Genomic DNA, 72,089 nt, shown 5'->3' with positions numbered 1-72,089 from the left:
AAACAGTCGTAGAGGTCCCGCCGCAGGAACCAGGATTCGTGCGGAATATAGCAGAAAATATAGACTTGACAGTGGCCGCTTCAAGTTCAACCCCTTCAAATACCTCCTCGGACACCGAATATATCATCCGGAGAATGGAGGAAATGGAGAAGATAATAACTCAAAAAGTAGATGCTATTAAAGAATCTATTGAAGGCAAAATTGATGCGCTGAGAGCGGACGCCGACGCACAGATTAAACGCACCGAGGCTCTGGAAACAGTTATGGAAGCCCACGAAAACAATTTCTCTCGCATCTACAAAGAAGTAGAGGTTAACAACGTTAACCTAACTGCTGAAATGAAGGGAAACTACAAAGAAATCAAGACGGAGCTCAGCGAAATAACGTTGGAGCTTAAGCGAATCAATGAAGAACAGAAAGCCAAAATATTCTAGATGGAATATCAAAAACGCAAGCTGAATATTCGTATAGTCGGGCTGGACGAGTCAGTGAGATGTGCAAATCCTGAAGAGTTTGCCACAGAATTACAGAAAATCTTGGGACCAGCGATCCTTCCTAAAGTACCCGAGGTGGATCAGTGCTTCAGATTGGGGACCCGCTCCATTGGCAATAACGCTAAGCCCAGAGTGATATTGGTTATACTGCGCCAAGTCAGAATAAAAGAAATTATTATTCGTGAAACTCGCAGGATGAAAGGCAATCTGAAATACATGGATGTACCAATACACTGCTTTGAAGATTATTGTCGTGACGTAGTGGAACTGCGTGCCAAGTTCAAGACGGTGATGTCTCAACTATACCTGGAGAAATACAGACCCCTACTAATATACCCTGCAATACTTTGCGTTGTCGATAAACAAGGAGCAAGGGTTTTACTCAACTCGCCTGAAGATGCAGCCAAATACTTGTCTGCACAACACGCAGAATAGTGTATAAATGGCCTTTTAATCTCTGTTATGCAAGGTCACCATATAGTACAATCTTTAATGAACCGAGGATTTGGGACAGTGAGACCTACGTGCTCAGAGTTTTTGAATCTGTCCCCGTCGGGTTTATATTATTGCTGACATATTGGATTCAAGATTGGAACACTCCAGAACATACTGGAACATTCAAACAATGTAAAAAAGACACATTGGAATAATCTAGAACATCTAAGCATTCTTTGATATATGTAACATTCTGGAATATCAGCAATACGTGATCAGTCACTCTACCAGAAGCCCCTCGGGGGAATAATCAACAGCTATCTAGATGCAGAACCACAGAACCATCAGAGCCGGCCGGCTGAAAGATCACTCTACACAACGATCATCGCCCTCCCCGGTCAGGGGAAATGCTGCATATACGTATTTAAAAACTGTTTTTTATTAATGGGAAATATTTCCACTACTTCTCCAATTTATACTTTAGATGTTTAAGCATAGCAATGCTCTTTTAAGATCTAAGTTAATGTTCTCTTCCTTTTACTTGTTTTTTTTTCATCCGCTCTCTCTGATTTATTGAGGCTCTCTCTTCAGTTCAATACCTTCATATCATTCATGGGTTACTATAAATTACACAAGTTCATATAAAATGTAAGTGATTAGGGCATGACAATTGAAGCTTATTTTTGGTCTTTATTTTTAGTTTTATCTCATTTAAATGTCTATTTTTATTTTTTTTATTTATTTATTTTACGGGAAAGTGGCCAAGCCACAGTCGACATTCTACTTATGGTAGAATTTAGAGTGTTAGATCCTATGGTATACATAGGAATGTTAAGGATAATTGGATCATTCTGGGATATCCGGTGGTGCAAGGGAGGGAGTCATACGCAAAGGTTGTGTTCATGGAACACAATCCTGTACGACTCTCGGTGGGAGGGAAGGGTAGGGGATTTTTATTTGTATATATGTATGTTTTTAAGCTCGGCTCTCAACGGGACCTCACTAGTGGGATGTATATCTATTATTGCCTCGCACTCTAGAAGCATTACCAAAAATTACAATGCAACATGTATAGACTATGGCTAGTTTGAATATAATGATATGGAACACCGGGGGAATAAATAACCAACTCAAACGCAAAAGCGTGCTCACACTGATGAAAAAAGAACATGTGGACATTGCTCTACTAAGCGAAACGCACATTCTAGGGAAAGACATAGATAAATTAGCGGACAACACATACCATAATATCAGTCACTCTTCTATTGGTACGAGAACTCGGGGTGTAGCCATAGTCGTTAAACGTAAGTTGAATATTGTACTAAAGGGAGTATGGTCTGATGTAGAAGGTCGGATAACTATAGCTAAGATTGAACATAAGAACAGGAAAATAGCGTTGATAGCGGTATACGCCCCAAATTTGTACGAAGAAGATTTCTTCACTACACTAACCAATGCAATGTTAGACATTCCCGATTACTCATTTATAATAAGAGCGGATTTTAATGCCATCTGGAACCCAAGGATGGACAAATCTTACCTCGCCTTTTCCAGCGAACAAAAGAATTCATCGAAGGCATTAAAGGATTGGTCGAAGATTACAGGTGTAAATGACTTATGGCGGTTAATTAATCCCACAACCCGAAAGTACTCTTGTCGATCTGCGAGACATAATACACTATCCAGAATAGATTATGTCTTTGCATCACGGAGACTATTTGATAATTATGAAGTGGAAATGATACCCAACGCACTATCAGATCACTGTTATTTACTCCTTAAAGGTACATTTGGTATACTATCCTCCCGAGCCCCAAGATGGCGATTTAACTCGTTGCTGCTTAATAACAAGGAATTCATTACACAACTCAAAGAAGCTCTTATAGTATTCCAACGGGAGAATGCAAACTCGGTGCAAGACCCCAGAATAATATGGATGTCGGTAAAGGGAATGATCAAAGATTTCACGGATAGCTTTTCCTCCAAAATGCGCAAGAATCAAGGCACAAAACTGGCTGAGCTGGAAACGCTTTACTCAACGTTATTTAATTCTCTAAAATACAACAACTCAACTCGACTAGAAAATCAAGTTAACGTACTAAAAATAGAGATCAATGCCATATACAGACAACAATCGGAAATACAAATACGCAGCACAAGACAACAGCAGTACTCCAATGGTTCCAAACCCAGCCACCTATTAGCCATGCTGTAACTGAGGGGTACAATTCCCTGACTGTATTGATAAGTATGGTATCATTAAACCACTACCGATTATGTACTTTAACTACTGGCCACACAGTACATGATATAGATATGATGAACACTTTCCCACCTGATGAAACGAAGTCCACACAAATGTATAAATCGAATATTTTATATAGCAAAGGGTATATACAACGTTCACTTAATGACATTTATGATTTGAATGCACTTGTAAGGCAAATGAGTATTCGTAGGCAAATCAACATTGAATGTCCAATCTCTGGTTACGCAGGGAGCAAGTATACAACCTGGTTCTTTAGGGAACTATAGCGATGGTACTTAAATGATTATAGCTGGATACACTAAAGGGGGGTCCCGCTGGTTGTAAGTCAGTAGGGGGGGGGTTAGGAGAGCCGCCGGCGATATCCCATCTGGCCAACGATTTCTTGGGAGAATTCAGAGTGCTGAACACGGTGCCCACAGAACCTCGGTCCACAGATGAATACAGCTGGGCCCTCTTGTAGACGGTAGCTGCCGGTCCACAACGAAGAGACGTGAGGCGACCTCACTCGGGGTAGAGCGCCGTCTCACCTGGACTCCTCTCGGGGGGTAGTTCCAACACTCAGCAGTGTTGGCCGTTATCCATGGCATAATCAAAGCACCCAAAGCAAGTAGATAATCCAAGCCGTGTAGGGCTCGCCGTCGTCCGGGTAAAGTAATCCAATGTACAGGTCCACTCGTCCTGGCCCAGAACTCCTCGGATGAAAGCACCACACGTGGTCTGCCCAGCCTGGTTAAGACTCTAGATAACGCCAGGAACGATGGGGGTACTGCTCACTTTATAACTCTAACCGAACGATGCACCATACATAATAGACTATTATTAACTTAATAGAAATACGTCCCACTCGACGGTATAGTGCCAAACTATGACAATTCAACTATTAATCCACACGATGTCTCAATGCCTATTCTGAGGCCAAGTAGGCCATACTGCACCACACGTGGGTCGTGGGTGAGGCTTCACGTCTGTTACTAGGTTGGAGGGTAAAGGACTAATGGACTAAAAGAAAGTTCTACTTTACTTGCGCCATATATATATGCGCTGTGAACAAATAGTACCATTCGTATTTCGCCAGACGTATTCCTACGCGGAACCGGGCTTGTAACGACATGTTCGTCGGCACGATTGAACTTGAACCAAGGGGCTTGGCTGCTGGCGCCAGGTTCTTGTCCAATGGTAGAATGAAACTATTATGGGCTGTTAGTAGACTAAAGGGATATTCAGTGTATATGTACAAGGAATATACAAGGGATATCAAACGATATACAAATACTATTAAATATATATCCATAAATAAATATATATATTCGGTTTAATCTGATCCTTCACAACACATGCGATTAAGAATTAATGCAACATTTGCAGATATAACTACCATTAGAGCACAACAAGTACTTGTAACAGATCCTGTAAAAATAAACGATACATTCAAAGTATTCTACTCCGACTTATATAAATCAGAAACGACCTTCGATCAAAACAAAATGGACACATTTCTTAATCAAATTATTCTCCCTAAACTTTCAGAGGATGACGCTAAACAGTTAGAAACACCGATCACACTAGAGGAACTCAAGAAGGCCATAACCGCAATGAAAAGTGGTAAGGCTCCTGGAAGAGACGGTTTCCCATCAGAAATGTACCTTTCTTGTTGGGACATAATTGGCCCCTTATTACTAAATATGATCTTATACTCAGTCAAGGAGGGGAACTTCCATAAGAATGACAATATTGCACTCATAACAGTCCTCCTTAAAAAAGACAAAGACCCCAACGAGTGCGGTAGTTATAGACCTTTAAGCCTCCTCGGAACAGATATCAAACTGTACTCTAAGGTATTAGCCATCAGATTACAAAAGCATATGACGTCTTTAGTTCACCCGGACCAAACTGGCTTCATAGGAGGCCGCCTGATCACTGAAAACATAAGACGAATACTGCACGTACTTGATGCCGACAAGGAGGACACCATACCTAAGGCGATGCTGTCCCTGGATGCTATGAAAGCCTTTGACAGGCTGGAATGGTCGTATCTATGGGCAGTGCTAGAAAGGATGGGGTTAGGAAAAGGATTCATCGATATGATTAAAGTATTATACAAAGACCCATCGGCCATGATTACAACAGGCACAATCATCTCCGAAATCTTTCCGTTATCACGCTCTGCCAGACAGGGTTGTCCTCTTAGTCCCGGACTGTTCAATCTATCATTAGAGCCTTTAGCACAATATATAAGACAATCCCAATCCATAGAACCAATCGTAATCAAGGGCACACAACAAAAAATTAGTTTATATGCGGACGATGTAATATTGTTCATGCAAAACCCCAACACCACATTGCCTCATCTACTCAAGTTGATTGAGGACTTTGGTGATTTATCGGGATTTAAGATAAATTGGCCGAAGTCGGCTTTCCTTCCACTTAACACCCCTGCAAAAAAAGATACAACCCTCCCAGGACAGATACCGATGGTAAAACATTTCAGATGCTTGGGAGTGGAAATATTCCCTACCATAAGACAAACGGTGAAACACAACTACACAAAAATCCAAAACAAAATCAAAGACGACCTTGATAGATGGGCAAAACTTAAAAACACAGTACAAGCACGGATATCAATAGTTAAGATGGATGTACTACCTAAAATCAACTTCTTCAGTTCAATGCTACCGTTACCCCCTCCAGAGGGTTACTGGAAAAGATTACACTCCTCCACATACAAATTTATTTGGAATAACAAACCACCACGTATAAAAAGATCCACCGCACAGAGAAATAAAGCAGATGGTGGCATGGCATTTCCAGATTTTTTCCTATATTTTAAGGCGTACACATTAAGTCCATTGACAACATGGTTTGACTCCCAAGCATTAGCATCCTGGAGAAAAATAGAAGAAAACATAGTAGCCCCACATAGACTGAAGGACATAGCATACACTAAACTACCAATCAAGCACTGTGAACGAAAATTTGGCCCCATAGTTACTCATGCGATCCGGATATGGCGTGAATCACAAAAAAAAAATCCTAACCCACAAAAATGGCACAATCATACTCCCTTAATTGGAAAACGACCTATAAGATTCCCTATATGGGAAGAGCAAGGCATACACTCATTAGGGGATGTTTTTAACAAACAGGGTTTTTGTAGTGATAAAGAAATACGAAAAAAATGTAATCTCACCAAGTCCACATGGCTTTTTCACAAACAGTTAGAGCTATGTTTGAAGTCTCACGGTGTTCCATTAGACAGACCAATTGAACACCACAGATACCACAAATTCTTCTACGCAAGAGAGACATCGAGAGGTTTTGTTTCAGAATTTTATCATCAATTACTAACGTCCTCGTATGAAACCCTCCAACTAGACTCTGTCTGGAGGAGGGATATACCAGACCTGGAAAATGACTTTGATTGGCAAGGAGCCTGGGCAAATGTCCGACTTACATCAAGGAACCCGGATCATCAACAAATCAACCTTAACTATATTCACAGGACATACTTAACTCCTATAAGACTGTGCTGAATGGGGCTTAAACAAGATTCCAAATGCACCCAATGTTCAAATGGGGACGACGGGACATTTATGCACATGTATTGGGACTGCTCACCAGTTAAGGCATTCTGGAAAGATGTGACCCAACAAATATCAAAACTCGTATCTTGGAATATACCTGTACACCCCTGGGTATTACTATTGAATGATGTTTTTGAGTTTGCAGTGAATCCACAGCTAAAGAGATTGGTTTTATCTGGTATCACGGTAGCCAAAAAGCTGATCGCATCACGCTGGTTTCAACCGGAAAAAATTTGCCGTAAAGTTTGGTTTCTTACATATCTCGATGTAATTTACCATGAAATATCTACAGCAAGAATTCTGGGTCTCAATGAATCCAAAATGTCAATGTGGTTAGAAGTGGTGGAGAGAATAAAAGCTAGCTTATAATGGTAGTGTCTGGTTAGGTGCGAGGGATAGTGGAGGTACTTCTCAAGGTGGGGTCCGGGAGGGGGGGGTTCGAGCTGGAGCATATGTGTGTAGGTTTTTTAGATAACAGGTATTAGGGGTATATCTTATATAAGACAACTAACTAAAATGTGATCTCATTGGATGTGCCCTGACAATTAATGCTTGTATATCTTATCGTGTGTTGTCATGTTTGTTTATATGTTTGTTTAAAAAATAATAAAAAAATAAAATACAAACAAAAAAAAAGAATAGGTCGAACTCGACGGTACAGCGTTAAACTCTGATACTTCAGTTATTAATTCGCACGCGGTCTCAATGCTCTATTTGGGGCCAAACAAGCCATACTTCACCGCACGTTGTATCGTGGGTGAGGCTTCAACTTATTGGGTAACTGTGTCTTCTGTATTCACCTGCGCCGTATTTATACGTTAGGTGAACAAACTAGTACCAGCTTTATTCCTGTCTCATATCCTTGCGCAGAGCCGTTCATGTCCAGGCAAGTCTTTGGCGGTGACTTTGAACCAGACCTTGGGGGTATGGCAATGGCGCCTAAGGGACCGCTGTCCAATAGGAGAACGAAATATTATGGTCTGTACTAGGTTAAAGGGATATTCCGTGTATATGTACAAGGAATACACAAGGGATATCAAACAATATACAAATATTATGCAATATATATCAATCAATAAATATATATATTCGGTTTAATCTGATCCTTCGTAACAGCCGCCTCCTAATTAGTCCCACCTAATTAGATAAGCAGAGACAGATTAACCGCACTGTCCACTACTCAATGTCTGTTGTGAGGGTAGGCAGTTCACAAAGTCAGGGGGTCATGGTCGTCATCAAGAGTGTCGGGGAGCCTTGGCAACTCTATTAGCCTCGCCACGGGCCGGGTGTATGTCCGCCCTTGGACGAGCACTTCTGCCGCTCTGACCTTTCCGTCGGCACCAGTGATCACTTTGCTTACGCGGCCGGCCGGCCACATAGCTCGGGGTAGTGACTGGTCGATAATCATGACGACTGTTCCTTCTGTCAAATTGTCTCTTTCTTTCACCCATTTCTGGCGGGTCTGTAGAGACGGTAGATAGTGGAGTAGGAAACTGTTCCAAAACTTGTCAGCCAATACTTGACTGTACCTCCACATTCTTCGGCCGTTCGCTTCTTCAGGCCTGTACACTGTCTGTGGTAGCGCGGGGTCCAGCCGCCCCATCAAGAGAGTGTTGGGGGTGACTGGGTCGACATCTGCTACATCACTTGAGACGTAACCGAGGGGCTTTGAGTTCAATACTCCCTCGATCTCCGTGAGGACTGTCGTTAGGACTTCTTCCGCCACGGTCTGGGCCCCAAGCACGGCGTACAGGGCTGTCTTTATTGAACGTACTTCTCGTTCCCAAGTTCCACCGAAGTGAGGTGCATTCGGGGGGTTAAACTGGAAATCAATCTGATATGGAGCGAGGTGGGTCTTAAGTTCTGGGCCCATAGCTTGGAAGCTCTCTCTCAGCTCTCTTTCTCCGCCTTTGAAGTTTGTCCCGTGATCAGACAATAATATAGACGGTTTCCCTTTCCGCGATGTGAATCTTCGGAAGGCCATAAGGAATGAGTCTGTGCTCATGGTTGGAAGGAGTTCTATGTGTATCGCTCGGGTGGTCATGCATTTGAATACAATACCCCACCGCTTCTCAGTCCCTCTTCCTTTCTTTACATACAGCGGGCCGAAACAGTCCATACCGGTGGAGTGAAAAGGCTTGTCGCCGAGTCGGAGGCGACAGGGGGGTAGGTCAGCCATCCGGGGTATACTGGGCTGTGCTCGCCATTTACGACAGTCTAGACAAGTCCGCTGGGAGCGTCGTACTGCTTCTCTCCCTTGCAGTATCCAATAACGACGTCTGATCTCCGCGAAGACTCTCTCTGCCCCGGCGTGATGCACGTCGTCGTCGTATTTCTTTATGATAAGCTCTGTGACCTTGTGTCGGCTGTTTAAGACTATCGGGTACTTGACGTCATCCGGTAAGTCTGGGGCTCTCCTCAGACGACCACCCACTCTGATGAGATTATGGGCGTCGCTCTCAGGGGCTAAGTGGAGCAATCTGCTGTCTGACGGGACTGGCTTTGATCCCTGTAGACAGTCTAGCTCGTCGGGGAACGAGTCTCTCTGGGCTCGCTGTAGCAGAAGAAGTTCTGCTTCTTCGTAGTTAGCTGCAGTAATGTCAGTAGTGGGCTGAACCTCTGGGTGGTGCCACAGGAATGTCTTTAGCTGCGCACTCTCAAGGGTGAGGCAGTCATCTATGTTGGGGTCTGTGGGGACGAGTGTGTGTGTCAACCCACAGAACATAGATTTCTTATTCTCTGCCTCCTCTTCACTCGCCTCCCGTGGGGTGGGTGTAGGCCACTCTTCTTCCGGGAGCTTGAGGAACTCGGGCCCGTCACTATATAGATTGTGACGGGTGAGGTCATCCAGGGACATTCCCCGGGTGATGACGTCGGCTGGGTTGTGTTTTGTGTCCACATACCTCCAGCTTGCTGCTTCTGTTAAATCTTGGATCTCTGTGATTCTGACTCCCACGAAGACCTTGTATCTACACGAATCAGACTGGATCCATGTGAGTACGGTCATGGAGTCTGACCACAGGATTGTTCTTTGCACCGGGATGGTGAGTTCACGTTGGATTAACGTGGCGAGTTGCGCTCCTGCTAGGGCTGCGCAGAGCTCTAGACGCGGGATAGATTGCTGCTTGCGGGGGGCTATTCTTGAGCGAGCCAGGATGAAGGCAGTATGTATTTCTCCTCCCTCCTCTCGGGCACGCAAGTAGGCCACCGAACCGTAGGCTACTTCGGAGGCGTCGCTGAAGACATGCAGGTCCATCTGGCACGTCTCCGGCCTCACTGTGGTTGGGAAGTAGCTGCGGCGTATGTTGACACCTGGGAGTGAGCTGAGTTCTGTCTCCCACTCTCTCCATGTGGAGGCAAGGTGTTCGGGTATGGGGTCGTCCCAGCCCTGGTCCTTGTCCCATAACGCTCTTACAATCATCTTTGCCCTGGTGGTGTAAGGTAGAATACATCCCAACGGGTCATATTGTCTGGCGAGTGTTCTGTATACACTCCGTCTTGTGGTCGGTAGTGCAGTCGACCTTCCCTGCTCCTTAGTCAGGGGTGTGTGTTTATAATGGAGCGAGTCTGTTTTGAAGCGCCAGACTAGTCCTAATGTCATTTCTTGGGCTTCTCCTGGGATGGTCGCCATCCAGGTCTCGCTGCTTGCTGCCTTGTCCTCTGGGGAGAGGCTGCGCAATACTTGAGGGTCGCTGCTGGCCCACTGCCGGAGATCAAAGCCGCCTTTCATCAGGGAGGCGCGGAGCTTGAGTAGGAGGGCCTCGGCTTCTTCTGGCGTCGAGACGCTTTGCAGACAGTTGTCCACGTAGAAACTATTTCCTACACTTTGTCGGACCTCTTCATCAGCTGCTGGGTCCTCTGCGACGTGTTTTTGCAGTGCAAACGTAGCACAGCATGGGCTGCATGTGGTTCCGAAAGGGAGGACTTCCCATTGATAGATGGCTGGTTGCTCATCCCCGATCCTCTCTCTCCATAGGAACCGCAGCAGGGGCTTGTCCTCCTCCACTAGTCGCACCTGCAGGAACATCCCTTTGATGTCGCCGCTGATGGCCACCTTGTCTTGGCGGAAACGTAGTAACACGCCTAGTAGAGAGGGGCCGAGTGTTGGGCCGGGCAAGAGCTCTTTATTCAGATTTTGTGATCCGATCTGGTAGCTGCAGTTGAACACAATACGATCCTTGCCGTTGTGGTGGACTTTGTGGTGCGGCACGTACCATGATTCGGTCGTCTGATCGGCCTCTTTAATGTCAATTTTCTTTATGTGTCCCGCTGTGATTAGCTTGTCAATCTCAGCGCGGTACACAGTAGCTTGAGCGGGGTCTCTGGCTAGGCGCCGCTCTGTGTTCGATAGATACCGCTCTGTCGCTTCTTTTGGGGCGTGGAAGGTAGGCATACCCTCTCGCCTCAGGAGTGGAGTTGCGTATCTCATCACTCCGTTGACTTTGACTCTCTTTGTCCCCCGCTCGAGGAGGGCTATAGCGTAAATGTCTTCCTTGGAACGAATGTCTTTCTTTTCGTTCTTAAAGGGCATTGTCTCTAGTGTCCATAGCCTCTCGACATGCTGTAGGAGGGTGGTGTCTTCTTCTGTCACTCTGGAGTGGAGGCAGCTAGTGGCTGCTGTTCGGTTAGGAGACCTAGAGAGGGGGCCTTGTAGTGTCCATCCTAGGCGGGTCTCGACTGCTGCAGGACAGCCTCTGGGCCCTGTGTGGACCCGGTCCATCGGGACGATGAGGTGTGCATGGTCGGAGCCTATCAGCAGGGTCGGGGTGGCACCGTCTATGAGCGGTATAGGTAGTTGACGCAGGTGCACATATTTATCCATCAGCTTGGCGATGGGGTAGGTGTACTGCGACAGGCCTATGTCTTGGCTGGTGAAAGCGTTAGTGATCCTATACCGTCTCTCTGGCTGCCCGCTTGCTGCGATAGTGAAGGAGACATTCTCGCCCTTTATCGTCTTTAGGTCTCTTCTTATTGTCCGAATCGTCATCGTTTCTTCGCTCCCCCGCAGCCCCAGCTGGGCCGCAGCAGATGCGAGGAGAAGGGTCTTCTCTGACCCGTCGTCAAGGACGGCGTAGGTGTCCATGACCTTGTCTTCGTAACTCAATGTTACGCGGACCACCTTCAAGAGCACCCGGGCGCCCCCGCTGCTGGCGGGGTCAATGTACATAACACTTGCTTTTGTGCTGCTTGAGGGTGCAGGCTTTCTTCTGTTACTGTCATGTAGGACGTCCAAGTGGGCTCCGTCACACCGACTACACCTCTTCTTTAAGCGGCAATCGGCTACCATGTGACTGCGCGCACATCGGTAACAGCGTCGGTTGGACTTTATCCATTGACTCACCTCGTCGGCGGTCATCTTCTTGAACGTGTCACAGTGTGACAGCCAGTGTTCCTTTTCGCAGTACGGGCACACCATCTTCCACTTCTCTTTCATCGAGGGGGTACTGTGGTTCTTGTTGCTCGGTACTGATTCTGCTTGGTGCATGACGGTCACCAGTCTGCGGCCATCGTTTGCTCATCTAGGTCCCTCTCTGGAGCTTGGTGTGCTCCGCACGAACGTATCCAACCTTAGGCTGTTGACTTCTCTCGACAGGAAGTCGGCTAGGTCTAGGAGGGATGGCTCGGGACCGTGAGGATCACGGTGGTCTCTTTGCCGCCTGAAGCGCTCTTGTCGGGCGGGCAGAAGCTTCTCTAAAATCCTCTCGACATTAGAGTTTGCGTACAGTTCGTGCATACCCTTTTCCTTTTGCGCCCCCAGCATCCCTACCAGGGATTGTACCTTGATAGACAGGTCATCTAGTGAGCGATTGTCTGTGGCTGGGGGTAGACGGTCAATATTCCTTATCTCTTGTATTACGTAGTCCCATATGCGTCCATATCTTTGGTCGAGTGCTGCTAGAGCCGCGGTGTAGGGGGTAGTAGAGGTGGAATATGCCAGCGCTATATTGTGCGCTCGGGGCACCTTGAGGTGCTTGAGTAGGATAGCATACTTGTACGGTTCATCAGTTACATCGGACATCATTGTCTCTAAGCACATTCGTAGCTCTGTGTACTGTGCTCTGTTCTCGTGTGTGAAGTCCGGGAACGTCGGTGTGCCAAGGTACGATGCCATGGATGGCTGGCACATCGGTGAGCGTTGTAGGAGAGGCCTCCTAGGCGAGTCTCCTCTTACGTGTCGTGGTGGGCTGGTACCTGCTGGGTACCAAGGCCCGCGTACCCAGGTGCTGTTCCTCGGGGCTGGTCGTGCGTCAAGCTCACCCGTGAATAGAGTCGGGGGTCTGTAGCGCAGAGCCGCGGGGGTAAAGTCTGGGCTGTACTGGACCTCCTGGTCCTGTGGAGTACTGTAATGCTGTTGGGCTTGACTCTCCTCCTCTCCCTCTTCTTCTTCCTCTGACAGGTCATCTAGATCCTGTAGTCGTCTATTTAGCCTCTCCGCTGTATAGGCCGGTCCTTCCCTGTTGCTGGGTCTCGCTTGGACCGGTCGGGGAAGGGGTTCAGAGAGGGGTATAGGCTCTCTCTGGTCGCCGGGCTCAGGGTCGCTTGATCGGGTAGGGGAGGGTGCCCTTGACCCTTGTCTTGACGAGGCCCTGGAGCCCCGTGCGGAGGGAGGGGGGGTTACCCTGGTAATCAGCTGCTCCATTATCTGCGCTTGTAATCGGTCGCGCTCGGCTTCGCGCTTGGTGAGAGCGAGGTCGCGCTCTGCTTCTCTTTGGGCACCGGCAGCGGCGCGCTGGGCTTCGGCGGCGGCGCGCTGGGCTTCGGCGCGGTCTCTTCCCATATTCTCTTCCGTCTGGAGGCGTCTAATCTCTAGGCGTATGCGGTCTTCGTCACTCCGTTGCTGCGCTTGAAGGCGTTCTCTTTCCATGGAAGAATGTTCGCGCTCGCTAAGCGTCTGTGCTTGGAGTCGATCGCGCTCGGTTGAGGCTGCCAGGCTGGCGATAAAGGCCTGCGCCAGCATCTTGTCCGCCTCGCTGGGGGAAGACGCTGGTTGAGGTGATCTGCTCCTGGTAGTACTCGTTGGAGATCCGTTCTCCTGTCGCGTATCGAGGAGATCCATCTCCGGGGTGCGCGTCCCTTCTTGTGGTGGGTCGGGTTCCATCCCTGGAGGGCTTTCTTTATCCTGGAGCTCTCCGGGGACTACTTCTTCGGTCTTGGCGGGGGGTAAAGTCATGTCAGGTCCCTCCTGGTCCCCACCGTGAGCTTGGTCAGTTACGTTAGAACCCACTAGGGTCTCTACTGGCGGGGTAGCCTGGTCGGTAGGGTTGGACATAATTTTACTATCTACTTTTTCCGCGTTTAACGTCTGTAGAAAGCTAGGTAGTATACTGGCAATGTAATCCTCTAAGTACTGAGGTGTCTGCCGTCTACGCTGCGGGCGATCTATTTTAGGAGAACCGTTTGTGGAGTGTTCATCATTGGCCATGTCAATATTAATACTACTATATTAATATTACGCTAGTTACCCTCCGGCTCGAAGGACCAATTGTAACTGAGGGGTACAATTCCCTGACTGTATTATATAAGTATGGTATCATTAAACCACTACTGTCTTATGTACATTACTACTGGCCATACAGTACACAGGTATCTTATGATGAACACTTCCCACAATGACTCGGTTCCACACAAAACTGGGTTTAAGTATTTATTAGCAGCAATGATAGTACATAATATACTTTACGTAAGGTGCGCTTATAAGGCAAAGGAATGTGCGTAAGCAAATCAATAACGTATGTCCATTCTCATATTACGCAGGAGATAATAATACAACCTGAATCTTAGGAATTATATCTATGGTACTCTAGTAAGGTAGCGGGAGATACTGGTAGGGTCCCTCCGGTTGTAAGCCAGCAAGGGGAGAGGATTTGTCGGTAGTAGAGTCTGGGTCAACGATGAATAGAGAGACTCCAAGTACAGGAGACGGTGCAATAATCTCTTGATCCGCAGACGAATACAGCTGTTCTCCGTGGCATGCAGCTCCGCATGGAAGAAAGCTAGCCGGCCTCAGGCTTCTGAGAGGCGGGCTCGACGTTGCTCCTCACAGGGTAAATCCCACACAATTGTGGGTGTAGGCAATTCTCCGCTCCATCAATTACAGGACCAAAGCAAAATATAATCCAGCCGAAAAGGGCTATGCAGTCGTCGGTAGGTTATCCAGTGTACATGATCCACACGGTCCTCGTCTAGGGCTCCTCGGGTGAAAGCGCCAGGGTAAGCAGCCCAGCCTGAATAAGCACACTAGCTGGTACGAGGAAACGTTGGTGATGCTGGTCACTGTAGAACGGTAGCCGCACGATACACTATACATAAATAGACTATTACTGACTTAATAGAATAGGTCGAACTCGACGGTACAGCGTTAAACTGATACTTCAGTTATTAATTTGCACGCGGTCTCAATGCTCTATTTGGGGCCAAACAGGCCATACTTCACCGCACGTTGTATCGTGGGTGAGGCTTCAACTTATTGGGTAACTGTGTCTTCTGTATTCACCTGCGCCGTATTTATACGTTAGGTGAACAAACTAGTACCAGCTTTATTCCTGTCTCATATCCTTGCGCAGAGCCGTTCATGTCCAGGCAAGTCTTTGGCGGTGACTTTGAACCAGACCTTGGGGGTATGGCAATGGCGCCTAAGGGACCGCTGTCCAATAGGAGAACGAAATATTATGGTCTGTACTAGGTTAAAGGGATATTCCGTGTATATGTACAAGGAATACACAAGGGATATCAAACGATATACAAATATTATGCAATATATATCAATCAATAAATATATATATTCGGTTTAATCTGATCCTTCGTAACAGGTAGGAATAGTGGAGGAGATACAGGATATGGAGAGGATAACACACATGCTGAGGTTACAGGAAGAGAAATTTGGAGAAAGATGGGGAAAGTGGGAGGATTACAAGGGGAACGAAAACGACATCACAGAGGAAGAACCAAATGCATCACAAGAGGGCGAAGGGTAAAGGAGGAAAGAGGTTCAAGGAGGGTCTCTGAACCCATGTCACACACTTTTGACTTAGTTAGCATTTTCTGATTTAATTTTTTATTTTTTTGGGTATTACAATTGTATTATATTTTTTGTACTTTATTATTTATGTCTGTTTAACAATGTTGTATTATGGGTTCCATTTTTGTGTAAGTGTTGTTTGTCTATAAATGTTAATACAAATTTAAGTTTAAAAAAAAATATATATATATATGTTACTGCTGGGACTTCCGGTTTGGCGAGGAGCAGGTAAGCAGCTGCAGAACAGAGCTCCCGGTCCAAAATTCAAGAAAGGTAATAAAAAGTTACAAAACACGATAAAAAGTAACAACTCGAAGATAAAATAACGATGACAAGACCCAGTGCACAAAACTCGAGGAGAAGTGAGAGAAGAATGACCCCCGACAAAGGAAATACAAAGAAGGGAAAGGTACAACACGAGGGGGTGACGCAGCAGGTAAAACAAGCTAACACACCATTAGACCACAGCGAGGCCTGGCTGGAGACGGAGCTACAAGCTAACATGGAAGCTAACACGATGAATATGCAAGCAAGACCTACTCCTATCCAAGCTCCCGGAGGGTCATCAAAGAGAAGCCGCCTATTCTCAGTCCTTGCCCCACAATGGTGGAATGAACTACCCATCCCAGTTAGGACGGCCGAATCCCATCCAATCTTTCGCCGTCGGCTAAAGACTCACTTCTTCAACCATTATCTGAAATGATTAAAAAAAAAATATATATATATATATGTAGCAGGGTGGATTATCCCTGCTTCGTGGGAACGGGTGGGCACAATCACTGGGTAGCGAGACACAGTAGAGCTCTGTCTGACTGCACCTCCGTCTTTGAGTCTGGAGCTTCAACTGGAGGCTGGCAGTGTGAGTGGATGGGGCCCGGGATTTACCAACCTGGTCTGGTACCCTGGTCTTCCTCCCCGGCAGCAGGGCGGTCAGCAGTACTCCCCAACACGCTCCCACTTCCCCCAATTACTCCTGTAACCCTCCCACACCTAGTGACTGAATTGTAAATAAATAACTTGGTTCCCCCCGCAAACAGTACCCTCCCTCAGTGACACTAGAAACCTTACAATAAAAAGGGAAAGGTGGAATAGGAAGGGGTTAATTGTATTAACGTTACCCACACCAAAAGAGTTGTTAAACGGCTCATGAATGGACACGCACACAGAACTCCCATCTAATTCTTTAATGCTAATTATACTGGTCAGTTACAATGATTTAATAAGAGTGGTCAAATGGACTGAAGTCCCACTATAGCTCCATTTGTAACTCAATACCTCCTAAACACGTATATTATACACCCACCTCTGGGTTAGTATCAGGGATAATATACTTCAATGTGTTTGACTCATCACCCACGTCTGGGTCAGCACCCTGTATAATACCTCTGACAGGCTTTAATTATACGGCAAGAATAATACCTCTCTAGGCTTTACTTATGATGCACCAGGTCTGTAACCTCCCCACAGGGAAAGGGTTAATTAGATGGGAAAATATTATTAAAGAACAAACACATTATCACACTTAAAGGAAACCAAAAATGTGGGCCCACTTTACCAAACAAAAGTCCTATGCTAATGCCGGCATGTAATGTTTGGGGTACCCCTTATGAACTGTAGTTAGCAACCATTAGCTTCGCCCGCAGGCTGCACCACACGGTGTACTGTGTAATAGATCCGGAGCATTGATGCTCGATTGTACTCAACCGAAATGGCGGCCGCGCCGCACCACCACCGTCCGGGTGGCAAGATGGCGTCGAACGCTCTCGTCGCGGGTGCTAGCAAGCGGGGCTGGAGCAGAGGGGCAGTAGTGAGCTGAGAGCGTGTGCTGGGTGTTGGTGACCTCTGCCGGTCGGGACGACCTCCCGTGTTGGCCTGAAGACAGCCGGTGCAGAACGGTTGTAGACAGCCAGTGCAGAGTCGACGCGCATCCATAAACTTGCCCTCACTCACACTGAAGCTACACTCTGGGTCCCAAACAGCCCACCTGCTACACGGTTATACTGTGGCGCAACGTGGTTGACTATACCCAGGGCCGCCTCAGGGGGTGTGCGAGCAGTGCAGTCGCACAGGGCCTCGCGGGAAGGGGGGCCTTGCACAAAAAGAAATAAAAAAAAGATTTTTTATTTTTTTTTTATAATCTTTTTTATAATTATTATTTTTTTTTAAAAAATTTTGCGAGGCCCCCCTTCCCGCGAGGCCCTTTTTCATCACAGACCTAACATCTAGTTTTGCTTATATATTTCACATTAGACACGTTTGTAGAATGTGTGTGACTTGTTCCTGGCTCTGCGGCTCTGCAGCAGACATACTCACTATTGGAGCTCTGGGGCTCTGCAGCAGACATACTATTGGTTTCAACGAAGGGAGGGGTTACATCATGTGTACGCCGGCGTGCGTCAGCTGCGTTTGACTATTTCGCGCGTGCAGCTTTGGAGGTTATGCTTAGTTATGCCAGCCAAGACGAAGAGGACGGTCATTCGGCAGATGGACTGAAGATGAAAGTTGTTGCATGTTAGACAGTTCAGTCAGGCTAGCCATGTCGGCTTAGCTAAAGGCAGGGACAGCTAGTCAGCTTTAGCTACGTTATAATATCGAGTGTTAACGTGTGGTTCAGTCGGGATAGCCATGATGATGTCGGCTAGTAGCTAGCTTAGCTAAAGGCTAACTAGCATTAGCTAACCTAGAGAGAGCGTGTGCAGCATTGTTATGCCAAGATGAAGAGGACGGTCATTCGGCAGATGAACTTCGTCAACTCCACGCGGTTGTCTCCATCCTCTTGGACGTTTGGTGAGTTTTTAATGCACTCTATTCTATTCCCGCCGTGGATATATCTCTCTCTCTCTCTCTCTCGGGAGCCAAAGGGCCGGCTAGCTGTTGTAGCTAATGTTATATTGAGCCAAAGCGGGCCGGCTAGCTAACGTAGCTAACGTTATATTGAGACAAACGGGCCGGCTAGCTGTTGTAGTAGCTAACGGTGTGTGGCCTGGTGTCAGTACCTGGCTACTCTATTTGCAGTTAGCCTATTTAGCTGATGTCGGCCATTGGCTCCTTGCTACTTTGTTTTCTCTGGTATAGACCCTCTTCTCTTTGGATTTAAGTGTTGATCTTTGTCCTTTTGGATCTATGTATATTCATGTTGCCTTTGTGAAGTTATCTTTTCCTTCTGTTTTGTTCTTCCATTAAAAGTTGAATATCCTTTAGGGGCTCATCTTTGCTTATCTCTCTCATACATGCTCTCTCTCTAACACACACACACAGACATGCTCTCTCTCTCTAACACACAAACACACATGCTCTCTCTCTCTCTCTCTCTCTCTCTCTCTCTTTCTAACACACACAGACATGCTCTATATCTCTCTCTAACACACAAAATGACATGCTCTCTCTCTCTATATTTCTCTCTCTTTCTAACACACATATACATGCTCTCTCTCTAACACACACACACAAACAGACATGCTCTCTCTCTATCTCTCTCTTTCTAACACACACAGACATGCTCTATCTATCTCTCTCTCTTCAATTCAAATGGGCTTTATTTCACATTCTTGTATTTCTCCCAGTAGGTATGGGAGTTTTGAGTTATTGTCGATGTTTTCAAAGTCTCTTTGGGTGTTTACAATTTGTGGGAAGTATGTCTTGGTATAGTGGGCAGGTTGTTAAGAAGTGGAGCTCGGTTTCCACCTCATCTTGTGTGCAGTGGGTCTGTCTTCGCTTGGGAGCCAGGTCTGCCTATGGCGGCCTTTCTCGATGGCTAGGCTGTGCTCGCTGAGTCTGTACCTAGTCAAGGATCTTCTTAGTATTGGGTCAGTCACAGTGCTCAGGTATTCTGCCACTGTGTACTCTCTGTTTAGGGCCAAATAGCATTTCAATTTGCTCTGGTTTTGGGTTGTTTCTTTCCAATGTGTCTCTCTCTCTCTCTCTGGCCTTGCTCTGGTGGAGGGTCAGGGGCATTGCCGGGTCTGTGCAGCGATAACACTGTATATTGACTGTAGAACGGGAGCTCTCTCTCGCTCTCTCTCTTGCTATATGTTGACTGTAGCATGCCCAGCCTCGGGCAGCGCTATTATTTAAGAATATGTTGATTGTAAAAAATAAAATAAAAAAATTATATATATATATATTTTTTTTTACCTTTTAGGGGGGGGGGGGGGGGGCCTCGCGTTTAAATCTCGCACAGCGCCTCGCATTTCTCCCAGGCGGCCCTGACTATACCACCGGTCTTCTTCAGCGCCTCACGCTCGGGGTGCACTGGAGTTGATATAGCCGTTAGCACTTAGCAGCATGCTAATTATACCGTCACGCTGCTACTATAACCCGATAACTATGGACGTCAGTCCTGGGGCTCAGTCTCTCTTACTCACGCACTATCACGGCTACTCCTATGATAACCCGTCGCTCGCTCCGGCGGGGCTCTCTGGTGGTTCTTTAACGGGGCTATTCCAAAGCACTTCCCGTTGTAGCTGCAACCGTTCACGGCTACATCCCAAGCTGAAGAGAGCTTCCGGTTCTTCCCTCCTCCAGGTGATTCCCTTTTCCTCGTTGCCTGCCTCTCTCCCGTACACTCTCTGCCTGCCACCGCCCCCTGCTGGTACCGCCTACTAGTCACACAGGGAAAAGGATGGTGGATATGATCCAGAGATACTGTGTATAATCCATATTCCAGCCGATAGAAGAAAGAGAAGCTTGCGTCATTGTTCGTGAGAATATCAATGGAAACTAGTCAACATGTCTTTGTGCACAAAGGGGAGATAAAAGGCAAGTCAGCACTTCTGAATAATAGCCATATTTTCAGGATGCTACATAGCGTCAGCTAAATGACTAAATGTAAATGTAATGTAGATCAGGCTAGAAGCAATGCAGAACGCTAATGATGCTAACATGCAAACCAACACGCAGACTGGACTCGATGCAATACAGAATATTCAGAGGAGCATGGAGGCGAATTCAAAGGAAATAAAAGCGTTAGACAACAGCGAGGCTGGAGACGAAGCTACAAGCTAACATGGAAGCTAACACGATGAATATACAGATAGCATTCGGATCAGGCTAGAAACAATACAGAAAGCTAACGATGCTAACATGCAAACCAACACGCAGACTGGACTCGATGCAATACAGAATATTCAGAGGAGCATGGAGGCTAATTCAAAAGAAATAAAACAAATGACCCCCAAAAGAGGGACAAAGAGACGCTGGATACAACCGGACCAACCAGGACTCGGGCACCGAGGCCAACCGGATCATCAGAGATGCAAGCAAGGAGATCGCCCAAGGCCGGCCAAGATGCGAGCATTGAGGCCACACACACCAACCGGGAGCCGAGCACCGACCAGCCAGGATTCAAATAACGAGATCTCACACACGAAACAGGACTCGAGCACTGAGGTCACACACACTGACCAAGATTCAATACCACATACATATTATTTGAGAGTGAATGGATGTTATGACTCGAGACACACTGCAGATAACACACAGACCAATGGGAATATAGACAAGGTAAACACATTAGTTGGGAAAATTGGGTCTTGATTCGGGACATATAATATAAATAACACGTACTAGACACCAACACACATGAAGCACAACCAAGGAGATGGGGAACATGGGGCAACACATTCGGAGACCTGACCGGGAGCTCTGGAACTGTACTATCATATGAAAGATAAAAATTCTAATAAAATGTTGGATAATAATAGGGGCATTGGAGAATTCCCACTGGGGTATCTCTGTCGTTATAGGAGGGGCCCTCTCCAGGAGAGCCTTACCCCTCCAGCCCGCCAACGGGGGTAAAAACCTGGGAAGTGCCAATTGTCTTTAATCCTTTTTTTTTTTTTTTTGTTATGTTAGAATAGCAGTTGCTCTAAATTTGCACATGGACAATTGTGAAGGACAAGAATTCAAAATGTTGGACATGAAGAGGGGCTTGGAGAATCTCCTTGGGGGGATATCTCCGTCTCTAGGGGGGGGGGGGGGGGCTTCTTCAACAGGAGAGCTGATTCCCCTCCAAACCGCCAACGGGGGAAAGAGTGCTAGTCATGGCTTATTTTATCTTCATTTCATTTTTCTTATTGTGTTGTCAGTGTTATTTTTTCATAAATGTATATAGTGGTATCAGTGACATGGGAGGTACAGAGGTGGGCGGGCTGAGTTCAGTGGGGAGGAATTAATGGGGGTCAGAGCGGCTGAGCTTTGCCCAATGGGGTCCTGTATGTTGCGGGGTCGGTGGGCGTGGGGTGGGGCTCTCTGTGACATGGGAGGTAGCGGGCTTGGCTCGGTGGGGGGGAGAATCGGTCCCTCTCCTCTACTGGGCCTGGCCCAGTTGATTCAAGGAACCCGTGTGGCTGGGGGCCCGGCTCCGCGCACATCGGCCTGGGATATGTGGGAGTTCTGCGGGCTTGGCTCAGGGGGGGGAATGTCGGGGGGGGGGGGGGGCCATCGTCTCTGCGGTTTGGCCCGGGAGAGTGGGGTCTCGTGGGTTGTGGGTGCGTGGTGCGTGGGGTGGGGTGCTTGGTGACATGGGAGGTAGCGGGCTTGGCTCGGTGGGGGGGGACTGGGGAGTACCTCCCCTCGCCCCTCTACTGGGCCTGGCCCAATCAAATTCAAAGGACCCATGTCGCTGAGTGCTCGGCCCGCGGGATGATTCTGACCGGCCCGCGAAAGATTTCTTTTTTTTATATATATATTTTTTTTTACTTTTTTATTTTCATGTCAACGTTCACACGCACAATATACGCTTACCTAGGATTTGACTTGATTCAACAACAAAGCAGTCGGGGCAAGCCGAACCGGTATCGATTCACAGATACCGGTACCGTATCGGTTCAAATGTGAACGGTACCCATCCCTACTGAACACACAACTGCAGGGCAAGGGCATTTTTGCTCATGAAATGCATAGCCATGTGAAAGCCTTCATGACAAAGTTGCAATTCATTTCAAGACAACTAGGTAGCAACAATCTCAAACACATGAAACCCCTGAAAGAAGTCAAACCATCAGCTGATCACCGGCACAGGTACTCATCCATGTTGGGAGCACTGCATGATGAATTTTCAAGGCGTTTTCAAGATTTCAAAAAGGTTGAGGATGAAATGCAGCTGGTTTCCTCTCCCTTTACCTGCAGTGTTGATAGTTGTTCAGCTTGAACTCATTGACCTGCAGTCTGATTCACTACTGAAAGAGCACTTTAAGTCAGCATCACTGCTAGAGTTCTACTCTGCTCTCAAGGAGGATAACTTTCCAAACATGAGGAGACATGCTCAGAAGATGTTGGTTCTCTTTGGATCCACCTACATATGTGAACAGACATTCTCAGTCATGACGTTTACCAAGTCCAGGTACAGATCCTCTGTCACTGATGAACATCTGGCAGCTGTGCTTCGCATCTCCACCTCAGACATGCAACCTGACTTTGATGAACTTGTTAAAGCTCAACAGAGACTGGATTTCTCACACTGAATGAAAAAAAAAAGAACTGAAGAACACTAAAATGTGGAAATATAACAAGTGAAATGGGACACTTGATCTTTTTTTCCAAAGTTCTGAAAACATTAAATGTTTAATATAGCATGTAAAGTAAAAAAGGCTACAAAACTGGGACACTTTTCTTTACACAGTTCAGTGACATGTCTTGTTTATTTTTGCTATAAGATGATGTGATGTCTTTAGAAAGCTAAGAAAATCCTTGTTTCAATAGTATATGAAACTCAAAATGCCCTTTGTTATTAATGTTTCACATTTTGTTTATCATTTTGGAAATAGATTCTATTTGAATAAATGATATTTTTGAAAGCTAACCTCACCTTTTAATTGCCAAATAATAACATACACTCTTACCAGGGCTCAAAACAATGCAATTTACTGCTTTTTATATAGAAATAAAATGTATATTATGCATAATTGAGTTTGGAATTTTGGCCCGGCCCTCCAACATATTTTCAGTTGCTCATTCGGCCCCCTGGGAAAAATAATTGCCCACCCCTGGTCTAAGTGTTGTATGTCTATAAATGTTAAATAAAAATGTAAGTTTAAAAAATATATATATAGGTGGTGCAGTGGGCAAGGCGCTCACCACCAATGCAGGAGACGCTGGGTTCGAGCCCAGCTCTCTGCATTGCATTCAGCTTTGCTGGTTGTTCATACTAATACATTTGGCAGTATATTAGGGGGTGGGAAGCTGATGGGTGGGGATTGGACGTTGTGGACAGCGACTCCTACAGGTCGGTTGGTGCGTCTGCGCAGTAGAATCAGGAAGCGACGGGGGCGGCGTCCCTCCAAAGCGCAGACCCCCGACGCTGAAAGATCGCGCTGTGCAGGTGAAAAGATGCGACGGCTGCTACCTCGAGTACCGGAGGGGACTCGTGCAATGTATGGCTTCGTCCACATTACAGCCGGCTTGTGGGAGGCATGGCCAAACAGCGTTCGAGACAGGGGAGGGTAGAATTGGACGATACGAAATTGGGATTGGAGAAAAATAGAAAATGGGAGAAAAAGTAGATCAAAAAAATATATATAAAATATATATATATGTTACTGCAAAAAAGGTAAAATGTATAGATATTGTTAAACACCCCAAAACAAAAAAGGACTGGCTGTAATGGGAGTTGAGGCATGGGGGGGGGGGGGGGGGGACGGACGGACGGGACTGGCTGGATGTGAATATCTTTTTTTTATATATTTTTTTGTATATGTTTTTGTAGACGATAGTGAAGACGATAGTGTTACTTGTACACATACATTTTATGTCTTCCACTGCTGTGTCTCTAAGATGTTTGTCAGTCACTATCGCTTTGATGCAGTTCCTGGCTTTCATTGAGATTGGTGCACCTTCACCATCGCTACTGCCAAAGCTTCTTTCTTTCACCATAAGATTGAGGCCTCGGCTAAGAACCTTCACAAACTGCACAGCCCCATGTCCTCCCTTCTCACTCCCCCTCCACAGCGTATCCACAGCTGTTTCTCCCAACCCCCGCCCATTCCTAATGCTGAATCGAGAACCTCATCCTTTACTCTGTCATCTTTCTCTCCCATTACAGACGCCAAAGCCCTGACACTTAACGTCGGGAAGCTGGACCCGATACCCTCCCCACTCCTCCAGACCATAGCCCCAGACATCCTCCCATTCCTTTGAGTTGAACATTTCAGTTTTATATATTATAAATTTTCCATCTTTTTTCTTTTTTTCCCTTCTTTCCCCTTTCCCCTCCATCATTCCCACCCCTTCCCACACATGGAGGTTGACAACAAACATATCTGCATTACATTTAAATAGATATATAGACAAATTATTTAGCATAGATGCGGCTGGAGAAGAGAAACAATAAAAGAAAAAAAATCATTTCACTTTTTATCCCTGCCCCTTCTTGTAGTATAATTCCTGTTAATTCTAATTCTTGAATAGTTCGATCTTCTGCAGTTATGTCCCCTGTTCCTCCCTCCCTCCCCCAATTACCCACCCACCCTCCCCGGGATCTCATTCGCACCCATACATACCAGGACAGGGAAGGGGGGGGGGGGACAGTAAACAATAGGAATAAAATTATAATAAAATATATGAAAATGTAGTTAGAGGTGTAAAGCTCTATTCTTTCTCAGTCTCTTCATTGATAGTCAGGGTATCGATGTGTTGCAGAAATGGTTGCCAGGTCGCATGGAATGTTTCAAGGGAGCCCTTTAGGGAGAATCTGATTCGTTCAAGCCTAATGCAATATAGTATCTCATGTATCCATCTGTTGTGAGTGGGTGGGGAAGGGTGTATCCATTTAAAGAGAATGAGTCTCCTAGCGAGGAGGGTAGTGAACGCCACAACTCGTTTTGCAGCCCTAGATGTGATTGTAGGGGTATTCGGAATTCCGAAAAGGGCAGTGAGTGGATCTGGGTCTAACGTCCCACCCAGGACCTTACTCAGTGTATCAAATATTGCAGTCCAAAACTCTGTGAGTTTAGGGCACGTCCAAAACATGTGCATATAATCGGCTGGAGATTGTTTACATTTATTGCATGCATCCGTTCTATCCGGGTATATCTTTGCTAACCTCGCATTGGTGTAATGAACCCTGTGCAGGATCCTACACTGCAGCAAGCTGTGTCTTGCACATATAGAGGAGGTGTGTACAAGGTCCAATATATGATCCCATTGTTCATCTGTGATGGTAATTCCCAGGTCTTCGTCCCATTTAGCTTTTAGGGAGTCTAAGCAAGTTGGGTCTATCCAAAATATTTTATCAAATATAATTGAGACGAGCCCTTTTGACCCAGTGCTGAGCGATAGGAGGGGGTCAATCCTCGAGTCTGGAGGACGGCCAGCGAATTGTGGGAATTGGTTCTGAACAAAATGCCTGATCTGAAAGAAGCGGAAAAGGTGAGAGTTTGGAAGACCAAATTTTTTTGATAATTCTGCAAATGAGGAGAACACACCTCCGGAGTAGAGGTCATTAATAGTTAGCAATCCTTTGTTTGCCCAGATTCTGAATACAGGATCGGAGCAGGATGGTAGGAATAGGTGATTACGAGAGATTGGAGCTAGCCCCGACGGAGTGTGTAGGCCAAATTGTTTCCTAAATTGATTCCAGATTTTCAAAGTATTAGTTACGATTTGGTTCAGAGCCACTTGTTTTTTTATTTATTTTTTATTATCTTTTTTCCCCCTCCTTTTTCCGATTTTTCTCCCATCCCACTGTTAGTCGTTATGCCAATTCCCAACCCCCTTCCTGGTTGTTGCGCACTCCCCCCTACTGTTGGTCCGGGAGGCCGGAGACTGTCACATGCTTTCCTCCGACGCATGTGCAGCCAGCCGGCAGCCAGCCTGGCAGCGCAGATTCTCACCGGGAGAGTGTAACGTGTGGAAGGTCACACTACCTCCCTCCAGATCCTACCCTCGCTGTGCAGGCGCCCTGACCGAACTGTAGGGGTCGCTGTCCACAACGCCCAGGACCCACCCATCAGCTTTCCCACCCCTAACACTGCCAATTGTGTTAGTATGAACGACCAGCCAAGCTGATAGCAACGCCGAGAGCTGGATTCGAACCCAGCGTCTCCAGCGTTGATGGTGAGCGCCTTGCCCACTACACCACCTAGCCGCCCCCAGAGCCACTTGTTTAATAGGGATTGAAATGGGCAGTTGGGATGTTGCCACAGACCAGAGTGAGTATTTTGAAGAGTATTTTGAAGAGCCCATTGGGGTCGTTCTTCTTCCTCCCTTTTGGTCCTCCAGTAAAGGAGTTTGTTTATATTACATGCCCAGTAGTAATAGCAAATATTAGGCAAAGCCAAACCCCCTTCTGATTTGGGAAGTTGCATGACTGTCCTCTTAATACGTGCTCTTTTGTTACCCCACAGGAATGAACTAATAAGTTGGTCAATCGAGGAGAAAAAATCTTTATTAATGAATATTGGTATATGCTGAAAAGCATATAAAAATCGGGGTAAGACCACCATTTTTATCAGGTTAACTCTTCCCAAAAGTGAGAGGGGGAGAGAGGACCACCTAGTCAGATCCAACTTAAAGCGATCCAGTAGAGGACGGACATTTTTTGCGAAGAGCTCCGTAGGTGATTTGGCTATGAAAATCCCTAGATATGTGAATCCTTCCATGGCCCTTTTAAAGGGGAAAAGCTATTGAGGAAGCCGTTCCGCAGATGCATTAACAGGTAAATATGAACTTTTCTGGAGATTAAGTTTGTACCCAGAGAGCTGCCTATGCTGTTCTAGAATGTTTAGGATAACAGGGATGGACGATGACGGATTGGAGACATAGAGTAGGAGATCATCGGCATATAATGAGTTTATGAACCAGACCAAACCTCTTGATCCCCTCAAATCTGTCCTCATTGCGAAGCCATATGGCTAACGGTTCTGCGGCGAGCGCGTAGAGTAAGGGAGAAAGCGGACATCCTTGACGGGTGCCACGATAAAGCGAGAACTGGCCCAACTTGATACCATTTACATTAACCGAGGCCACCGGGGACGAGTATAGAAGTTTTATCCATGAAATAAAACCCGGGCCCAGACCGAATTTCTCAAGTGTATGGAACAAGTATCTCCATTCCACTCTGTCAAACGCTTTCTCAGCATCTAGGGAGAGTACCATTTCTGGTGCGCCAATCGTGGTTATGAAAAGGATATTTAACAGCCTTCTGGTGTTAAAGAAGGACTGCCTGTCCATGATGAAACCTGTCTGATCCGGGTCTATCAGGAATGGAACCACCTTCTGGAGACGGCACGACAGGACCTTAGCCAATATTTTACAATCCACATTAAGGAGGGAGATTGGTCTGTAACTGCTACAGAGGAGAGGGTCTTTACCTTTTTTGAGCAACAGGGACAACAACGCTTCTGATAGCGTGGGTGGCATTTGGCCCTTTAGAAGGGAGTCGTTATATACTCTCAGTAGAAAAGGGGCAATCAACATGGAGTAAGTTTTATAAAATTCTGTAGTATAGCCATCTGGCCCGGGTGATTTACCACTTTGTAAAGATTTGATTGCCTCAGTCACTTCAGAGATGGTTATAAGCGTGCCCAACTCTTCGGCCTCCGTTTTATTTACTTGAGGGTAAGTAAGAGACTTGAGGGGGTTCGGGCGATCCCAGTCCTGCTGGGAAGACTCTGACGTGTAAAGTTTAGAATAATAGTCAGAGACAATTTCAGAAATTTCCGTAGGGTCTGTTGTAGTGACACCTAATTGGGATTTTATTCTGGGGATTAGTCTGGAGGCACTCGCCACTCGTTCTTGGTACGCAAGCAATTTTCCTGCCTTGTCCCCTTGCTCGAAAAAACGTTGTTTGGTGTGTAGGAGTAGTTTCTCGATCTCACTAGTTGAGAGCAGATTATATTGTGATTGAAGCTGGAGTAGTTTTTTATATAGTGCAGGGGTGGGTTCGGACGAGTACTGGATGTCTAACTGTTTGATCTCATCTGATATACCTGTTAAGTTGGATTGTTCCTGCTTCCTAAAATGAGAGGTAAAGGAGATAGCCTGTCCGTGGAGATATGCCTTAAAGGCCTCCCAGAGTATGTCGCTGTTAATTCCAGGCGCGTCGTTTATCTCAAAGATTTTAATTTGTGAATGAATGAAATCCTTAAATTCAGGTTCAGATAGTAAGTGGGAGTTGAATCTCCAAAATTTAGAGGGTGGTCTACCCTGGGGGAAGTTAATTTCAACGGATGTCGGGGCATGATCGGAAATGACTATACTATGGTACTTAATAGAGATTACATTATGTAGTAGTTTTTTATCCAGTAAAAATAAATCTATCCTCGAATATGTGTGGTGGACATGGGAGAAGAAGGAGAAAAGTTTATCGGTAGGAAATTTTGTTCTCCAAGGGTCTATAACAGGGCTATTCAACTAAATTGTTCAGGGGGCCACATTGTCAGAAACCCAAGGGGCCAGGGGCCGGACTGCCACGGCGCCTCCCCATGCTATGAATATATGTACACTTGACACAACACGCAACCACATTTTCACAACTTTTATTTAAAGGGGAACTATTTTACTATTCCTTTCACTATTTGGGCACTTTTACACAATTCCTGTGGGTTTATGGAACACCTCTGTAATATATATATTTTTTTAATTCATTGTTTTGTATTTCTAATCAAGTACTCAAAAACAGCATTTTTCTACCTCAAGATCTTAAGCCGTTTTGAGCCTGGGCTCCAACCACAGTGAGAACTGTGTGGAAACTCAGCTGATTATCATGCAGCGGTGTCTCTCTGACATCACAAATCAGCACATTTTCAGATGACTCAGTTCAGTGAGGGTGAATATTGTGAGAGGAGAATTGGAAGAATGCGCCAATATGAGAATTAGAGACATAGATCATATTAATATAAGTCCACATAGCTAGGAAACAATGCTAAACACTGAAAAAGGCCATTTATAAGATAGTTCCCCTTTAACTACATTGCAAAAGTAGTATACTTTTCAAAAAAAGTGCTTCATTTATGTGCCACATCTGCAACATCTCCTGCAAAAAGTGCTTCATTTATGACTGTGCAACAACTGCAACATCTCCTCTTCAACATTTCAATATAAAAATAAAATAAAAAACAAACAAGTGCATGATGTGCATCTGAACATTCTAACATCAACACTTGAACAAAAAAACACATTTATAGTGCAGCTGAGCTTATGAAAAAGTGCTTCATGTCTGTGCAACAACAGCAAATCACAGCATCTTATTAGCACTTATTGTCCACTCTTAACTCTCAAATATCAGGGGGGTGGGGGGCAGACAGGCCTAGCCTACATACACACATCTAATGAGAGCGATTGCACTTCTTTGACTGGGCAATGGCAGAGAAAGAGGGTTCATAGGAAGTGAGGGCTACCCGCAAACAGTGATGCAAATGCTCATTTGTCAAGGAGGCATGGTTGCTTGTTTTAATGGCATTCATGTGAGAGAAACTGGATTCACAGGTGTATGTTGAGCCAAACATTGTTAGCACAGATATTGCCAGCGTTTTTATTTTGGGGAATGTCTTGACATGAATACACTTTATCCAAAATGTTGTGGTGGATTCATTCTCAAGTGCCTGCTTCAGAGCAGATGATGCTTGCATGTCAATTATTTCAAGTTGCAGGAGACCTTCATCAATGTGAAGTGATGCAAGGAACTCTTGTCCTTTTGTGGAAATAGCAGCTACATTGGCAAATGGGTTGCTCACAAAATGCATCAATTCTCTGGACATGTCAAATTCATCAAATCGACTTGCAAAGTTTTCCCTCAATTTATCAATGAAATCTGTCATTAATTGAGTGACTTTTGGCTCAATTGTGCGTGTTAACGTTGACGTGAAAAGAAAAAAGTAAAAAAATAATATATATATATATATATTATTATTTTTTATTATCATGTAATCTTTGGCGGGCCGGTCAGAATCATCCCGCGGGCCGGATCTGGCCCGCGGGCCGCCAGTTGAATAGCCCTGGTCTATAAGGCCAAGCTGTTCCATGTGAAATTTTAAGATGTTAGCTGCTTTGGAGACGGTAGTACGTCTATCAGACGATCTGTCAAGTTCTATGTTCTGGACCTGGTTAAAGTCCCCTCCGATAATTATGTGGTGATCATTAAGGTTAGGTATCGAGGAAAATAAGTTGGATACAAATTGATCATTGTCCCAATTTGGTGCATATATTGAGGCCAGAACCACAGGAGTGTTCTGCAGTCTATCGTCCGTCAGGGTCAGTTAAAATGGTGGAAGGCTCGAAGGGTACATCCCTATGTATAATAATTGCAGCTCCCCTGGCTTTCGCAGAGAATTTAGAATGAAAAATGTGTCCCATCCATGCTTTCTTAATGCGGGGGATATCTGAGGTGCAGATGTGTGTCTCTTGTAAAAAACAAAGGTCACCCTTTAGATGTCGTAGGTGTTTAAGTACCTTGTTTGCTTTGATAGAGTTATTCATCCCTTTGACATTCCATGATACGAAGCGGATGCTTCTGCCAGTCACTGCCATGATCTGCTAAGTGTAAATATACCTGAGTTGAAAAGATGAAATAGTGGAAGAAGGGAGAAAGGTAGAGGGGGATAAAGAAAAAAGGGAGTAGGGGGGGGGGGGGGGGTTGACGCACGCACATGCACCCACACATCCATATCCATACACAAACATACTCACCCGGGGGTACAGCCCTTGGTCCCTAGGGGAACAGTAACAACCTTTGTATCTCTCTGGATACGCTCCTTCCGGTGGAGACTTCATCCTCACTCCTATTTTCCCTCTCTCCCGTTCATTTCAAACAGTCTCCAATATAGTTATGGATACATTTTAAACTGTGTTTAAAGAACATTCAAACAGCAAAAAAAAAGAAAAAAGAATGATCAAATTCAAAATAAAGATTAAATAAAAATTAAAGATATTAGCAACATGACTCGGGGCTCATCCACTAGAGCAGTGGTCACCAACCTTTTTAAGCCCAAGATCACTTTTTTTTGGTGAAGGCAAGAGCTACCTATTGAAGCGTTGAGAAAAAAAGACAGCCAAGATTGTACTTTAAACTAAATGACTTTTATTTGCCTGTATTCTAATTACATGCAATGCTTTGGTCCAACATTAAAACGTCAAAGTAGAACTGTAATATGTACTTTCTCAGTCAGTGCTAAGTGCAGTCATCTTATGCAGCATCACTTTTCACATCAAAACAAAAGTAGAACTGTAATGTGGACTCTCATATTATTAACATTGACAAACATATTTACAATTAGCATTTTATAAAGTAGAACTGTAATGTGTACTTTCTCAGTCAGTGCTAAGTGCAGTCAGTGCTAAGTGCAGCATCACTTTTCACATAAAAACAAAAGTAGAACTGTAATGTGGATTTTCTCATATTATTAACATTGACAAACATATTTACAATTAGCATTTTATAAAGTAGAACTGTAATTAATGTGTACTTTCTCAGTCAGTGCTAAGTGCAGTCAGTGCTAAGTGCAGTCAGTGCTAAGTGCAGCATCACTTTTCACATCAAAACAAAAGTAGAACTGTAATGTGGATTCTCAGGGAACGTTTTTTTTTTTTTTTTAGAGAAAGATCTACAGGGAAAGTCTCAAAGATCGACCAGTCGATCGCGATCGACGGGTTGGTGACCACTGCACTAGAGCATAGACATAAAAGTGCTTTCACTCAGGAGTGTGACCCATAAAAAGTTAAGAGTGCACGAGTATACTGAGGCGCTTCAGTGTGCCTAGGTTAACTTATGATTTAGTGGACATAAGCAAAGTTTGCTTCCAACCTATAACAGCTTGAAGAGAACGTCTTTAGCCCCTGCTATCATGCAGACTAGGGACATAACAATTGCGAAACCTTGATAAAGTTGAAAAAGAGGCGCCACTTTTTTTTTTATTAAAGAATAAAACAATAATAATCAAGAGGTCTATGCAGTTACAAGGGTTACACGAATCAGGGACATCAATGTGTACCTAAAATATGTATAGAAAAGTAATATGGTTAGCTAAATTTGGTAGTGTTGGAGACCTATATCTTCAGACAGTAAAAAGAAGCGTGTACAACTTGAGTCGGTTCAGTCAGTACCCTGAGTACCTACTGAAACATGCATACAAAACCCCCATTACCCAGTAAATACTGTCCGGCTTGTTTGTATTGAGACCTTCAAACAGTAAAAGGAGCGTGTGCAACTTGAATAGGTTCACCTTGCATAGAGAGTCACATGTATAAAAATACATAAAAAAGAAAGGGCAACTTAAATGAAAAAATAAAAGATTATAAAAAATTTAAAATTACTAAATGGGAAGCAAAAGAAAACGGCATGTTAATAGCCACAAGGTCATGGTTGGCAACCTGAGTGACATGAGATTTCCTTTAAAAGAATCAATCTAATTGACATTAATAAGATTACCCTTCTGAAGTATAGGTGGCCACTCTATTGCGACTAAGCAATGTAATCCAACCAAAGTCTATAAATTCAGCCGCACATTTAGTATGTCGTAATCATGTCTATTGCTATTGGTGCTGGTTTCACTTGGCCACGAGGTGTTTGTTAGACCTAATTAAATGGTCTAATAAATTTAAACCCAGTCTCTGTATGTATCAATCAGCGCGCTGAGTACTACTGAAACATGTACATAGAACCTTCATTATCTAGTCAATCTGGCCCAGTCTATTTATCTTACAGCCTTCAAACAAAGGGAACGTGTGCAATTTGAATGAGAGAGAGCCACATGTAAAAGAAGAGATAATAAAAAAAAAAAAAAATGTAAATAGAATCAGCGTCGGCTATTTTGGGAAGCATGAAATTCTGTTTCAAAAACCAGTCCAACTAGCGTTAATAGTATCTCCCCATGAAGTGTAACTTGTCAGGTCCAACCAATGTCTATAATTTCAGTCTCACATTTTACATTTCTTGTCCATTGCTGCCGGTGCCAGGCTAGCTTACCCCTAGGTGTTCGTTAGATAGCCGTCCATGCTAGGATAGCTTAGCCTTGAGGTACCTTTCAGCATCGCCAACAGTCATCAAGCGTAATCTGTCCCCGCTCTCCTCCGTAATCATCAGTTTGGCTGGGTATTGAAGGCTAGGCCTCAGCCCACGTTTGTAAAGTTGTGCCATTACCTTGCGGTACGGTGCTCGCTGTTCCAACACAGCCGGGGTATAATCCTCATAGAAAGCAATTTGTTGACCATTGTACAGCATCTCTGCCCTTCTCTTCTTGGCCTCCCGGATCACCCATTCTTTGGTTTGATAGTTGTGGAACCTGACGATAATGGGCCTAGGCCTTTCACCTCGCTTCGGCTTAGCTGCTAGCAACCTGTGTGCGCGGTCCAACTCCGGAGGGGTAGGGAGGGTTTCTGCTCCCAAAACCTGGGATAAAAGGGTAGCGACGAAGGATGTTGGTCTTCGGCCCTCAATTTCCTCTGGTAGTCCAATGATCCGGAGATTGTTCCGTCTAGGAATCTAGGTCCTCAGCTTTAGCTTTTAGCCTAGCATGGCTAGCGCTCAGTTCGGCGCATGTAGCTTCCAGCGACGCCATTCTCTCGCTTACAAGTTCCGCATTCTCCTCCAGTGACTTGACCCTCTGTCTGTTGTCGGCCACGTCCGACTGAATTTTGTCAAGTTTATTTTCCAGAGTGGTAATGGATTTTCTAAACTCGGAGGTGATAGCCACTTTGTGGTCTTCAAGCAGGGTAGCTAGCCAGGCCTTGCTAACAACGTTGGCCGCTTCCTCTTCTCTGTGAACATCGCCCCTTTTTGGCTTTGGAGTCTTGGATGTCATCTTTGTGAAGCCTTTTAGTTAGTTAGCTGTATCGCTACTGGTATATAAAAAGAACTGCAAAGGTTTAGAGTCTTAAAATACGGAAATAAAAAAAAACATGAGGGAGAGAGGGAAAGCACGTCTCACGCCATTCTCACCATACCGGAAGTCAGCACATCCTCCCATTCCTAACGGCAACAATCAACTCCTCTCTTAACTCAGGGGTGGTTCCCACCTCCCTAAAACAAGCCAGAGCCACACCCCTCATTAAAAAAACAACAACCATGAACCCCACTGTCATAGACAACTATCGTCCTGTCTCTCTTCTCTCCTTCCTCTCTAAATCACTCGAACGTGCTGTATCCAACCAACTTACTGAATATCTCTTACAGAATGACCTCCTAGACCCTAATCAGTCAGACTTCAGGACTGGTCACTCCACAGAGACGGCCCTCATAGCGGTCACAGAGGCTCTCCACTTAGCAAAAGCGAAGGGCCTCTCCTCTGTCCTGATTCTCCTGGACCTGTTGGCAGCCTTCGACATGGTCAACCATCAGATCCTCCTTGCATCCCTCGCAGGAATGGGAGTGGCTGGCTCTGTGCTGGCATGGCTGACATCCTACCTCGACGACCGCTCCTACCAGGTATCATGGAGAGGGACCCTGTCGGCCCCCTTCGGACGGTTGTCCCCCAGGGCTCGGTCCTTGGACCTTTTCTCTTCTCCCTCTACACCAAATCTCTGGATAACATTATCACGTCCCATGCCTTCTCGTATCATTGCTATGCCAATGATACTCAACTCTTCCTCTCCTTTCCTCCCTCAGATATCCATGTCTCTGAGCGGATCTTGGCCTGTCTGTCCGACATCTCTGCCTGGATGACGACCAACCACCTCAAACTGAACCTAAGCAAAACGGAACTGCTCCACCTGCCGGCCAAATCCTCCCAGCTGACCGACCTATCCATCACAGTGGAACATTTTAATTTTAAAGTTAATTTGTCCCCGACCGCGAAGAACCTTGGTGAACGACCGGCTGAACTTCTCCACTCACATCGCTGCAACGACCAGAACCTGCAGGTTCCTCCTGAGCAATGTCAGAAGGATCCGCCCTTTCCCAACAAAATAAGCCACCCAACTCCTTTTCCAATCAACAGTCATGTCTCGCCTCGACTACTGCAATGCACTGCTCGCTGGTCTACCGACCACTGCCACCAAGCCCCTTCAACTCATTCAGAACGCAGGCGCCCGTCTGATCTCCAACCTATCAAAGTCAGCCCATGTTACTCCACTTCTTAGGGACCTGCACTGGCTCCCCATCGCCGCACAAATTCACTTCAAGGTCCTTGACCTGGCATATCGCGCTGCTCCTTCATCCTGGAACAAGCTACAGGAGGACCTAAAATTGTCAGGACTGGTCGCGTGAACACTTAAGGCAACCAACTTGCACTTCCGCGTTTCTCTGATTGGCCGAGCGTGCGCATGCGCATGAGCCGTGACGCGCTCCTCAGAGGCAGGAATACTAAGCTCCCCCTTAAGCTCCAGGAGAGAGGAGAGAGGCTGAAAACCCGCAGTTCTTGCCCGACTGATGGGAGCCGAATGTAGTCACTGTGTGTTGTTGTAGCCACCGGGTAAATCGCGATTTTTTTATTTGTTTGTCATGACAAACCAATTACATAATCCAACATATGTGTAAAGGCACAACATATTCCAGTTAACGGTATCTTTTTTTAATGATTCGTTACGGCACAATCAATACTTCCATGCGTTCGGGACCTCCATGTTTTGCGGGTATTCATCAGACAAATCGGATCCGGGATTCGGCTCCCATCAGTCGGGCAAGAACGGCGGGTTTTCAGCCTCTCTCCTCTCTCCTGGAGCTTAGCGCTCGGCCAATCAGAGAAACGCGGAAGGCGCTCGGCCAATCAGAGAAACGCGGAAGTGCAAGTTGGTTGCCTTAAGTGTTCACGCGGACTGGTCACCCTCTGAGAATTTAAAGCCATCTTAAAAACCTACGAATTCAGTTCCCTCGGACAGTGCAACTGTGTTTGATAACTTGCCTGTTTGATAACTTGCCTGAAATTGGATCTTGCTGTGAATGTTTTATCTGTATTTTATTGTGCTTGGCCAGATCGCTCTTGAAAAAGAGATTTTAATCTCAATGATGCCTATCCAGTTAAATAAAGGATTTGATTGATTGATTGAAGGGAACGGCTCCCTCCTACCTCCGGTCAATGGTCTCTAACTACACACCCTCAAGACCCCTCCGCTCTACATCCTCTGGCCGCCTCAGACCCACTCCTATCCGAGCTCTGGGAGGGTCATCAAAGAGAAGCCGCCTATTCTCTGTCCTCGCTCCACAATGGTGGAACGAACTTCCCACCACAGTTAGGACAGTCGAAATCCGATAAATCTTTCGCCGTCGACTAAAAACACACTTCTTCAATCAATATCTGAATAAATACAAAAAATGTATAACACTCTTACTGTCTTATACTATCATGCATTCTTCCTACTATACTAATATGTCTTTACTACTATGCTTTGATGAACATTGTTACTCAGTTGTAAGAGTCGTACCCTTGCTGCTGACTTTTCGTACAGAAAAAAAGCGGGTAAATCGCGATTTTTTTATTTGTTTGTCATGACAAACCAATTACATAATCCAACATATGTGTAAAGGCACAACATATTCCAGGTAACGGTATATTTTTAATGATTTGTTACGGCGTAGTCGTTCTATATGAATTGAAAATGGGGGACCCTGATGTAAACAAGACAAACGTCTTTCTCAGGTCTGCATCCCCTTAACAATTGTGTGTATTGAGCCGTACTGTATTGTACCCATTCTGCAATCTGTTAAATAAAGTTTTCATTCATTCATTCAGTCAATACTTCCATGCGTATAAATTGAGGAAGTGAGCGAGTCCGCGGCCGCGCGCGGCAGTGGCAGAGCGGTGGATAGGGGGGCGGGTCACGTGGGGGTCGCAGCCAATCAGAGGAACCCGGAAACCGAATTCCGTTGCAGAAAGGATACACGCGGCCAGGTGGCCCATTACACCATGAGCCCATCTCCCGTTTCCTAAATGCATTTACAGACTGTTTGAAAAAGCTGTTTTGCTATGATAATTGGTAATGACATATCAAAATGATGTACTTGTGTTTAATAAGTTGTTTTATTCAGAAGTTAACACAAATAAATAATATTACCAGTACAGAACAGTACAGTATCTAGCACACTCTCAGGAGCAAAACAGAAAGAAGTATTTCAAACTTGAACTATGTGACATGGCTTGACTCAATCAGTCCAATCTCTATTTCTCCTTCTTCCACCAGTCACTCGGCAGACCAGCTTGTTTTATGTAGCAGTGTCTACTTATAGTGCCTATAATATTTTTCCTGTTGGGTGCCAGACAGGGCCAAACCCTGCCAATGCAAATCAAATTACCTTTTTAATTGGTTAATTCGGGGGACCCTGATGGAAACAAGACAAACGTCTTTCTCAGGTCTGCATCCCCTTAACAATTGTATGTATTGAGCCGTACTGTATTGTACCCATTCTGCAATCTGTTAAATAAAGTTTTCATTCATTCATTCATTCAGGCCTATAGCTCCGGCATAAGACTGTACCACATAAAGGTAGACAAATAATTTAATTAATAGTAGGCCTAGACTACTGAGCAAGCTAAATCATAGGTTAGTTTGCTCAAATGTAACAATCAATTACCTTTTCATAAATTCAAAAACCACTCAAGAGTCATGCTCAATTCAAAATCAAAATGTCCATGTATTGGATTCAATTAAAATCATAAGCAAACATTTCATAAAACAAACTATTCATTTTCAGTCCAGCATGTGTGTTAAACTCCCATAAACCAGTCAGGTCACTCAATTCAGTTCAGTCCGTGGGGCAGCGGTGGCCTAAAGGTTAGAGAAGCGGGTTTGTGACCAGAAGGTTGCCGGTTCGATCCCCGGGACCGGCAGGAACACCAACCGCTGAAGTGCCCTTGAGCAAGGCACTTAACCCCCAACTGCTCCAGTGGAGTTGCTCAGTGGCCAATGGTGTCAACTGTGGTTGTACTGGGCAGCTCCCAGGTGTGAATGGAACTGTGTGAATGTGAAGCAGGGCGTTCCTGAAAAAGAGCATCTGTGCTCAGCGAACCTACCCTGGGTAAATAAAGGTTAAAAAAAAATAAGTTAACGGTGTCAATTATATTATCGCGCGATACTAGTCTCGCGTTAACGCAGCACGTTAACGGCCCAGCTCTACTTTTTACACTCAAGAACATATACCAGTCAAAGTGAGAACTGATCTAAGTGCATCAGGTGTGGAAATGCTATGGTTACAGATGCATCTACCTCATCTTAAACCCATTCTAGTAGGTTGCTGCTATAAACCACCGAGCTCAAATACTCAGTACCTGGAGGATATATGCACACATTTGCAGACAGTTACTGACATCAACAGTGAAATATATTTAGTTGGGGACTTAACATAGACTGGTTCTCTAAAACATGTACACTGAAAAAGAAGTTAAAGGATGCAGCCAGTGTCTGTAATCTATCACAGATTGTGAATTTACCAACAAGAGTTAATCGCAGGGGCATGGGAAGATCTTCCTCTACTTGTATAGATCATGTTTTTACTAACTCTATTGATTATGTGTTCAAAGGTTGTATCGGTACCAGTAGGCTTTAGTGATCATAATAGCATTGCAGTGGCAAGGAAAACTAAGGTGCCAAAAGCTGGGCCTAAGGTAATTATTTTTTTTATAAACAAATAATGTACATCTTTGTGAAAATGCATTTGTTGAAGATCTGAACAAGATAGAGTGGGATAGTGTGGTTAAAAATTAACTCATACAGAGGAGGCCTTACAATTATTTATGAATTTGTTTTTAACCATCTGTAACAAACATGCCCCCATGAGGAAATTAACCATCAGAGGAGCAAAAGCCCCCCTGAGTTAAGAAGGTCAAGGTGTAAGTATGAGAGAGAGGGAACAACTGAAAAAAAATGCTATTACATCTGGCAGCTCAGATGATTGAGGAACAAAGTCACTAAAAATACTCAAAAGAAAAAACAATACTACCAATTCAAGTTTGAAGAAATTAAGGGTGACAGCAAAAGGTTATGGAGAAACCTTAACAATTGTGTGCATTGAGCCGTACTGTATTGTACCCATTCTGCAATCTGTTAATAACATTTTCAATCAATCAATTGATGAACATTGTTACCCAGCTGAAAGAGTTGTACCCTTCCTGCTGACTTGTCATACAGAACTTGTAAGTCGATTTGGATAAAAGTGTCAGCTAAATGACTAAATGTAAATGTAATTGCCAATGCCAACCACACCACATTTCTTATTTGAAAGTAAAATAAAAAATCTTTGGGGCGCCCAAGTGGCGAACCATGTAACGCGCTGCGTCCCGGCACGGCCGACCCGGGTTCGATTCCCGGACCCGGCGTCATTTGCTGAATGTCTTCCCCCCACTCTGTCTCCCGCTCCTCCTCTCTCTCTCTCTCTCTCTCTCTCTACTGGACTGCCCAGTAGAAAAAAGCAAAAAAATCTTTAAAAAAAAAGATTAGAATAGGGGCATGCTGATCTCACTGATCAGCAGGGTAATTTGTGGTAATAAAAGTTGGTTATTGGGAGGGGGTGTGGGCTATAATAGTAATAATAATAGTAGTAGTAGTATAGCAATAGTAATAAGTAGGGATGTCCGATATTATCGGCCGATATCGGCAGTAAAATGTGATATCGAAAAATATCGGTATCGGTTTAAAAAAAGAAAAAAACAATAACAATATTTGTTATATATATATCCAGTGAAATGATTAGTTACCTGAAATTATTCCGTTTTTTGGGGTGGGAAACCCTGCATATATCGGTATCGGTTGATATCGGTTGATATCGGTATCGGAAATTAAGAGTTGGACAATATCGGAATATCGGTATCGGTAAAAAAGCCAATATCGAGCATCCCTAGTAATAAGCCATTGTATTGTATTATTGTATGTATGTGTTTGACTTTGCTGTTGTAGACTACATCATTGCATTATCTGTATATAGATTACAATACATAATGTCATGTATTTTAAGTGGTGGTGCAATATTTAAAAGAAAATCGATATTGTTGTTTCCAGACAAACGTTAAAGGGGAACTATCTTATAAATGGCCTTTTTCAGTGTTTAGCATTGTTTCCTAGCTATGTGGATTGTGGACGTCTCTAATTATCATATTGGCGCATTCTTCCAATTCTCCTCTCACAATATTCACCCTCACTGAACTGAGTCATCTGAAAATGTGCATCTGTGATGGCAGAGATTTCTCAGCTGCATAATAATGTGGCAGTTGATGTGGCAGTTGGCACCAGGCCACACAGTGGTTGGAGCCCAGCCTTAAAACGGCTTGAGGTAGAAAAATGCTGTTTTTGAGTACTTGATTAGAAATACAAAACAATGAATTTTTTTGAAAAAAAACTTACAGAGGTGTTCCATAGACTCACAGGAATTGTGTAAAAGTGCCCAAATAGTGAAAGAAATAGTAAAATAGTTCCCCTTTAACATTAACACTTTCTCCGCCAATAACGTCATACAATGGGTTTCAAGTTCATGCGAAGTCTGCCAGATCACGGCGTACGACGTTATTCTGATCATATTTCATATTTTCGCCATGGTATTCATATTTCACTCACGGAGCCTTGGCTGATGCTGTGGAACTCAGCACAACTCTGCAACGCTTCAATACTGCCACCTGGTGGATGATCGGCGAGTTGCCAAACCGGATATGCCCGTTGGAACTCGGTGCGTCTCCCAAATCCGTCCGGCCACTCGTATATCGTCGCAGGACTCAAGACACACACCGTGGATATGGATCGTTGCCATAACTCAATAATCCACATGATTTGGGCGTGTATTAGTATTATACAAACCGGAAATGGATCGCCTCGATCCCCATCACATAACTGGGATCTGTTTGCTCCAGTATCATTGCCCAACGGTAAGAGTAGGCTGCCGTGAGTTTCAGCGTTTTTGTTTATTATTATCGATACAAACTGCTCTGATCTATATATCACCCATACTACATAAATCATTTAACTCTTTCAGTGCCACTCACGAGATCTCTCGTGTTTTTTTATAGGTGGTTGCTAGCCACTCACGAGATTTCTCGGATTTTTTTTTTTTTTTGCGATCTGAAAAATTATTGCATCACCCGAGCCTACCCGAGTATAGCCGAGGGGCGCCGACGATCACTGTGGAAAAAAGCGCCCCCTGTCGTCTCCCAGATGACATAAGTGATTTTGGAATGGACTCAATGAAAATGAATGGGGAAAAAAATCCGGTACTCCACATTTTCCAGTTCACTGATCCAGCCGGGGTTACTAGAGTTCATTCTGGAGCCTCAGATCCCCGCGGATCATGGAGTTCTACTGTATCGCGTTGGATCCATACACGTATCGATTTTTTCGAATGGTGATCAGGAATTGGAATATACCAGTTGGATACCATCTGATGTCAGGTAAGGACTCTATGTTATCAGTGGTAGGATAATCAGAGTAAGTTTGATGAAGTTATAAGCTGTTTTGTGAAATGTCTTCTTTCGGTTTCACTGTAAAAGTCCGAGAGGAAATCAACGAGGCGATTATCCGCGCGCGGCCGTAATGTGCGTGCGTGCACGTATAATATTGATCATCTAGCGTTTATTTGAAACGATTCATAAAAAGGCCGACGAATATCAACGTTGTGGAATATTCCACTAAAAGACGATTTTCATAGAATGCTCCAGAATGAGCTGTTTTTTATATCAAAACGGGGGCTTTTCTAACTGCTCTGAAACGGCAACGACGCGATAAAAAAACAATCTGCCTTCACAGCACTGACTGGAAAATAGTATTTGATAATGCGATGGGCAGATTAGACACATAGCCATAATTTAAAACATAGATTAGGCGATATTAACGTTAACATTGGCGCCGATGGTGGCATTCAAGCGGTAAAACGGAAAACCAGGCGTGGCGCTGAAAGTGTTAACGACGATCACGGAATTATATACGACCCCCCCCTCCGTTCACCCGTGCATGATCAGTCATAACGTTTAGGACCATGTACAGTTGAAATTTTTAATATAGCGTGTATCGGCAACAAATGGCATTTGATAATGTATATATGCATTTATGCCTATATCTCACGTTCTAGGGTTTACTGCAGAAAACGATAAAAACATATTTATATTCTAGACGGTATTTTTGTATGAATGTGTGAATGAAAAAGTAAAACGTTCCTACATCCTGAACGATAGATAATTGATGTTGAATGGGCCATAGTAATGTCAATTTAGCAATACAATTTAAAAGGGTATAGCCCTGCAAAGAAGGTAAACATCTCCATAGGCTTTTTTTGTATTTTTTTCTTTTTTTTAAACAAACACCTAAACAAACATGACAACACAAGATTAGATATACAAGCATTAATTAACAGTGCACATCCAATGAAATCACCATTTAGATAAATGTCTTATACAAGATATACCCCTAATACCTATCTAATACCCTACACACATAATGCTCTTGCTCGCCCCCCCCCCCCCCCCCCTGGACCCCCCATTGGATAATCTCCATAGGTTTACAGACTGTGCTGGCAGTGATCAAACATTGATGGATATAAGCGTGGCAGAGAAAGTGTTAAAGGCCTACTACATGCGCTCATTTCAATAGACCAGAACGTTAAACCTCAACCTGGCTGGATGTGCAGCTACCCATCACCGAGCAATGACACTACAACAGATCACGGGACCCTCAGTTGTAATGATGTCGTTGGTCCAGTTTTGAAGCATTTCTTGTGCGATTGGTTCGCCGTGCGGTCAATCACAATCCATGGTTTCTGAGTGGTCCTTCTCCCGTTTCCGGTACCGTGTGTTTGTGCGTCTCTCCTCCTGTCTCCTCCCCCGCCCGGCTGTCGAGCTAAACCGTTCAGTTCACCGATACACCTGCTCGCCGTGTGTTTAGATACAGTTACCGTTTTTCGATCACGTATCCCCCGTTAGTTAGATATATAGACATGGACGATTTCGACATGCTCAACGCACCCGCCGCCGTCGGTAACGGGGTTGTCTCAGAACAAGAGGACCCCGCCGCAGCGTTCCTGGCCCAGCAGGAGAGCGAGATCGCCGGGATAGAAAACGACGAAGGCTTCAGCATCCTGGACGGCGGAGACGTGCCCTCGTCGCTAGGAGACTCGCACGGTGCGTGACTCTGACTGCTGCTGCCGGATGAACCGGAGCACATTCAACTAGGATAACGGTATCATTTCGTAGCGGTCATCACGCTAATTGAACACTTAATGGATAATAACCTAACTCTACTAGCAGTGTAGTTTGCTAACTTAGCTGAGATAGCAACAACCCAGCTATAGCCAAATGGGATTCTAAACAATTAGCTAGCTAACGTTAAGCTCAACGCCCTGCGGGGTCTTTCAATGTGTAACGTTAATATTATATAGCTATGTTAAGGCAGTGGCACACGATAATACAATGGCAAATACATGTAACGTTAATAACAGTACTACATGCAACGTCAACTAGCTAATATATCTAACGTTTTATTAGCATAAATAAATGTGAGTAACGTAGAGCAACAACATTATGATGATGGCCTTGTCTGGCCTTCCCTGTCATTAATCAATGAGCTAATGATGTCAAGCTTCCATGGCTAACCACGGAGCTAACGTTAGGATGGTGGCTTGGCAGGACATGTATATTATGACCTTTGATCACACACTTGGTTAACGTTCCAAGGAAGTGGGGTTATTGGCCAATTTATGTTAGTCAGAATTTCTCAGAAATGCTAGCTTGGCATATTGTGTATAAGGGTTAGTCAGAAATTCTAGCTTGGCATAATATGTTGTGTATAAGGGTTGTGTATCCATCCGCACGGTGCATCACTCACCCAGGAGTTGAGACACATCCTCATTTTCTCGGGAGAAGGGGGAGAGAACAATAGTGTGAAATATTTTACTGACATCTTGCTGTAGCCCCTTACGTGACTACCCACCTTCAAAAACACTCTCAAAAAACACCTACGGGAGACTGCAATTCGAAACTGGCCCCTACAAATGTCCTAAAACCCAGTTGTACAGTAAATGACCAAGTATGGCTTTGTCAGTATTCCAGTGTACAGTGTCCCCCCACCACCCCCACCTCCAATGTACAGCCCCCCACCCACCCAACCCACCTACCCAACCTCCTCCAATGTACAGTTTCTACGTCAAATGTGTATACACTTTTTCTGGACACTTTTTGTATCACAAACAGTACTGTATTTGCAAATCTGGTATGTCATAAATGTATAGATGTAGCAGTACTGTCTATCTGTATGTCGTGTGTGTCATATATGTTATGATGAATTGAAAATGGGGGACCCTGATGTAAACAAGACGAAAGTCTTTCTCTGGTCTGCACCCCCTTAACAATTGTATGTATTGAGCTGTACTGTACGCCTGTAGCTGTTCCGCAACCGTTCCTACTTCCGGGGTAGGCCTGATTGGCCCCGACAGGCACGTGACCCGCCGCGGCCACGCCCCGCGGCAGCCCCAGGAGCAAGCGCGCTACTGCTGGAGTTCGCTTCGCCTTTAACATCGCTGCCGTTGGCGAAAGCAGGATGAGAGCAGGATGAGAGGCGAGAGCGTAGATTTCGCTGTGTATCATTTAATCATTTAACATTTGAAAGGCATACATTGTTGTCATACAGAAGTACAGAATACTTTTATCCAAAATGCTTCTTACTGTTACACTGTTAGAGACTGTGCAGTGCACGGCTTTAGTCTCACTCGAGTGAGGAAGACCGCTGGTTCTCCAACATACAGCGGTGTGCTCTTCAGAATGTACCGGGAGAAACGTTTACTGTACCCCGCAGACATAAGCGTCTCACAGGGCTGAGCTGTGCACGGCTTTAGTCTCACTCGAGTGAGGAAGACCGCTGGTTCTCCAACATACAGCGGTGTGCTCTTCAGAATGTACCGGGAGAAACGTTTACTGTACCCCGCAGACATAAGCGTCTCACAGGGCTGAGCTGTGCACGGCTTTAGTCTCACTCGAGTGAGGGAGACCCGAAGACCGCTGGTTCTCCAACATACAGCCCGCTGGTTCTCCAACATACAGCGGTGTGCTCTTCAGAATGTACCGCTGGTTCTCCAACATACAGCGGTGTGCTCTTCAGAATGTACCGGGAGAAACGTTTACTGTACCCCGCAGACATAATAAGCATATAAGCAGTGCTTACTAACGTTATTAGTTACGTTATTTCTGACCGAATTAGTCATTCATTTGTCTGCTTTCGCCAACGGCAGCGATGTGAAAGGCGAAGCGAACTCCAGCAGTAGCGCGCTTGCTCCTGGGGCTGCCGCGGGGCGTGGCCGCGGCGGGTCACATGCCTGTCGGGGCCAATCAGGCCTACCCCGGAAGTAGGAACGGTTGCGGAACAGCTACAGGCGTACTGTACCCATTCTGCAATCTGTTAATAAAACTTTTCAATCAATGTGCAAGCCAGGGGCTGGCTTTTTTTTTATTATTAAAAAGCCAGCCCCTGGCTTGCACATCGCAGTCACGTAAGGGGCTAATCTTGCTGTGACATTTATTCATGACATGTCGGTGTTTTATTTGTTTGCCACATACGTAAACGTTTCTGCCATTTCTTCTCCTCATAACATGTGCTGCAAGACATGGGGTTAATTGTAATAAAGAAACGATTGACCACTAACTCCCCCCCCCCCCCCCCCCCTCCACCTTTCTAGATGCTGCTATCAATGGAGAAATTCACGAGGTAATATCTAGTTTTCTTGGTTATACCAGTTGTTACTCTTACTGTCACAGACCAGCCCTACTATGTTTAGTGAAACGGCTCAGTTCTAGGGGTAATTAGAGCAGAATTAACATGGCATTATAATGATGAGGACTATATTGACCAATGAGCCATATGAATGAATGAATTACTTTTATTTATATAGCACCCTTCACAGCACGAATGCACAGGGTGCTTTACACTACTGCTTAGTATATAATAATAGAAAAAATAATAATAATAACACAACAAAATAAAAAAAACAGTGAAACCAGATTAAAAAAAAAGTTTAATAAAATAATTTGGATAAAATCATGAGTCACTAAATAGTCGTATTGGATCAGGCCTACCTATGGAGTTGATATCTGTCTTTCAGGGCTGTACACTGCGAGCATCTCGTCGCAAATTGCCCCCTAATCTGGCCGGTGCGAGTGGAAAATATCATCTGGGGGCAAGCTTGCGAGTAGTGATTGCAACCCTTCATTCGCATTTCACTCCTAAATTAATCCATACAAATTGGATAAAACATTAGCCTACAACCAGGGCATAATGTTGCGGTTGTAATTGCATTATTAGACAGACCAGCGCGGACCTTTAATAACATGCAATTTGATTGACACGAGCAATGGGCTAACGTTAGCTGCTATCCACGGTATCTATTAGGATTATGCTAAGCTAACTAGCGTTAGCTGCTGCTAACCCTGGACACCAGTCAAAGCGGACTCCACAACACTAGTTCCATTCGGGAGGAAAGGGGGTGAGTTATATTGACAACGCTTGACAACAGAAGTTTAAACATAACTTCATATTTATTGGTTATTCGTTTCTGTTACTGTATATCATCCACTTTCCATCTCCGTCTGTTAAACGCTTCCTGTTTACATTCGAGTGTGACGTCATCACCTACGGCAGCTTAGACGATCAAAACGCGAAACTAGAACAAAACCCGGGGGGGGGGGGGCTGGCTCTCTCATTCGTTCTCGCCCCCTCTCTCTCTCTCTCTCTCGCTCTGATTGATTGAAAACTTTATTAACAGATTGCAGAATGGGTACAATACAGTACAGCTCTCTCTACATTCAATTATTTAAAGTAGCCAAACGTTACAGACAGTATAAATACTAACTGGATAGTTGATGATATAAACATTTAATTTCATTATCTGAAATATTCTAAAATCATTAAGTCTGCTATAAGCCATTATCCCTTTGTGTGTGTGATTATTATTTTCTCACAGTAGTGTGTGTGTATACCGTACTTTTCGGACTATAAGCCGCGGCTTTTCCCCCCATTTTTCGACCCTGCGGCTTATATAACGGTGCGGCTTATATGTGACTTGACGTGACCAAACCCGAAAATGTAAAAATCTAAATATTGCTTTTTTGACTGCATTGAAATGTTATTTATCTGTTCCCTTATTTGCTAAACTTAATACAACTTGTAAATGAGTTAATTCTTGTTATTTGTCCGACAGTATTGTGTCCCAATGCTAATTACATATGGTAATTAAACATTAAAACACCTGCAGCTTATAGTCCAGTGCGGCTTATATATGTACACATCATTAAATTTAGCTGCTGCGGCTTATAGTCAGGTGCGGCTTATAGTGCGAAAAGTACGGTATATATATATATATATGTGTGTGTGTTTGGCTAAAGTGGATAGAAAACACAGTACTGTGCAAAAAAAAGGCACCCAAAAGTTTTTATATAAATGGTCTTAGATGTAAATACATTTTTTATTAGTGTGTCAGTAGATTACTCTTAGTACATTAATTAAATAATTTTTTAAAGCATCTTCATGGTTTAATAATGCAAACATATGTTGCAGGGACTTATTATAATCATCATATTGGCGTGACTGTATGCATCAAAGGGTTAAATCAAGCATTTTTAAGTGCTTTAGAGGAAATGTCAAAATATTGCGATATATATCGTGTATCGTGATATGGCCAAAAAATATCGCGATATCATTTAGAGGCCATATCGCCCAGCCCTACTATAATGGTAAAATAGTTATTTAAAAATGTGCCCCTAGTGTGCCCCTAGTGAAAAAGCTTAGCGTACAGCCCTGTCTTTGCTGGACAAATTTGATCCTTGGCTGCTGTGTATCGCTGACCTGTTGCTATGCAGCTCAAGTGTGCTTGGTGCTAACACTGCCAATGGTAGGGGTTTTTATTCCCACTGGGGTCACCCATACTGAAAAATGTATGCAGGCAGTTGCCATGCTGGAGTTGTTTGATGAAACAGGAATTCCTTCTGCATTCCGATTTATTCAAATAGATGCTACAACAACATATGGTAGACTATATACTTGTTTTGAGACAAACTAACACTAAAATGCACTATGTCGACATTCATCCGTAAACCTACGGATCTGTGGGGACTGGGAGGCATTCACTTTGTGGCAGGTTGGCGTTTCTCTTGCCAAGCTGGCTTGCGGCCATCTTCCTGTGTGGTGCTCCGTATGCCGCAACTCCCCAGTGTTCATCACGCTACTTTAGTGATGCACCGATGTGAAAATTGTGGCCGATACCGATATTAATATTGCTGTTCTGGCCGATACCGATATTTACCGATATCTCTGTATAGAAAACACTTTTTTATGATAATCAAATAAAGAGCTATTTTCCAAACCACATTTTATTTAAATTTTACTTTTGTAACTTATTTTCAGAAATGACTGATATTTTTTAACTATTTAAGACCAAAACATGTAAAAAAAGAAAAATATAATAATAAAAAAGTAGCCTATGAAATTTTTTTTTACCATTTCGGACGATATTATGTCGGCGGCCGATATATCGTGCATCGCTACGCTACTTGCAACTCTTCCGAGAGCACGTGGAGGAAGAAAGTCCTTATATACGCCAGGCCAGGCCTGCCGCCAATGACCCATAGTCAAATAGCCCAATGACAATAATGCTCGACTGTGACATTACACATATGTTGTAGCCCAACCCCAACGAGTTTGGTGTTTGCATTGTCCTTGCTAATAATAGCCTATGTATCAACACATAAGCCACATTATTTCCTAAGACATTTGAGAGAGATGTTTCACCTGAGAAGTTTGGTTTCCTTGTGCTGTCAAATCAGTAAAATTGCCTTTTGCCTAATTTCAGTTTTTTGTGCGTGGATTTAAAGACTGATGAGAAAACATTTTCTACACCGTGACAGTGAAATCTTGCTCTGAAATCCTGCAAGGTGTGAGTTGTTGCAGGAAGACAACAAATGGAAGCTGTGGAGCATGTAGAGCTAACGTCCTATATCTAGCCTCTTTGCTAACGTTAGTGAAACGTTTGTTGCACAGCTAGCTTAGTGTTATTTAAAGGATAAAAACAGTGGTTCATGTTTGTGTATTTCCAAATTGTGCCAACAAATATTTCGTTATTTTCCTAAACAAGTACCACTACCCAATTAATTCATGCCAGTACTCTATTTGGGAAAACATTACTTGTCCCCATTCCTAGTATCAAGCAGTGACAGTTGTTTCTGACTTTTGTTTAACCTACTTTTTGCAACAGTATAGCAGCCTGTTTTGCACAAGGCTTAAAAAAAGAGGATTTTTGACAAACAACATGATCAAAACACTAATAATTATGAGGGGGATGTGGAGCTGGGAAGTTGATTTCAAGTTCACTCTTGAGAACAGCTTGACATAGTGGTTTGAATCTCATGCCGAGTCAACAGTTCCTCCTTCCTGCTTCCTGCGCTCATCTCAACCCAGCTGCCTTTACACCCAGTAGCTACAACATGGACAACTGTTGCACTCAGATTATACTTATACTGCTACAGATTTAACCAAAAGTACAAGTTGAAAGGGTGTTTTTGGTTTTGAGATTTGAGTCCAGACATCTTTATGTTAGAGCACCTGCTTTCACCCCCTTCTGTACAAATAAATCTGGCAGAGCTGCTCAAATCTGATAGAGGGGAAAATTTACTTGGAACATCAGTGCTCCAAGAGCCATTTGTCAGACATCAAAGCAAATGGATTTTTGGTATTCCGATATGTGTTGGATTCAGAATTTGTGGTGGCATATCCATAGTTTTTCCTTGCATAGGCTGTGGTTCAGGGTTTGCTCTCTTAAAATGGAAGACTGAGTAGCACAATGACCTGTTGTACCTGTCGATCATCTCCCATGCCTTTCGTCAGGAGAGCAATGGTCCATCAGATGCCTACGCAGCCATCTCCAGTGCTGACCGACTGCAGGCAGAGCCAGAGAGCCTGCGTAAATGGAGAGAGGAGCAGAGAGACAGGCTGGAGGAGCTAGGTATGCAGACAATTTGAACACTCCACCTTTACGCGTATCAGCGTTTCCACACATTAGTGTTAGATCAATGTAGTAGCAGTTGTAGTGCAGTGGGTCCTTCGAGGAAGGACTGCACTTCATCTGTTCTACATGAACACTGATTTCTCCACACACAAGCACACATGAACACACACACAACACAACATTCTACACTCGCTCACACAAACGCACTATAGGTCACTTTAAACACACAAGAAAAGAACACTTTAAAGGAAGGGAATAAGGACACTTTAAGAAAATAACTTGTTGTGATTGTTGCATAGTATAGTTAGTAACAGCAAGTATAGCATAGGGACATAGAAGTAAAACTGCACATTGTATAGGAGTGTACATAGGATCCAGTGCCTTTAAGTGATTTGTTAACATGTCTATTTATCATGTCTATTCTAGTTATCTTATTTTTATTACTACTATTACTATTGTTTTATTGCACAATCATAGCGGGCATGGCCAACCGCATTTCACTGTATGCCCTGGTATGTATGTGATGAATAAACTCTTGAATCTTGAACATTATTTTACTTTAATTGCAACCATTTTCAAATAAAATTTTCTCACTGCCTAAGGCTTTGTGTCCACTGGGGAAGTTTTTTTCAAGGCGGACCGCTTTGAAAAGCAAAAATATGCATGCTCAGAGCGTTTTCCTGAGTCTCGCGACTGCCGCGGCCCCGCCACTTGCTCGATGTTGATTGGTCGGTCGAAAAAAGTTACCTTGATGAGCGCCGCTCCTCTCAAAGTTGAACTAGTACCCTGACTATCAATGAAGAGACTTAGAAAGGATAGAGCTTTACACCTTTAACTGCACTTCCTTATTTTCTATTATTATTTTATTCCTATTTTCTAATTCCCCCCCCCCCCCCCTCCCCCCTTCCCTGTCCTGGTATGTATGGGTGTGAATGAGACCCCCGGGGGCTGGGTGTGTAACTGGGGGAGGGAGAGGGGAACGGGAGACGCAGCTGCAGAAGGTCAAACTACCCAAGAATTACCACAATACTATAGACAGGGGTGAGGGAAAGAGCGAAATAATCTCATTGATGACTTTCTTCCACAGCCACAGCCGTGCTGGAGAGTTTTCTTTCTGTGTTTTTAGTTCCTTCTTTACTCCTTTTTATCTAAATGGTTGTGCATAATATAGATGGGTCTGATTGATATTATTATTGTTTTTTTTGTTTTTCTTTCCCAGTAGCATCTATGCTGTATGTTTGGATGTTTTGCAGATGTGTTTTCAACAACTCCGGTGTGGGGGGGGATGGGGTGGGTATGAGGGAGGGGAAGGGGAAATGAAAGGGGAAGAAAAGAGAAAAAGATGGAAAATGAATGATGTTGTTGCCAATTGTAAATGTACAACTTACTTTTCCTGTAATAAAGAAATTTATAAAAAAAAAAAATTGAACTAGTAACTAATTTTACCATTTTTCTAGACTGACTCAAAAGCCCATTAAGTTTTATTCAGTCTAACTCGTATTACAATAACCTTTTGAAATGTATTTCATTACAATAACCTTTTCAAATGCTTTTGAAAGTATAGACCACCGCAACACTTCCGGTATTCTGAAATCATGGGAGAAAGAGCGTATAAATGTCTATTGGATCATGTCCCCAGCACCCCCACAGCTGTAGCTACAACCATTTAATTTCAAGGCTCTCATCCACATACATTTATTTTCTCCCCACACGCTCTCTCCCATAAGCTCAATGTAACGCAGAAGTGCAGTGGTCTATGGATGTAGAGAATTTTCTTTTGGGGGTGAAGTTGTACATAAGTACAACAATGGGATTTACATCAATGTCTGGCACTAAGTAAGCAAACCAAGGGGAGCTCTTTCACAATGTTTGTCTGGTTGGGAACAGGTGTGGCATATCAGGTCAGGACATGATGCACATAATGACGAATGCAAAACCTAATCACTGTAATCATAGACTCTTTCTCCCTTTTTATTTCTTTCCTCTCCTTTGCTCCACTTCATTCCTCATCTCCCTACACCCTTCCAACCCCACCTCCTCTCCCTACTCTCCCCCAATCCCACCTCCCCTCCCTACACTCTCCCAATCCTCCCACTCTGCCCTGTCCCATTACCCTCCTCATCTCCTATGCCCCCCCCCACTCCAGATGCTAACTCCCGTGAGCAGGAGGCTGAGTGGAAGGAGAAGGCCAAGGTGGAGCTGGAGGAGTGGCACACCAGGCAGAACGAGCAGCTGGAGAAGACCAAAGTTAACAACAGGTATTGGATTTAGATTTGGGGCGTGGGGCATTGATGCATGGAAAATAGCCTGATGGTACGGGCGGCAGGGGGGAAGGAGGTTGAAACGAGTATCTCATTAATATGATTGTAGAGGTTTTCTTGTACTTGATACGCGTTGCCCCACTTTGCTAATTTGCCAGAGGCACCACATCCTGTCGGGAGTAAAGTACTATCTGCACGGGACCTTGTAGAATTGAGAATTACCTGACCCATAAGCTCCACTTACAAATGCATTATGGGACATCCCATAATACTAAAGATGGCGGCAACAATGCAACGACTTACTACAAAATAAACACATTCAAATATAATTTAGTATAATTAGGATGCAAAAATGACTGCATCGTGGGGGGAATTATGAATTTTAAATGAATAATAATCTCAAAAGGTTTGGAATTGCATAATGAGTGGTTGCCATGGTAACTATGGACTCTGGCAGAATGCACTGTATGGCACATACATATAGGTTGGTCTTAAGTGCAAAAAGGCATTTTTCATCACAAAACTTGACTAAATTAACCATTCTGTGTTGTCGGTAATTTACCAATGACTTCAGATAGGAAAGGTACAGGTTTTACTTTCAAACACGATGTTTTATGAAATATAATGCAATGGTTTTGCTGTTCCTTTTCATCTTGTAAGCTGACTAATACTGAATACAATATGTAAGAATGAGGTTTGAATAATGTATACAGCATTGTTTAGATTAGTTAATCATTTCTTAACTAATTTCTTAAACGCACAGTAGGCTAAGTAGATACAATAGGCCAAATGGCTAAGCAGCAGAAACACTGCAGAACAGAACATAGAAATGATGTCTTCATAGTTGTTACTGGGTGCTTACTGCTCCCAGAACACACATTTGGTAAATCAGAGTCAAAGTGCTCAGCACCATGAAGACTGTGGTATGCCATATTGGCTTTTTGAGGAATTTATATTTGATGTGATTTTCACTTTGACTTGAATCTCGCTCTTCACGAGATCCACACCGCATCAAATTATCTGGTCCGTTCGAACACCGGTCAGAACGCATCTTCAGCTATAGTGCAGAGGCCAGTGAAACTGAAAGGGCCAGGCTGTAGTTGAAGTGCGGCCAACAACACAGTTCACAGTTGCTTTGTGGAGAGAGGAGGCACTAGCCAGCAGGGAAACGCTGAGGAAAGAAGAAATCCATGTATTATTAATTCAATGCAAGAATGAACGACAGTCTATTATAAACCTCCAGAATGGGGGATAAATCGCATGCCCACCGGAGATCAGAATGAACGAGCAGAGGTATGGAAATCACACCCTGTGTCTCATCTATTCTTTCATTACATTTCCCATCTATCAGTGACTTATTGGCAGCAGAGAGGGATGGGGTTTCCTCCTACAGTGCCGAGCTTCTATGAGCTCAGTGTCTCTTCATTGTAACAGTAACCCTGCTGGCCTATTAATAATGCACTACCACAGACCAACTCAACACTCTTCTCGCTAACCTGTCTTTTTACCCACACTTCTGAATGATGGGGTTTCTTTCATTCTTTCAACCTAGAAGGTCTCTGCCAGGTAGAAAAATACACGTCTTTCATACAGGGTTTCTAGTCATGTTAACCTGTATTGTTTGTATTTTCCTGCTCTCCTTCTTTTTACCGCTGTCTCTTTTTTCTCCTGCTTCTTGCGGCTCTGTCGTTCCTGGTGGATGTTTGTCCAGGGTGCTGGACCAAGACTTCTACAAACAGCCCTTCTCTGATCTCATTGGTTATGTGTATGTTGCTCCAACTAACATCCTCCTTAGTTTTTTGTTTTCTTTCTTTTTGTCTTCTTATTTTTCTGCTACATCATTGTCAAATCCCGCCATACTACCATTGACATTCATTTTCTAAATAGTTAGCCTACACCCCCCTCCCCCCTCCAAATTAGATTTTATGTTTGTCTTGAGCTTGATTTTTTTAACGTGTCTACTGAATCCGATGGTTTTTAATAGTTTTGATTGCACATGTCTGCATGTTATTTGTGAGCAGAGGCCTTGTGGTATAGCTTCATATTGTGAATGAGTGCACGTCACCGCACTGCCATCACTAAGCTCCTCCCATCTCTCACTTCCATGTCAATTAATTTTAAATGTACTACAGCTATACTCCTATTGATTTGCTCTCATCGTCAACTTTGCTACATGCATAGTAGCGAGCCTTAAATACTCAGTTTCTGTCATACCGTTACACCAAACTCTTTTGCAAATGTCCCTTTTTTTATTCTTGTTTTTTTTACTTTCTAACTTCCAAATGTCTGAATAATTGTATAGACTTTCAGAGCCTGTGGCACAGTAGTACGCAAACATTAGTTACACAAATACAGTATTAAAATTCACCAGTTAGTCTATATAAATGTTTTTACTAATTTAACTTTGCTAACCGTTTTCTTTTTGGGGGGTTTCTGAAGCAATTGTGTATCCAAGTGGAGTGGACATTTAAATATATAACCTATAATTTAGTTTTGCTAATATAAAGTCAATGTTTTGCGGAAAGCAGCATATTTGAAGGTATTTTTGCCATTCATCTGACATTTTACAAGCTAGTCTTATGGACTCATTGCCTAGTTGAGTCATGATTTTACTACTGGACTTTGTGCAGCGTTGGCAGTGTTCTTCAAGAACCATTTCCTTCCTCTGCATCCCTGTAGCCACCCCCGCAGACACACAGCCATAAAATGCATACACACACCCTTTGCACTCTCTCCCATTTCCCCTCTTACAGCGATGGTGGTTGCACAAAAGCAAGAGATGTTTGTGTAAGATGGATTACATAAGTAATTGTGCTGCGAGAACCTCCCACACATTAGTTATGTTCTTATCAACAGGGATATTTCACCGATTTGGAGACCTTGCCCTATTTCCTCTTTGGCAATGATGTCATAAATCATGTAGTAGTGTCTCAGCACAATCCATGCTGTTTTTCATACTGGATTATGCATGTCTGCTTAGTTAGCCACAAACTACAGTAAGGCAAAGTCAATGGGGACAAGCTCTGGTCTATACAAGCTGTCTGGAACTACGGGTATCTAGTATGAAGAACAACATGGATTGTGAAAGGACTCAACTGATCGACAACATCATTGGTAAGTAAGTAGTAAATGGGGCTAGGGTTCCAAAATGTTGTACTATCCCTTTAAATCTAATCTTGTGCAGGAACCTCCAGGTTTGTCTTTGGCTCAGACGTCGACGTGTTCACATTATCGACTACAAAGCTGCAAAATGGCCAGGTGTGGCCAGTAGGGCTGTTTGATTCCAGAAATGTTGGAGTCGATTCCACATGATGGAAATCAATGCTGTCTGGTAACAATGTGTGTCGCATGTTAAAATATATAAATGAGTACTACCGAGTATAGTGCAGAGTTGTCGTATTAATATTTGCAGTGATACAGGTATAAATACACTATGGTAGTTGTTTAGTAAGTGTAGGTAAGGGATATGTACATATAATAGTATCGACAGATGTGTGAAAAAGGATTATGCCGGTATGTACAGATGGATATATGGATATATATATATATGCTGTAAATATAAATGTGTGTATATATACAGCACTATTGTACATGCTATCATTCAAAGTATATGGGTAGACTATAGTATGTAGTTATGATTATGAATACTGTGTGTGTAGGTTCATACACAGTGTAAGGCAGTTGTAGACATTGAAAGCAATAGGTAGGTATAAATTGAGTATAGGCAACAGTTCAAAGTTTGTACAGTATAGGTAACAGCCTAGTGTATGTATTGAAGATATAACGTGTGGTAATGTTATTTGCTGGAGCCACTTCATCCACAACAGCACACCCCGGTCAGAGAGTGGACACACGAGACAAGAGAACAGTCCTTTTGTATTTTATTTAGGATTCTGTTGTTGAATGAGACCTCTCAAAATGATGTGGTGTTTCAGAGTGGGTTTCATCCAGGTTGTAAGGCTGGATGAAAGTGAGAGATTGAGTGAGTGATTTCCATCCAGGTTGTAAGGCTGGATGGAATAGTGGGATATTGAGTGAGTGGTAGAGTGGTTTTTCCTCAAGGACGCACTCTCAGTCTGCAATGGAAACACAGGTGCCGGCAATTCACCACCTGTATTTAATTACCCGACTAAGGACCCTTGGGCTGTCCGGAGAGATGCCTGACTAGGAACAAGAATAGGGGGGGGGGGGGGACACACTGTACATTGGAATATTGACATACATTTGACATGGAAACTGTACATTGGAGGAGGTTGGGTAGGTGGGGTGGGGCTGTACATTGGAATACTAGCAAAGCCATGCTTGGTCTTTATTGTACAACTGGGTTAGGACATTTGTAGGGGCCAGTTTTGAATTGCAGTCTCCCGTAGGTGTTCTTTGAGTGTTTTTGAAGGTGGGTAGTGATTTTACATTCCTTTACAGCTTTGGGTAGGGCGTTCCACATTGTTGTGGGATAATTGCGAAACGTGTTTAGTCCCTTGTTTGAGCCGAATCTGGGTTTTACATGATTTGTGGAGCTCCCTCTGGTGTTGTGATCGTGGTATTCACTGACCTTTGGGAAGTATTTTGACATGTACATGGGTACCTTGGTCGTGTAGTGTATCTTGTAGACCAGGCCCATTGCAAGTTGCTGTACTCTGTTGTCTACTCTAAGCCATCCTAGGTTGGCAAAGTGTGCAGGGGTGAGGTGGGTTCTAGGAGTCAGGTCAAGCAGTAGTCTGACTAGTTTGTTTTGAGATGTTTGTAATTTGGTTTTTAGTGCCTTTTGAGGTGCTTTGGTACCATGAGGTGCAAGCATAGTCGTAGTACCCTTGAATGAGTGCTCCTGCGGACCCCTAGCCTTCTTGACCTGTGACGAGGTGTGGAGATGTGGACTCCCAGGAATTTGAAGTTGGAGACACCCTCAACCTCCATTGATATGGACAGGGGCGTGTGTAGCTACTGGCTCTAGTCTTCCTGAAGTTTTTGTTTTTGATGAGGCCCACCACCGTTGTCATCTGCAAACTTGATAATGGTGTTGGTGCCATGTATAGGAGTTAGGGGTGGGAATCACCAGAGGTCTCACGATACGATATTATCACTATACTTAAGTCACGATACAGACTGTGCATAACGTATTTTTCACCATTAGTATTCCGTTCATTTCGTATTGTATTTCGTTTACTTCGTAATGTATAGAGCTTGCTTAATTTGTATTTTCATGACACATTGCGTCCTGTGTTTTTGTCACTTTCGTCATTGCATATGTTTGTAATGTCCTATTCCAATTACATTTGTCACTTATGTCGGCATGTGGCTTTATATTTCTTGAACAAATGATATACTGTTGTTCATAAGATCTATTTTCTGCTGTTCCTTCCAACGAAATCTCAATCAACTAAATCTGTCCATAGATTCTGGCTGTACAGGACGAAATGTATAGGATTGATTGACCTGGCAACCAGTGTCTTTCGGTCTCAATTAAATAAAAAAGGTGATATTCTATATGAATCCGAGTGCAAACCCTGTGCAAGTAACGGTGCAATTCCCACCGCACAATCCATTCTTAGTGGATCCCGCCCTATGTGTATGTGCTTGTATGACATTGTGAGTTTAAGTTGACCTTGTGTCACCTATGTCACATGCTATTCTATCCTCCTATCTTTACCTCTGTATATTGTCCATTAAGTATAAAGCAGGAAAAAAATAACACACAAGATTGTATTGATGAGCACATGAAACCCTCAATGGATACACAAATGCTTCAAACCAACTGAGCTGTTTTTGCTTTAGCTAGGATGGTAGCCGCTGAATAGCCAGTCTTCCAGCAGAGTGATACGTTTGTCATTGCCTAGTGAGCCAGCTGCCTTAGCAGTGCAGCCTTTAGATTTGCTATTGTGTTACACAGGGATGTCATTCAGCCTGCATTGTGGTGTTCACTGTTCACACATGTTGTGCAGTTTGAGAATATGTAAAAAAAAAAAAAATGCAGACTTCCAGGTTGGACAGACGGAGGTAAACACAACAATTATTTTGGACCGACAAAATCTTTAAAATGATTAATTCACAATCACAATATTTTTTGTGGGGTAAAAGCAATACTTTTATTCCACACCTTTCGAAAAGCTCTGTGGATGTATTTATTTTATTTTTTCTTTAAATACTCGTCTATGTAAATATTATCAATATCTCATTGGCTTCATTGGCTTTTCATTCCCATCAATATAATCTATACAGAACGGTGTAATTGATTTGATTTAACTTTTATGGTTTTAATGTAATTCCAATCCAAGTGACGGACATGGTGGCCTTTTTCTGATAAAGTTACTATTTTAAACATTTAAAACGGCAATGAAATCAATGTGACAACTTGCCCGACCTGATATCCATCACAAAGGCTTGTAGATTGAATTAAACCTTCAAATAAATGATCAGATTATAGCTTGCTCTTCTCTGTACGTGGGACAGTGTCTATTTTCTTTGGTTATTTTATAGCCAAACACATAGACAAGAAATTGCCATATTTTACTTATGGCACCAAAAACACACTTTGTGTTTTCACCAAGTCTTATCAAGAGGGCTAACATTGGACTTTTTGCTCCTAAACCTTTTAGTTCCAGAGTCATGCCTGAGACAAACGCCCGATCTCCCACTAAAGCCTCTTTCCTGGACTTTTATTCGGTTTGGCTGACCTCATTTTTCTTTCACATTACCCAGATTATTTTCATTTGCATCATCTGATTACATGTTGAAGTGGAGCAGAGTTGGGGAAACTACAGTTACATGCAAATGTCTGGCTGGGGGGGAAAGAGGAAGTAATGGAGGCTGGATGTTTGTGTAGCTCTTTTCTTTCAGCATGGCTGCCTCTAGCATGTCAATCATTGTTTTGTACATGGCAATGGAAGAGACAAACGGTTGCTATGTGCAAAACAACGGTTGCTATGTGTTGATATAATGATACATTTGGTGTCTTATTACTGGATCTTGTAAACATCATGCTTTTTCTATTGTTTTACCTACTCTACCACTGCACATTAGGCATTTTTTTAAGTGGTTACCAGACAGCCATACTGGAAGAAGGAGAACTACTCTACACAAACATGCAACACAAACATTGAGTCGGGGGCGGCAGGTCACTTTCATAGAAAATATTGTATGTGAACACCTTAATGTGGTTTTGATTGGATCCCAGCCCCATATGTTTATGTTTGCATACTGTTCTCATAGCAGAAAGCCAGTAATATACATGTCTATACATGTCTATACAACTATAGGTCTGAAGCATACTGTGTGACTGACAATTGACCCAATTCTGTGTGTTGAAGGATGTCCTCTCCTCTCACCCAACCAATGGCAACACACACAAAGGCTGCATGTGCTAATGGCTCTTAAGAGGACCTTTTTGAAGAAAAAGAAAGGGAAAAATAAAACGAATTATGTTTTTCTCCTCTTGAAAACGCATGCTGGCTATTGTCATCTGCATAAAGCTCTTCTATTTCATTCCCCCCTCTTATCTCTTCTATATTCTCTGACTTGTGAAACTGTTTCTCCTTGTTTTCTTTTCCTATGCACCTTAAAGCACACACATTAACCATCCTTGCTACCGCCTAGACCAGTTAAGTAAAAACATAAAATGCCAGAACATCCAACATTCTTTTTATTAGGGGATGAATATAGTATAGTAGTCTATATTTGAAAGGAAAATGTTGCCCAGATTCCCAGTTTACTAGACTAGATATCAAGTGTAGCTAGATCCACTGCCTTAGTACAAGCTGGGTGTAATGTCCCTTTTGTGGTGTTGTGGTCCTTTTAGTCCTGTGTGTATTTGTAGTTGGATGTGATAGTGAATGTTCATTGGCTTCTCATCCCCATTTTTGCTGTGTGTATTGTGTACTAGTATAGCTGGGTTTGGGGCACAGGGGGGTTGGGATTATGTCATTTACAGTATCTTAGAACCAGCTAATCCATGGCAGTGGAATTGCTGTTTGTTTGCGGGTGGTTTTGGGTGAGGGTTTAGGCTTGTTATGCCATATCTGTGGCTTGCATCTCAAAATGTTACTTGTGATTGTGGCAGTGTACCATTTTTATTTAATTTTTTCCTTTTTAAATTTGTTTGTTTTTTGTGTTATTTTTTAAAATATTTTCTTGTATTTTAATTTCAGGTGTTTGTGTGGTAAACCCTTTAGTGTATAAGACCCCTTTTTGGGGTTGTTTAGTCTATTGAAAACACCCCAACCCCTCACCAAGAGGGCATTCATTAGTCATCACCAGACTATGACACTATGTCAAAGCTAAACACTGCTAAAGGTTTTCTGGCCTTTGCCGCATTTCAAAATGGCCTGCTTTCCAGCCGCAGCTAAATGCATGGCAAAGCCCCAGGCTTCCAGTTCTTTTAGGTTTGGTTAAAAAACAGAACTTTAACCAGTGTTCTTAATAAAGGACAAGTATACAGATGAGACTCTGCAACATCCCTATACTATCTTGCACTTCAGAGGTCTCCTAGATCTCAAAAGTAATGGAACCAAACCGCATGTTACGGTGTAGGGGGTGCAGGCTGACTGCCCTCCCCCAGTTCTGCACAGAGCTGCATTTTTAACCAACCTAAACGCTTAAAGAGCCTTAATGAATTTTCAGTTTTGTTTTATGGTTTGATTTCTGATATGTCAGATAATCATATCCCCCTTTTACTGTTGTGGTGAGCCGAATAAGCTGGTAACTGTGTTGTAATGTCTTACGTGGGCTTTGGGGCCATGCCACAGATAACGAAACTATCCTAGCTTCTTTCTCTGTGGCCACAGGGACGAATGGATGGATGTTTCTTTATTCGTATGAAACTGTCCTGCCCTGAGGTGAACTTTGCTGAACCAACAACATAGTTTCACTCAAAAACAAAGACACAACTGTCTCTGGTGATAAACACCTGAATCAAGCTTACATTGGTCTGTGGTGTTTTTGTAGTCTTGATTGTTCACATAACACCTACAGATGTAATTTCCAGCAATGTACGAGGAAACAACTTTTCCTCTTGTTCAGTTAAAATTTTCTCCCCAACTCGAAAATACAGTTTTAATATCCCATTTACGTAGGCAGAAGGGATGAGTGCTGTTCAAATGAACCCCATTGGTGAACTTGATTGAGTAGTGTTGGTTGGATGGCTGTGTGTTGGTGAGCAGCATAGGACCCTCTGTTACTATGACACTCATTTCCCCCACTAATACCCCCCTTCCCCCCTGTCTCCAGGGCAGCCGAGGAGGCCATGATTTCCGACCTGGACGAGAGCAACCCCGGAACAGAGTGGGAGCGTGTGGCACGCCTCTGCGACTTCAACCCCAAGTCTAGCAAGCAGGCCAAAGATGTGTCCCGCATGCGCTCCGTCCTCATCTCCCTCAAGCAGGCTCCGTTGGTCCGCTAGGCCCTTGAGGGCCGTGATTACATTTCCCCTATATACCCCCACCAGACCACCTTACATACCTGTCTGTTTGTCTGACCTCTGAAGACAGTGGGGCTGTAGATATCCATATCTATCCATATTCCACAACCATGTACCCTCACATCTGTATCTCACCTCCGACCCCTTCCTCCTATGCTGTAGAGATTAGCTCAAAGCCCCAACTCTCCATCTTTTAAGTCCCATGAAAACCGCACATGTTCATGCACTTCTTCCACATACCATGAAAGACTTGTGCAGTTCCAGTTCTCTTCCCACTTTTCGCACTTGAGCACCGCATCCAAGTCTGGTCTGGTCTGTGGTCTTGTGTTGCACACCGCAGGGCGATAAGGGTGGACAGTTGGGGACATAAAAAGGGAAGGGTTGATGAGCCTTGGACATAGGGGATTCGCAACAGCCCAGAACTACACTGCAACCCGCTCGTAGGCCGACAGACGGTATCATTCCCATGATGCCGTGCTCTAGCCCCTAACCATTCGACTTTTGAACCCATCGTGATAGATGTTGTAAGTGGTTTTAACCATTCCTCCTCCCTCCATTGCATCATCTGTTCACCAAGAAAGAAAAGTATATATAGATTTTTTTCTGTTTCTATTCTTTTTAAGGACCAAACTATACAGTGTGTCCCCAGATTTTGTGTGTACTTAGCCGTTTGTGTAGAGCAGGTTTGTGACATGTTGTGATACATTTTAAAATCTATGCATTTCCTTTTGAAAAAGCCTCTCCCTTCTCGGTCAGGAACTGAACAAATTCCAGTTGTTACAAGTCAATGTGACCTGTTTGTATGTGTTTAAACAACAGTGTGTGTACTCTATATATGCGTGTACCTATGTACATATACAGAAGGCAATATATATATATAAATACAGTATATAAAAAAGACACGTCATTAAGATGAGACCATTGTGGTTTTAGAGAGAACTACAATAGCTGTTAGCCAACTGTTGCTTATCGTGCATGTTCATCATTGTCCATTTGATTTCAATACCAGTAAAAGCCGAATTAAACTTGGTGTTGTTGGATTTGCTTCCTGCCTCAAGTTTATTGGGTTCATTTTTCACCCATTTCCTGTGTGCTAACATGTTGCTAATATGATGCATCAGGATTTTCAGACCCAAATTAAAGACTCACCTGAATTTTTTTTTTTTTAATAACCCTAACTAACCTTACTGCACTTATCCTAATATACTAACCTACACTGTAGCACGCAACACTTTGATGAACATTGTTACTCAGCTGATAGAGTTGTGCCCTTCCTGATGAGTCACTTTGGATAAAAGCGTCCGCTAAATGTAAATGGTGGACGGGTGTATTGATGGTAGCCTTTCTTTCTAATACTGGTAGTAGTTTAGTAATTTATTTATCATGTCATCGTAATAAGATCCCTTTGTAGTTGTTAATTGGTTTAGATTTAGAACGTCAAGCTGCGAGCTAACCTCTTCAAGTTCAGTCCAACTCATCGTCGATCATCTGTGGTAATGACCTGGGGGAAGAAACATTCATTTGATCCATTGCTAGTGTCGTAGCAAAAAGTCCGGTACCTTTTTCTGCTACTGGGTTCGCTCACAAGGAGGCACAGAAGTTGGTTCTAGTCAGGAAGTTAACGTTCTGAATGCCAACATTATGATTCTTTGTATTCAAATTTCTGTTTGACAGTGAACAGGTAAACACGTTCTTTTGTGAGCTTCACATCTCCCCTTTAACCCTTTCACTGCCACACTACCGAATGGTTAACCCTTTCACTGTGACAATACGGAAGGTTAATCCTTTTCACTGCCGCACGACAAAGGGTTAACCCTTTCACTACCACACTACAGAAGGTTAACCCTTTAACCGTCTGTAGTGTGATAGTAAAGGGTTAACCATCTGTAGTGTATCTTGTAGACCAGGCCCATTGCAAGTTGCTGTACTCTGTCATCTACTCTAAGCCATCCTAGGTTGTCAAAATGGGCTGGGGTGAGGTGTGTTTTAGGAGTAAGGTCAAGCAGTAGTCTGACCAGTTTGTTTTGTGATGTTTGTAATCTTGTTTTTAGTGCCTTTGAGGTGCTTTGGTACCATGAGGTGCATGCATAGTCGTAGTACCCTTGAATGAGTGCTCCTGCTAGAGTATTCAGGGTATTCTCTCAAAGAGCACCTACGGGAGACTGCAATTCGAAACTGGCCCCTGTAAATGTCCTAACCCAACCCCCTCCAATGTACAGTAAATGTCCTAACCCAACCCCCTCCAATGTACAGTTACCCCCACCACGCCTCATTTCTGTTTCTTTGTATTTTGAGTTCTGCCACGTGGGCTTGGAGATCTCTGTTTGTGCTTTTGGCAAGCTTTGACTGACTTTTATGAAGTTCAGAGCATTTTTTGTCTCTGGATTTCATAGCGGTCAGTATCTCAGAGTGCATCCATGGCTCAGCGCGATTTGTAACCCTGGTGGTTCTTAGGGGGGCCATGTTGTTAAGTATTGTTGTGAATTTGGTTTTGAATCCTAGCCATGTCTCTTCAACTAGTGTACCACTGAGCTCATCTGACCAGTCCAGGCTCTCCAGTTCTTGGTTAAAGGCCTTGCTAGAGTAGGTTTTGAGGTCCCTAGATGTGACTGTTTTGTGACAGCCGGTCTTTTGTTTTAGCTATGTGCTAACCAGAGGTACCATGACTGCCATTAGGTACCAGGATGAGATCCTCAGACCCATTGTCGGACCATATGCTGGTGCAGTGGGCCCTGGGTTCCTTCTCATGCATGACAATGCTCTGCCTCATGTGGCTGCAGTGCGTCAGCAGTTCCTGCATGACGAAGGCATTGATGATATGGATTGGCCTGCCCATTCCCCAGACCTGAATCCAATCCAGCACCTCTGAGACATCATGTATTGTTCCATCCACCGACGCCACGTCGCACCACAGACCAGGAGTTGACTGATGCCCTGATCCAGGTCTGGGAGGAGATCCCTCAGGAGAACATCCGTCATCTCATCAGGAGCCTCATCAGTAGCATGCCCAGACATTGTAGGGAGTGCATATAGGCACGTGGAGGCCACACACACTACTGAGCCTCATTTAGAATTGTCTTGAGGAATTTCCACAGAAGTTGGATCAGCCTGTGATCTGATTTTTCCACTTTTATTTAGAGTATGATTCTGAATCCAGACCTCCATGGGTTAATGATTTTGATGTCCATTGATCATTCTTATGTTATTTTGTTCTCAACACATTCCACTATGTAATGAATAAAGATTTTCAACTGGAATATTTCATTCATCGAGATCTAGGATGTGTTTTTTAAGTGTTCCCTTTATTTGTTTTAGCAGTGTAGTTGAAACAGGACAGTAAGACATGACCACATGCATAATGAAAGACAATAATGATAAATTATACCATTAATAATATTTCTTTAAAAATGTATCTGGGTTTTAAAAGAATGACAGGATTCGTCACATCACAGCGCTATGGGGAGGGTGTTCCATAAAAGTGCATGGTTTTTGGTACCAACATGGTTATTAACTCATTGGACGCCAGTCGCGATGATAGTCGGGTTAACTCGCCATCGCTTGAGCGCCAATAGTCGGGTTTTACTCACTCCACTGGGAATGGTATAGTTTATTTTCTGGGACGATCCAAGCCGTGCAGGCGTGGTTTAAATACTCAGAGGAGGTAACCTGATTTCAACGATACATCTGTGAGGCTGCCCCCCCCCCCCCCCCCCCTCATCATATGCAATGCTGTTGAACGTGGCACGGACCTCCGCGCCCAGTACTTCAAATGGCGATCAGATAATTGGATTATTTCTTTTGCATTACATCAGATACAAGGTAAGAACACTATATATAAATTTGATCGTTGATCTGATATGTATTTCTACCCCGATCGACGCTGTATCTGTGTGTGTATGTGTGGCTGTTTTCCGTTGGGTGCAGGAGGTGGGGGGGGGGGGGGGGGGGGGGGGCGCCGCGCTACGAGGACCATTTCATGTATGCACGAGGAAGGATAATAATGATGATCTAGCATTGATTTCAGGAAGATTCGATAATCAGCCAAAAAATTACAACGTGTTTTGTGTATTCCACTAAAGGGCTATTATCGCGTCTTTCTCTGGAATGACTAGAAATCACCAAAACTATACTCGTATTCAAAACGGTATAAAACGGAAATGTACAGATGAAAAAACAATCCGTTTTGTACATGTTGACTGCAAGCAACTCACCGATAATCTACGGGTGTATTAGACCCATAGCCATAATTTAAGATATATTTTAAGCACTCTTAAATCTCTCAGTCCTCCCATTGATTAAAGCGTGGTGCTCTCGCGCACTTAAGCGATGGCGTCCAATGAGTTAAAGGACAGGGACTGGTCAAAGATAACGCCTAAATTACATACTTTATGCTCAACGAGCCAATATACTGCTTGATATTTGGAATTCGGTCTTCAAGAGCAATTATGAGGGCTTCTGCATTTAACTGCAGGAAGTTGGTAGCCAGCCACTATTTGATAGCTTCCAAACTTTTATTTAACATTATTCATTTGATGGTCTCCTCATGCTTAAAGGAACAATACAATTGGATATCATCCTCATAGAAATGATATATAAACAAAACAATATTGGTCCGAAAATTGACCATTGTGGGACACCACATGACAATGGCACAGAGTCAGACATGAACTGACCCACAGAGAGCGAGACTCCTATCCGCTAGGTAAGAGGAGAACCAGTCCAACAGTATCAAATGCAGAGCTATGGTCCAGTAAAACCAATAAAGGGAATTTCCCCTCATCTGCAGTTACATTTCGTACCAGCTCTCGCTCTGCTCTTAGTGGGATGTTCCCTTGTCACCTATTGTGACCTGAAAGTTTCCGCTACAATGCACCTACACTTGTCCGGCCACGCCCACTTCCGCCCATGCATTTAAGCGAGGGGTGTGACCGTACTTCCGTTCTTCCCTTTTCTTTCACTTTCGGAAGTGTATTGCTACAGGCACACCTCAGAAGTGTTGTTAGTTAGATTCGTTTTGGGGCGGCTAAGTGGCGCAGTGGGCAAGGTGCTCGCCACTAATGCAGGAGATGCTGGGTTCGAGCCCAGCTCCCTGCATTGCTACCAGCTTGGCTGGTCGTTCATACTAACGCAATTGGCAGTGTTAGGGGTGGGAAGCTGGTGGGTGGGGATCGGACGTTGTGGACAGCGACTCCTACAGGTCGGTTGGTGCGCCTGCGCAGCAGAATCAGGAAGCGACGAGGGCGGCGTGTCCCTCCCACGCAGACCCTCGCCGATGAGAGATTGCGCTGTGCAGGTGAAAAGATGCGACAGCTGCCTCCTCGTGTACCGGAGGGGACACGTGATGCAAGGCTTGGTCCACATTGCAGCCGGCCTGTGGGAGGCATGGGCATGGCCTAACAGCGTTCGAGACAGGGGAGGGTAGAATTGGACGATACGAAATTGGGATGGGAGAAAAATTGAAAATGGGAGAAAAAGTAGATAAAAAAAAGATTCGTTTTTTGTGTGTTTGCTGTTTTTTACCTTTAGGTTAAAATGACATCACCACCGGGACCTGGGAACTATCGTTCTGGGCTCCACCAGCGGTTCACTGTTGCGACCTCCTCTGTGAGCCGCGGGGGTTCCCTGACTCCACGCTTGTGGCAAGAAGGTGAGCCCCAGCGACATGCAGAGCTGGGTGTGCTCTGCCCGGCAGCCGTCGAGCACCCCTCCCCAGTGAGGTGGCCCTCTGGCTCCAGCGTCCCCATTGGGAGACATTCGGCTAGTCCGGCGGTCTCTTTGGTGGGTGATGATTTGCGGCGCAAGCTCTCCGCCTCTGCTCGCTCCCGCCACTCGGCGGTGAGCAGCGGGGGCGGGTGGTCTGATGGCGGAGTTCAGTACGCAGGACCGGAGGCGTTCGGTTCTGTGGAACAGCTGGCCCCGGAGGGGGGTTCCCCCGTTGCCTCTCCATTGCATCCGATGGAGACTGAGGACTATATGGAGGGGGCGGGGGAATTCCTCTTCCGATGGCAGCCGTTCTTTGCCCTGAGATGGTGTGGGAGCCCCAGAAGAAGCCTCTTCCGAAGGGGAGGTCGGCCCGGCAGCTGGCCTACTGGTTCGACCAGGCCTACATCGCCTCGACGCAGAGCTTAGCGGCGACCACCAATATCGCGCAGCTGGCGTGCTTCCAATCAGGGCTGATGGCGGGCGGGGAGGACCTGGGCCCGGAGCAGCGCTTTTTCCATGCGCAGGCGTTGGGTGCTATCTTGCACTTGACCCAGCTCCAGGCCATAGCTGTGGGGAAGATGCGCACTCTGGCTAGACATCTGTGGCTGGAGCAGGCATCGCTGGACAAGCGGAGGAGACTACCCCTCCTCCTGGCCCCCCTCTCATCTGTGGCTGGAGCAGGCATCGCTGGACGAGCGGAGTAGACTAGCTCTCCTCCTGGCCCCCCGACAGTGGTCTCTTCGGCTCCGCCATCAACAAGGTGACAGTCGCCTGCAAGGAGATGGAGGAGCAGTGGTCTGTCCTCATCCAGCACTTCCCCCGACCCGGCTCCACGACGACCGGCGCCAGCAAGAAGGCTCGCTACCGAGGAGGAGAGCCCGACGGTGTACCTCGGCCTGGTACCAGCTACCCTGCGCCTGGGGGGAAAGGAAGGGACCTGCGAGCGCAAGCTGCACCCCCGAACCGTCCCCCCGGCCGTCTGCCCGAGGGGGCAAGCAAGGATGCGCCACGCATGGCGGGAGATGACGGCTCTGTTCCCCCTCTCTGGCCTTCATGATTAACACCCTACCCCCCCCCCCCCCCTCAAAATACTATGTTTAAATAAAAAGTCCCTCTATGAGAGTGGCGGTTTTTGTTGTAACAAACGTGTGATTATTCACTGTGTATTTTGGGTATGCATATGAAATAAGTAATGGGGGCCCACTGTCTTTTCTGTGAGGAGAGTTACACGATTCATGTGGGAACACGTTTTTTAAAGAAACGTAGACCCTGAATCCGCGATTGGTGTTGCTATTGTGTGTTAGCTTTGCAAAGCAATGTACATTAGCACATAGCCAAGGGCGCTGCCCCTCTCTTCATCCCGTCTGTATGTTGCTTTACGTGATAAAGTGAAAACATGGCGGGCAACACGTTTTTTGCTTATGAAACAGAGCCATGGGTTTTTGGGTGGACATGTCTTTTAAACAGACGTGACCTGGCCCCATGGTTTGGTGGTTGTTCTTGCTGTTGTGTTTGGTTGTTCAGTGCAATAAAGCGAGCACACGCTTGTATGTGCCTTTCATTTGTAACACAACGCACGGCTAGTAGCCGCTCCCCGTTTCACCTCTTACATGTTTCGTGTTTACATGGGGTTGGTTGGGGGGGGGTGAGGATAAAAACTCCCCTTTGGGTATGATTATATCCTTGGAAAATACTGACGAGCGCGCCTTTTCACTCGGGCATCCCTCGTGCGCTTTAGCGTCATCACGCAAGTGCGTAGGATTCTGCCCCGTCAGCTCCCTCGATGTCAGGGCAAATATTTGCATATCCTGCTCGTTGCGGGGAGGAGGGGGGGGGATTGTTAGGGATTTCCTATCCCTCGTGAATTCTTAATTGATATAGTTGTGGACCAGTCGGCCGAAAGACGGGCGGAGACAGAGTAGAAGAAGAACAGTTACCCCGCGCGGGCACAGAAGAAAGTAGAAGAAAGAGGCAGAATATCCATGTTACATGTCATTTTATACAGAGAGGAGAAAGGGAGGGGTGTATGTGTGTATATGTTTGTGTGTGCAACATGGGTGTGTGTGTGGTGTGTGCTTGTGTGTGTGTGTGTGTGTGTGTGCTTGGTCGAAGAAGGGGGGCTAATTGGTTCCAGATGAACCCAGGGAGAGGGGTCTCGTCTTGAGAACAACATCTCCATAGATCAAAGGGGCGTGACAGCTTGTGCGCGTGTGTACGTGAGTGTGTGCGTGTGCACGTGAGTGTGTGTGCGTGTGCATGTGTGTGTGTGTGCACGTGAGTGTGTGTGCGCATGCATGTGTGTGCGTGTGATGTACAGGGGCCCTGTGTAGAAGGAGCCTCCAGCCAGAGGTCATCTGGTCACGCCACATGCACAAAGGGAGAGACAGAGAGAGCAGGGTGCAGCCTACAGCCTAAGCACAGATATAAGATATTACCAGGCATCAATGAACTAATCTATCAATTCCCCCTTTTGACGTTAAATCAAAACGTCAACACAACAGTTCATTGATCTGTATCCGTCGATCGTCACCTCATTACATGCATCACATCCAATACCAGACGGGATAATCAACATCAAGAGAGGAGAGAGAGACTTAGAGGGAGGGGGGGAGGAGCGGGAGAGAGAGAGAGAAGAGAGAGAGAAACACAGATTCTGGCAACTTAACAGAAGATACACGTAACCCCGTTGGACCCCCCTTACTTAGGCACACCTAACCCATAGGAACCCCCCCTATATTACAGTGCACTCCCTGGTCCCGTCTTCTAGGGCGTGGGTCTCCTTCCTGAGCTGGTTCCCATTCCAGGGTGCGGTCCCCTAGGCAAACGTGCCTCCTCCGGTCCGCTGCCTTCCCAGTGTCTCTGGACTGTCCCCTCCACCTCTCGCCGGCCGGCCCACCATCACTCCAACTCAGCTCAGTGTCACTCCTGCTGTCGTTTCCCCCGTTCTAGTAGTGGATGAACTGCGTGTCGTAGACGACGATCAGCGGTGATTGATCTGCAGTGCCTGCGGTGCCTGCGGTGCCTGGCTGCGGTGTTCCTCTCCGGCCTCTCGCACAGCTGCCATCTCCTCCGGTCTGCCTCTCATCCTGGCCTGTCTGTCCTTCGTCTCCTCCTGCCTGTCACCGTCGAGGGTCGTCTGGTGGTCTGGTCACGGACGTCTGAGGGGCTGCTGGTATCTCACCCCTGGTTCAGACGCGCTGCAGACAGCTGGTAGTGAATGTCTGGATCCTCTGCATCGTCTTCTCCTCCTCCGTGTCTCCATTCCTCCGTCCTTGGTTGTGGCTGGAACACATCAATTCTCACTGGAACCTCCATTTGTTAGGGATTTCCTATCCCTCGTGAATTCTTAATTGATATAGTTGTGGACCAGTCGGCCGAAAGACGGGCGGAGACAGAGTATTTCTCAAACTGAGCTTTTATTCATCAGAGAAGAAGAACAGTTACCCCGCGCGGGCACATCACCAGTAGAAGAAAGAGGCAGAATATCCATGTTACATGTCATTTTATACAGAGAGGAGAAAGGGAGGGGTGTATGTGTGTATATGTTTGTGTGTGCAACATGGGTGTGTGTGTGGTGTGTGCTTGTGTGTGTGTGTGTGTGTGTGCTTGGTCAAAGAAGGGGGGCTAATTGGTTCCAGATGAACCCAGGGAGAGGGGTCTCGTCTTGAGAACAACATCTCCATAGATCAAAGGGGTGTGACAGCTTGTGCGCGTGTGTACGTGAGTGTGTGCGTGTGCACGTGAGTGTGTGTGCGCGTGCATGTGTGTGCGTGTGCACGTGAGTGTGTGTGTGCGTGTGCGCGTGCATGTGTGTGCGTGTGATGTACAGGGGCCCTGTGTAGAAGGAGCCTCCAGCCAGAGGTCATCAGGTCACGCCACATGCACAAAGGGAGAGACAGAGAGAGCAGGGTGCAGCCTACAGCCTAAGCACAGATATAAGATATTACCAGGCATCAATGAACTAATCTATCAGATTCACCCATGCCCACACCAAACTTAGGGCTGGGGTACCCGGCCATTGTTAACTTCACGTTTCCTTATTGACCTGAGAGATATGTCCATGAATTGAGGTCTGCGTGGCAGGTCCTGACTCACGTTG

At 44.6% G+C, this 72,089-nt stretch overlaps 1 protein-coding gene across 2 annotated transcripts; it reads left to right on the top strand.

Moving 5' to 3' along the window:
- Positions 1-43,448: 43,448 nt before the first annotated feature.
- clta (clathrin, light chain A) lies at positions 43,449-63,327 on the top strand. Of its 2 annotated transcripts, none has more exons than XM_084317980.1 (5): positions 43,449-43,726; positions 52,724-52,875; positions 54,590-54,643; positions 60,437-60,477; positions 62,103-63,327. In XM_084317980.1, the coding sequence occupies exons 1-5, from the start codon at positions 43,571-43,573 to the stop codon at positions 62,267-62,269; spliced, it is 570 nt and encodes a 189-aa protein (XP_084174106.1). In that variant the 5' UTR covers positions 43,449-43,570; the 3' UTR covers positions 62,270-63,327. The 2 variants fall into 2 exon arrangements, with proteins under 2 accessions (XP_084174106.1, XP_084174105.1); XM_084317979.1 differs by lacking the exons at positions 54,590-54,643; positions 60,437-60,477 and adding exons at positions 46,301-46,329; positions 50,497-50,614 and having other exon boundaries at positions 43,449-43,754; positions 52,764-52,875; positions 62,098-63,327.
- Positions 63,328-72,089: the final 8,762 nt, after the last annotated feature.

The sequence above is a fragment of the Notolepis coatsorum genome (genome assembly GCF_963971535.1).
Source record: "Notolepis coatsorum genome assembly, chromosome: 7".
Taxonomy (NCBI): domain Eukaryota; kingdom Metazoa; phylum Chordata; class Actinopteri; order Aulopiformes; family Paralepididae; genus Notolepis; species Notolepis coatsorum.
The sequence above is the reverse complement of the archived record's forward strand: the minus strand, read 5'-3'. Positions and strand labels throughout refer to the sequence as shown.

Coding starts and splice junctions, on each gene's coding strand:
- clta (XM_084317979.1), top strand. CDS start 43,571: ATGGACGATTTCGACATGCTCAACGCACCCGCCGCCGTCGGTAACGGG. Junction 46,330..50,496: donor TCAATGGAGAAATTCACGAG/GTAATATCTAGT, acceptor GCCTTTCGTCAG/GAGAGCAATGGTCCATCAGA. Junction 50,615..52,763: donor AGACAGGCTGGAGGAGCTAG/GTATGCAGACAA, acceptor CCCCCACTCCAG/ATGCTAACTCCCGTGAGCAG.